This window comes from Triticum dicoccoides, chromosome 1A, assembly GCF_002162155.2.
Source record: "Triticum dicoccoides isolate Atlit2015 ecotype Zavitan chromosome 1A, WEW_v2.0, whole genome shotgun sequence".
Classification (NCBI taxonomy): Eukaryota; Viridiplantae; Streptophyta; class Magnoliopsida; order Poales; family Poaceae; genus Triticum; species Triticum dicoccoides.
The window spans coordinates 363,311,428-363,383,516 of record NC_041380.1 but is presented as its reverse complement, the minus strand read 5'-3'; positions in this window follow the sequence as shown (position 1 = coordinate 363,383,516).

The window sequence follows — 72,089 nt, the reverse complement described above, 5'->3', positions numbered from 1 at the left end:
CTATCATTTTTCTTTTTCTTCCTTTTAGAAGGACTAGGTGCATCTATATTATTTCTCTAAGAATCTTGCTCAATTCTCTTAGGGTGGCCTACAGGATACAAAGGTTCCTGAGTCATTCTACCAGTTCTAGTAGCCACTCTAACAGCATAATCATTATACTTACTATTCAATTCATTGAGCAAATCATTTTGAGCTTTAAGTACTTGTTCTACTTGAGTGGTAACCATAGAAGCATGTTTACTAATAAGTTTAAGTTCACCTCTGACATTAGCCATATAATCGCCCAAGTGTTCAAGCATATTTGAATTGTATTTCAATTGTCTACCAAAATAAGCATTGAAGTCTTCTTGCTTAACCATAAATTTATCAAACTCATCTAACCATGGGCTAGCAAACTTAGTAAGAGGGATTTCAGCTTTATCATATCTATAGAGAGAGTTTACCTTTACTACCTGTGTCGGGTTATCAAGACCATGTGTTTCTTCAATAGGTAATGGATTAAGATCATATGTTTCTTCAATAGGCGGTAAATTAAGACCATGTATTTCTTCAATTGGAGGTAAATTCTTAACATCTTCAGCTTTAATACCTTTTTCTTTCATAGATTTCTTTGCCTCGTGCATATCTTCAGGACTGAGAAATAGAATACCCCTCTTCTTCGGAGTTGGTTTAGGAATAGGCTCAGGAGCTGGCTCAAGAAGTGTCCAATTATTTTCATTTGTCAACATATTATTCAATAGAATTTCAACTTCATCCGGTGTTCTTTCCCTGAAAATAGAACCAACACAACTATCCAGGTAATCTCTGGAAGCATCGGTTAGTCCATTATAAAAGATATCAAGTATTTCGTTTTTCTTAAGAGGATGATCAGGCAAAGAATTAAGTAACTTGAGAAGCCTCCCCCAAGCTTGTGGGAGACTCTCTTCTTCAATTTGCACAAAATTATATATACCCCTCAAAGCTGCTTGTTTCTTATGAGCAGGGAAATATTTAGTAGAGAAGTAATAAATCATATCCTAGGGACTACGCACACAACCAGGATCCAGAGAATTAAACCATATCTTAACATCACCCTTTTATGAGAACGGAAATATTTTAAGGATATAAAAGTAACGAGTTCTCTCATCATTAGTGAACAGGGTGGCTATATCATTTAATTTAGTAAGATGTGCCACAACAGTTTCAGATTCATAGCCATAAAAAGGATCAGATTCAACCAAAGAAATTATATCAGGATCAACAGAGAATTCATAATCCTTATCAGTAACATAGATAAGTGAAGTAGCAAAAGCAGGGCCAGGTTTCATTCTAGCATTAAGAGATTGTTGCTTCCATTTAGCTGATAACCTCTTGAGCTCGTACCTATCTTTGCAAGCTAAAATAGCTAGAGCAGCTTCTTTTTCAAAAACATAACCCTCAGGAATAATAGGTGATTCATATTGACTAGGGGGAGAGTCTTCATCATCACTTTCGTCAATATTATCAGTTTCAATAATTTCATTCTCTCTAACCCTAGCAAGTTGTTCATCAAGAAATTCACCAAGTGGCACAGTAGTATCAAGCATAGAAGTAGTTTCATCATAAGTATCATGCATAGCAGAAGTGGCATCATCAATAACACGCGACATATCAGAATGAATAGCAGGAGTAGGTTTAGGTGTCGCAAGTTTACTCAAAACAGAAGGTGAATCCAGTGCAGAGCTAGATGACAGTTCCTTACCTCCCCTCGTAGTTGAGGGATAAATCTTGGTTTTTGGATCTCTCAAGTTATTCATAATGATAAGCAGATATAAATCCCAAGTGACTCAAAGAAAAGAGCTATGTTCCCTGGCAACGGCGCCAGAAAATAGTCTTGATAACCCACAAGTATAGGGGATCGCAACAGTTTTCGAGGGTAGAGTATTCAACCCAAATTTATTGATTCGACACAAGGGGAGCCAAAGAATATTCTCAAGTATTAGCACCTGGATTGTCAATTCAAGCACACCTAGAAACTTAATATCTGCAGCAAAGTATTTAGTAGCAAAGTAATATGATAGTAGTGGTAACGATAGCAAAAGTAACAGTAGCAAAAGTAATGATTTTGGTATTTTGTAGTGATGATAACAATAGCAACAGAAAAGTAAATAAGCGAGGAACAATATATGGAAAGCTCGTAGGAAATGGATTGGTGATAGAGAATTATGCTGGATGCGGTTCATCATGTAACAGTCATAACCTAGGGTGACACAGAACTAGCTCCAATTCATCAATGTAATGTAGGCATGTATTCCAAATATAGTCATACGTGCTTATGGAAAAGAACTTGCATGACATCTTTTGTCCTACCCTTCAGTGGCAGCGGGGTCCTAGCAGAAACTAAGGGATATTAAGGCCTCCTTTTAATAGAGTACCGGACCAAAGCATTAACACATAGTGAATACATGAACTCCTCAAACTACGGTCATCACCGGGAGTGGTCCCGATTATTGTCACTTCGGGGTTGCCGGATCATAACACATAGTAGGTGACTATAGACTTGCAAGATAGGATCAAGAACTCTCATATATTGATGAAAACATAATAGGTTCAGATCTGAAATCATGGCACTCGGGCCCTAGTGACAAGCATTAAGCATAGCAAAGTCATAGCAACATCAATCTCAGAACATAGTGGATACTAGGGATCAAACCCTAACAAAACTAACTCGATTACATGATAAATCTCATCCAACCCATCACCGTACCGCAAGCCTACGATGGAATTACTCACGCACGGCGGTGAGCATCATGAAATTGGTGATGGAGGATGGTTGATGATGACGATGGCGACAGATTCCCCTCTCCGGAGCCCTGAACGGACTCCAGATCAGCCCTCCCGAGAGGTTTTAGGGCTTGGTGGCGGCTCCGTATCGTAAAACACGATGAATCCTTCTCCTTGATTTTTTTATCCCCGAAAGCAAATATATAGAGTTGGGGTTGAGGTCGGAGGAGCTCCAGGGGGCCCATGAGGTAGGGGCGCGCGCCCCCACCCTCATGGCTAGGGTATGAGCCCCCTGGTCTTCATCTTTTGCAAGGATTTTTTATTATTTCCAAAAAGACGTTCCATGAAGTTTCAGGTCATTCCGAGAACTTCTGTTTCTGCACATAAATAACACCATGGAAATTCTGCTGAAAATAGCGTCAGTCCGGGTTAGTTTCATTCAAATCATGCAAGTTAGAGTCCAAAACAAGGGCAAAAGTGTTTGGAAAAGTAGATACGACAGAGACGTATCAGAGGTCGTCGACTGAACGGTAGCGCAGGAGCTCACTCGTGATGAGCAGCGCGGCCTGCGCATCCGTGGGTGCACGACAAGCGTGAGATGACAAGCTGGCCGGAGTTAGTGACGGGGTGGCTGTGTGGTAGTCACGGTGCATGAAGGGATGCAGCAAAGAGGCTTGCTGCTTGTTTTCCACCGGATCGGTGACGGCGTTGGCGGCGGGTGACGGAGAACGACGGGGAGGACCGCCTACTGGGGCCATTTGAGCGACACGGGTGGCGAGAGCGGCCCGGCGCTCCGCATGAGCCCGGCGAGCGTCGGCCATGAGCTTGGTGGAGTGACGAAGCATGGGTCGACGAAGAAGAAGGCTTCGGCGCACCCCTACCTGGTGCGCCAAATATAGGATTCCGGGTTCCGGCAAAATCCTTGAGGTTCGAACACTGGGGTGCGCACGAAGATCTCCCCCATCTCTGTCTTGCACACTCAACGATCTCACGGCCTAGCTTGACGGACCCAAAGAACATGAGACACAAGATTTATACTAGTTCGTGTTGGGTATCGTAGCGGAAATTTAAAATTTTCTACGCGTCACCAAGATCAATCTATGGAGTCATCTAGCAACAAGGGGAAGAGGAGTGCATCTACATACCCTTGTAGATCGCGAGTGGAAGCGTTCAAGAGAACGGGGTTGATGGAGTCGTACTCGTCGTGATCGAAATCACCGAAGATCCTAGCGCCGAACGGACGGCACCTCCGCGTTCAACACACGTACGGAGCAAGGATGTCTCCCGCGCCTTGATCCAGCAAGGAGGAGGGATAGGTTGAGGTAGAGGGCTCCAACAACAGCACGACGGCGTGGTGGTGGTGGAGCAGCAGTACTCCGGCAGGGCTTCACCAAGCTCTTGCGGAGGAGGAGAGGTGTTGGGGAGGGGAGGGGCTGCGCCTTGGATGTGGTATGCAGCCCTCCCCTTGCCCCTCTATTTATAGGGGAAGGAGGAAGGGGGCCGGCCCCCTCTAGATGAGATCTAGAGGGGGGGGGGCAAGGGGAGGGGGCTTGCCCCCCAAGCAAGGGGGGCGCCCCCCTTAGGGTCCCCCCAACCCTAGGCGCATGGGCCCAAGGGGGGATGTGCCCAGCCCATGTAGGGCTGGTTCCCCTTTCCTCTACAGCCCATTAGGCCCTCTGAGAGAGGTGGCCCCTCCCGGTGGACCCCCGGAACCCCTCCGGTGGCCCCGGTACAATACCGATATGCCCCCGAACCTTTCCGGTGACCGTATGATAACTTCATACATATAAATCTTCACCTCCGGACCATTCCGGAACTCCTCGTGATGTCCGGGATCTCATCCGAGACTCCGAACAACATTCGGTAATCACATACAAGTCTTCCTAATAACCCTAGCTTCATCGAACCTTAAGTGTGTAGACCCTATGGGTTCGGGAACCATGCAGACATGACCGAGACTACTCTCCGGCCAATAACCTACAGCGGGATCTGGATACCCATGTTGGCTCCCACATGTACCACGATGATCTCATCGGATGAACCACGATGTCGAGGATTCAAGCAATCCCGTATACAATTCCCTTTGTCAGTCCGCACGTTACTTGCCCGAGATTCGATCGTCGGTATCCCAATAACTCGTTCAATCTCGTTACCGGCAAGTCACTTTACTCATTCCGTAATGCATGATCCCGTGACCAACTACTTAGTCACACTGAGCTCATTATGATGATGCATTACCGAGTGGGCCCATAGATACCTCTCCGTCATACGGAGTGACAAATCCCAGTCTCGATTCATGCCAACCCAACAGACACTTTTGGAGATACCTGTAGTGCACCTTTATAGCCACCCAGTTACGTTGTGACGTTTGGTACACCCAAAGCACTCCTACGGTATCCGGGAGTTGCACAATCTCATGGTCTAAGGAAATGATACTTGACATTCAGAAAAGCTCTAGCAGATGAACTACACGATCTTGTGCTATGCTTAGGATTGGGTCTTGTCCATCACATCATTCTCCTAATGATGTGATCCCGTTATCAATGACATCCAATGTCCATGGTCAGGAAACCGTAACCATCTATTGATCAACGAGCTAGTCAACTAGAGGCTCACTAGGGACATGTTGTGGTCTATGTATTCACACATGTATTACGATTTCCGGATAACACAATTATAGCATGAACAATAGCCAATTATCATGAACAAGGAAATATAATAATAACCATTTTATTATGGCCTCTAGGGCATATTTCCAACAGTCTCCCACTTGCACTAGAGTCAATAATCTAGTTACATTGTGATGAATCGAACACCCATAGAGTTCTAGTGTTGATCATGTTTTGCTCGAGGGAGAGGTTTAGTCAACGGATCCGCGACATTCAGGTCTGTATGAACTTTACAAATATCTATGTCTCCATTTTGAACATTTTCACGAATGGAGTTGAAGTGACGCTTGATATGCCTGGTCTTCCTGTGAAACCTGGGCTCCTTGTCAAGGGCAATAGCTCCAGTGTTGTCACAGAAGAGAGTCATCGGGCCCGACGCATTGGGAATAACTCCTAGGTCGGTAATGAACTCCTTCACCTAGATTGCTTCTTGTGCTGCCTCCGAGGCTGCCATGTACTCCGCTTCACATGTAGATCCCGCCACGACACTTTGCTTGCAACTGCACCAGCTGACTGCCCCACCATTCAAGATATACATGTATCCGGTTTGTGACTTAGAGTCATCCAGATCTGTGTCTAAGCTACCATCGACGTAACCCTTTACGACGAGCTCTTCGTCACCTCCATAAACGAGAAACATATCCTTAGTCCTTTTCAGGTACTTCAGGATATTCTTGACTGCTGTACAGTGTTCCATGCCGGGATTACTTTGGTACCTTCCTACCAAACTTACCGCAAGGTTTACATCAGGTCTGGTACACAACATGGCATACATAATAGACCCTATGGCTGAGGCATAGGGGATGACACTCATCTTTTCTCTATCTTCTGCCGTGGTCAGGCATTGAGCCGTGCTCAATCTCGTACCTTGCAACACAGGCAAGAACCCCTTCTTGGACTGATCCATATTGAACTTCTTCAATATCTTGTCAAGGTACGTACTCTGTGAAAGACCAATGAGGCGTCTCGATCTATCTCTATAGATCTTGATGCCTAATATATAAGCAGCTTCTCCAAGATCCTTCATTGAAAAACACTTGTTCAAGTAGGCCTTTATGCTTTCCAAGAATTCTATATCATTTCCCATCAATAGTATGTCATCCACATATAATATGAGAGATGCTACAGAGCTCCCACTCACTTTCTTGTAAACACAGGCTTCTCCATAAGTCTGCATAAACCCAAACGCTTTGATCATCTCATCAAATCGAATGTTCCAACTCCGAGATGCTTGCACCAGCCCATAGATTGAGCGTTGGAGCTTGCACACCTTGTCAGCATTCTTAGGATCGACAAAACCTTCCGGCTGCATCATATACAATTCTTCCTTAAGGAAACCATTAAGGAATGCCGTTTTGACATCCATTTGCCATATCTCATAATCATAGAATGCGACAATTGCTAACATGATTCAGACGGACTTCAGCTTCGCTACGGGTGAGAAAGTCTCATCGTAGTCAACCCCTTGAACTTGTCGATAACCCTTAGCGACAAGCCGAGCCTTATAGATGGTCACATTACCATCCACGTCTGTCTTCTTCTTAAAGATCCATTTATTTTCTATGGCTCGCCGATCAACGGGCAAGTCAGTCAAAGTCCATACTTCGTTTTCATACATGGATCCTATCTCGGATTTCATGGCTTCCAGCCATTTGTCAGAATTTGGGCCCGCCATTGCTTCTTCATAGTTCGAAGGTTCACCATTGTCCAACAACATGATTTCCAGGACAGGGTTGCCGTACCACTCTGGTGCGGAACGTGTCCTTGTGGACCTACGAAGTTCAGTAGCAACTTGATCTGAAGTTTCATGATCATCATCATTAACTTCCTCTCTAGTCGGTGCAGGCACCTCAGGAACATTTTCGTGAGCTGCGCCACTCTCCGGTTCAAGAGGCAATACTTCATCAAGTTCTACTTTCCTCCCCACTTACTTCTTTTGAGAGAAACTCTTTCTCTAGAAAGGATCCATTCTTGGCAACAAAGATTTTGCCTTCGGATCTGGGGTAGAAGGTATACCCAATAGTTTCTTTAGGGTATCCTATGAAGACACATTTTTCCGATTTGGGTTCGAGCTTTTCAGGTTGAAGTTTCTTCACATAAGCATCGCATCCCCAAACTTTTAGAAACGACAGCTTAGGTTTCTTCCCAAACCATAATTCATACAGTGTCGTCTCAACGGATTTTGATGGAGCCCTATTTAAAGTGAATGCGGCAGTCTCTAAAGCATAGCCCCAAAATGACAGCGGTAGATCAGTAAGAGACATCATAGATCGCACCATATCCAATAGAGTGCGATTATGACATTCAGACACACCATTACGCTGAGGTGTTCCAGGCGGCGTGAGTTGTGAAACTATTCCACATTTCCTTAAGTGCGTGCCAAATTCGTGACTCAAATATTCTCCCCCATGATCTGATCATAAGAACTTGATTTTCCTATCACGTTGATTCTCAACCTCACTCTGAAATTCCTTGAACTTTTCAAAGGTCTCAGACTTGTGTTTCATTAAGTAGACATACCCATATCTACTCAAGTCATCAGTGAGGGTGAGAACATAACGATAGCCACCGCGAGCCTCAACACTCATTGGACCACACACATCAGTATGTGTGATTTCCAATAAGTTGGTTGCTTGCTCCATTGTTCCGGAGAATGGAGTCTTGGTCATTTTGCCCATGAGGCATGGTTCGCATGTGTCAAATGATTCATAATCAAGAGACTCCAAAAGTCCATCTGCATGGAGTTTCTTCATGCGTTTGACACCAATGTGACCAAGGCGGCAGTGCCACAAGTATGTGGGACTATCATTATCAACCTTACATCTTTTGGTATTCACACTATGAATATGTGTAACATCACGTTCGAGATTAAATAAGAATAAACCATTGACCAGCGGGGCATGACCATAAAACATATCTCTTATATAAATAGAACAACCATTATTCTCGGATTTAAATGAGTAGCCATCTCGTATTAAACGAGATGCTGATACAATGTTCATGCTCAAAGCTGGCACTAAATAACAATTATTGAGGTTTAAAACTAATCCCGTAGGTAAATGTAGAGGTAGCATGCCGACGGCGACCACATCGACCTTGGAACCATTCCCGACGCGCATCGTCACCTCGTCCTTCGCCAGTCTCCGCTTATTCCACAGCTCCTATTTTGAGTTACAAATATGAGCAACCGCACCGGTATCAAATACCCATGAGCTACTACGAGTACTGGTAAGGTACACATCAATAACATGTATATCACATATACCTTTGGTGTTGCCGGCCTTCTTGTCCGCTAAGTACTTGGGGCAGTTCCGCTTCCAGTGACCACTTCCCTTGCAATAAAAACACTCAGTCTCGGGCTTGGGTCCATTCTTTAGCTTCTTCCCGACAGCTTGCTTACTGGGCGCGGCAACTCCCTTGCCATCCTTCTTGAAGTTCTTTTTACCCTTGCCTTTCTTGAACTTAGTGGTTTTATTCACTATCAACACTTGATGTTCCTTTTTGATTTCCACCTCCGCTGATTTCAGCATTGAATATACCTCAGGAATGGTCTTTTCCATCCCCTGCATATTGAAGTTCATCGCAAAGCTCTTGTAGCTAGATGGGAGCGACTGAAGGATTCTGTCAACGACCGCATCATCCGGGAGATTAACTCCCAGTTGAGACAAGCGGTTGTGCAACCCAGACATTTTGAGTATGTGCTCGCTGACGGAACTATTCTCCTCCATCTTACAACTGTAGAATTTGTCAGAGACTTCATATCTCTCAACCCGGGCATGAGCTTGGAAAACCATTTTGAGCTCTTGGAACATCTCATATGCTCCGTGTTGCTCAAAACGCTTCTGGAGCCCCGGTTCTAAGCTGTAAAGCATGCCGCACTGAACCATGGAGTAATCATCAGCACGGGACTGCCAAGCGTTCATAACGTCTTGGTTTGCTGGGGGTGGTGCTTCACCTAGCGGTGCTTCAAGGACATATGCTTGGCAGCTATGAGGATAATCCTCAGGTTACGGACCAAGTCCGTGTAGTTGCTGCCATCGTCTTTTAGCTTGGTTTTCTCTAGGAATGCGTTGAAGTTGAGGACAACATTAGCGTGAGCCATTTGATCTACAAGACATATTGTAAAGATTTTAGACTAAGTTCATGATAATTAAGTTCATCTAATCAAATTATTTAATGAACTCCAACTTAGATAGACATCCCTCTAGTCATCTAAGTGATACATGATCTGATTCAACTAGGCCGTGTCCGATCATCACGTGAGACGGACTAGTCATCATCGATGAACATCTTCATGTTGATCGTATCTTCTATACGACTCATGTTCGACCTTTCGGTCTTCCGTGTCCCAAGGCCATGTCTGTACATGCTAGGCTCGTCAAGTCAACCTAAGTGTTTTGCGTGTGTAAATCTGGCTTACACCCGTTGTATGCAAACATTAGAACCTATCACACCCGATCATCACGTGGTGCTTCGGAACAACGGACCTTAGCAACGGTGCACAGTTAGGGAGAACACTTTCTTGAAATTATTGCGAGGGATCATCTTATTTATGCTACCGTCGTTCTAAGCAAATAAGACGTAAAACATGATAAACATCACATGCAATCAAATAGTGACATGATATGGCCAATATCATTTTGCTCCTTTTGATCTCCATCTTCGGGGCGCCATGATCATCGTCATGACCGGCATGACACCATGATCTCCATCATCATGATCTCCATCATCGTGTCTTCATGAAGTTGTCTCGTCAACTATTACTTCTACTACTATGGCTAACGGTTAGCGATAAAGTAAAGTAATTACATGACGTATAAGTTGACACGCAGGTCATAAATAAATTAAGACAACTCCTATGGCTCCTGCCGGTTGTCATACTCATCGACATGCAAGTCGTGATTCCTATTACAAGAACATGATCAATCTCATACATCACATATATCATTCATCACATCCTTTTGGCCATATCACATCACATGGCATATGCTCCAAAAACAAGTTAGATGTCCTCTAATTGTTGTTGCAAGTTTTTATGTGGCTGCTATAGGTTTCTAGCAAGAACGTTTCTTACCTACGCCAAAACCACAACGTGATATGCCAATTTCTATTTACCCTTCATAAGGACCCTTTTCATCGAATCCAATCCGACTAAAGTGGGAGAGACAGACACCCGCTAGCCACCTTATGCAACTAGTGCATGTCAGTCGGTGGAACCAGTCTCACATAAGCGTACGTGTAAGGTCGGTCCGGGCCGCTTCATCCCACGATGCCGCCGAATCAAGATAAGACTAGTAACGGCAAGTAAATTGACAAAATCGACGCCCACAACAACTTGTGTTCTACTCGTGCATAGAAACTACGCATAGACCTAGCTCATGATGCCACTGTTGGGTATCGTAGCGGAAATTTAAAATTTTCTACGCATCACCAAGATCAATCTATGGAGTCATCTAGCAACGAGGGGAAGAGGAGTGCATCTACATACCCTTGTAGATCGCGAGCGAAATCGTTCAAGAGAACAGGGTTGATGGAGTCGTACTCGTCGTGATCCAAATCACCCAAGATCCTAGCGCCGAACGGACGGCACCTCCGCGTTCAACACACGTACGGAGCGAGGACGTCTCCCGCGCCTTGATCCACCAAGGAGGAGGGAGAGGTTGAGGAAGAGGGCTCAAACAGCAACACGACGGCATGGTGGTGGTGGAGCAGCAATACTCCGGCAGGGCTTCGCCAAGCTCTTGCGGAGGAGGAGAGGTGTTGGGGAGGGGAGGGGCTACGCCTTGGATGTGGTGTGAAGCCCTCCCCTTGCCCCTCTATTTATAGGGGAAGGAGGAAGGGGGCCGGCCCCCTCTAGATGAGATCTAGAGGGGGGGCGGCGGCCAAGGGTAGGGGGCTTGCCCCCCAAGCAAGGGGGGCGCCCCCCAAGCAAGGGGGCGCCCCCCTTAGGGTTCCCCCAACCCTAGGCGCATGGACCCAAGGGGGATGTGCCCAGCCCATGTAGGGCTGGTTCCTGTTTCCTCTACAGCCCATCAGGCCCTTCGAGAGAGGTGGCCCCTCCCAGTGGACCCCCGGAACCCCTCCGGTGGCCCCGGTACAATAACGATATGCCCCCGAACCTTTCCGGTGACCGTATGACAACTTCCTACATATAAATCTTCACATTTGGACCATTCCGGAACTCCTCGTGACGTCCGGGATCTCATCCGGGACTCCGAACAACATTCGGTAATCATGTACAAGTCTTCCTAATAATCCTAGCGTCATCGAACCTTAAGTGTGTAGACCCTACGGGTTCGGGAACCATGCAGACATGACCGAGACTACTCTCCGGCCAGTAACCAACAGCGGGATCTGGATACCCATGTTGGCTCCCACATGTACCACGATGATCTCATCGGATGAACCACGATGTCGAGGATTCAAGCAATCCAGTATACAATTCCCTTTGTCAGTCGGCACATTACTTGCCCGAGATTCGATCGTCGGTATCCCAATACCTCGTTCAATCTCGTTACCGGCAAGTCACTTTACTCGTTCCGTAATGCATGATCCCGTGACCAACTACTTAGTCACACTGAGCTCATTATGATGATGCATTACCGAGTGGGCCCAGAGATACCTCTCCGTCATACGGAGTGACAAATCCCAGTCTCGATTCATGCCAACCCAACAAACACTTTCGGAGATACCTGTAGTGCACCTTTATAGCCACCCAGTTATGTTCTGACATTTGGTACACCCAAAGCACTCCTATGGTATCCGGGAGTTGCACAATCTCATGGTCTAAGTAAATGATACTTGACATTCAGAAAAGCTCTTGCAGACGAACTACACGATCTTGTGCTATGCTTAGGATTGGGTCTTGTCCATCACATCATTCTCCTAATGATGTGGTCCCGTTATCAATGACATCCAATGTCCATGGTCAGGAAACCGTAACCATCTATTGATCAACGGGCTAGTCAACTAGAGGCTCACTAGGTACATGTTGTGGTCTATGTATTCACACATGTATTACGATTTCCGGATAACACAATTATAGCATGAACAATAGACAATTATCATGAACAAGGAAATATAATAATAACCACTTTATTATTGCCTCTAGGCATATTTCCAACATTTTGGGCCACCGTTGTGGTGTAATACCCTACTCTAGTGTGGTGTGGTGGATTGCCTCTTGGGTTGAGGATGAACAGTTACAAGGGAAGAACAACCTCCTGAGGAGAGGTGTTCTTGTGCTTGGTGAGCTTGTGTGGTTGAGGATGATCTGGATCATCCATCCCCCGATATGGTGGTGGCTAGTCCTATTTATAGAGGCCCTGGTCCTCTCCCCAAATATTGAGCGGGAAGGGATCCCACAACGGCCAAATTCGAAGGGAGACAACTAGTACAAGTTATCCTGATAAAAGTAGTCTTCGCCTGCCAAAGGCTCTGGTGGTGACGCCGTCTTGGGCTCTACGGTGACCTCCGTCCTGCCGTCCTGCTGGTCTTGGTCTTGTTGCACCGATATGGAAATCTTTGCCCGATGCCTCGGAACTCCTCGCCTGCGCCTGCCTCCTTAACACCAAAGAGGAAACGAGGACACTGTGCATGCTCGCGCTCGCCTGGCCTTGATCATCATGGCTTGCATCATTGGAACCTCGCGAGGTTCGCCTTTCCTTGATCTCTCCGCCCCTCACGAGCCAGCCTGGTGAGGCCGCCCCTGAGGAGGTCTTGCATCATCCGCCTCGCGAGGCTTGGCCCCTCGCGAGGGTCTTGAATGTTTGTTGGTGAAGATGGACCGTACAAGGCCGCTGGAGGAGGCACACCGCGGGCCGCAGGCAGGCAAGTCTAGGGACTCCCGTTCCCAGAATGTCGACATCTACGGTTCAGTTTTAGTTGGGCCTTTAGATGTTTTAAAGATTCATGGTCAGAATGTATTACAAACTCTTTTGGCCACAAGTAATGCTGCCATGTTTCCAAAGATCGAACAAGTGCATACAATTCTTTATCATAGACAGAATAAGTAAGAGTTGGACCATTAAGCTTCTCACTAAAATAGGCGATGGGTTTACCTTCTTGCATGATTACTCCACCAATGCCAACACCACTTGCATCACATTCAATCTCAAATGTCTTACCAAAATCAGGAAGTGAAAACAAGGGGCTGATGTTAATCTCATCTTCAGTTCTTGTAAGGACTTGTCTTGGGCCTCACCCCATTGGAATGGAGTGTCTTTCTTCGTTAACTCATTCATTGGTGCAGCAATGGTGCTGAAATCCTTCACGAACCGGCGGTAGAAACCCGCAAGTCTGAGGAAGCTACGTACTTGGCTCACATTTTGTGGAGGCATCCACTCATGAATAGCCTTGATCTTCTCTTCATCGACCTCCACACCTTTTGCTGAAACAACAAAGCTAAGAAACACAACCTTGTTTGTGCAAAACGTGCACTTTTCCACGTTAGCATACACCTTTTCTCCCGTAGGATAGCAAGCACACATTTTATATGTACAACATGATCCTCCAAAGTTTTGCTATCAATATGTCATCAAAGTAAACCACTATAAATTTGCCAATGAAGGATCTAAGCACATGATTCATCAATATCATGAAAGTACTAGGTGCATTTGTTAATCCAAAAGGCATAACCAACCATTCATACAAGCCAAATTTTGTCTTAAATGCAGTTTTCCATTTGTGACCCTCTTTCATTCTTATTTGGTGGTAACCACTTCAAAAATCAATTTTGGAAAATATGGTGAAGCCACAAAGTTCATTAAGCATGTCATCGAGCCTAGGAATAGGGTGCCGACATCTCATAGTTATGTTGTTAACGGATCTACAATCACTGCACATGCGCTTGGTACCATCTTTCTTTGGAACTAAAAGTATGTGAACAGCACAAGGAGAAAGACTTTCCCTTACATACCCTTTGTTAAGAAGATCTTCTACTTGCCTCTGAATTTCCTTTGTCTCCTCTGGGTTTGCTCGATACGGTGGCCGGTTTGGTAGTGGGGCGCCTGGAACCAAGTCGATTTTGTGCTCAATGCCCTGCTTCGGTGGCAAACCAGGTGGTACCTCCTTGGGAAACACATCCTCATACTCCTGCAAAAGATCAAGAACAACACTAGGAAGAGTTGAGGGTAAATCCTTAGCAGCCAATAAAGTTTCCTTGTACAGGAGTACAAAGAATGGAGTATTAGGTTCTCTCAATTCCTGCATATCCCTTTCCTAGCTGTCATAACTAATCCCTCTTTTTCCTGGGGCTTGGTCATATTTGGCTGTGGAAACACTCCCTCACTATGTTGGTGGCTCACTCGTTGTGTATGATCACTCTCTCCCTTTTTCTTTCCTTTTCTTTTCATCTCATCAAGACAGACTTCCTCGGGTGTCATGGGCAGCCAAGTGAACTTTTCTCCTCTATGGACAAAACATAAGCGATTCGCACGCCCGCTGATTTGCACATCACGGTCATGCAACCACGGTCGTCCAAGACACAAGTGACAAGCGTGCATCGGCACCACATCACACTCAACATCATCTTGATATGTCCCTATTGAAATTGGTATTCGCACGCTGCTAATCACCTTAATTGTGCCACAATCATTCAGCCATTGCATGCGGTATGGATGTGGGTGACGTTTTGTTTGCAATTGAAGCTTCTCGACCATCTTCGTGCTTGCAATATTGTTGCATCTGCCACTATAAACAATCACTCGACATATATTTGAGTTGATAAGGCAACGAGTGTGGAAAATATTATGCCGCTACCCCTTTTCCTCCTCCACAACTTGGGCATTAAGTGAATGACATACAACCAAAGCTTCACCATGAAGTTCTTCGTGAGATAAAATAGTTCCTCCTACTTCCCAACCTTGATCCTCTTCCACTTAATTATTGCCACCTTCAGGGTCACTTTCAGACTCCCATTCACCTCGTTCATTGATTATCATAGTTCGTTTGCTTGGATATTCCGAAGAAATATGACCTCTTCCTTTGCACTTGTGGCATTGAATGTCGCTGCTGTGTGTACAACTCTTTTCTGGAGGTGGAGCAGAGGATACTCCTGCTATAGCTGATGGCCTCTTAGCTTGATTGCGAATAGCAGGTGAGGAAGCCGTCGAGGCATGTGGGTGCCTAGGTGGTGCACCCTCAAACTAAGAACCATATGGCTATTGTGTTCGCTGCCATGAGCGTGTGGTGGTGCGGCCTTGGAAAGCACGAGTACGACCATTACGCATATTCTTCTTCTCAACTCTTATAGCTTGATGTACCACATTTTGTATTGTATCATAAGGAAACATCTCCACAAAATCTGATATTTCATCATCCAGCCCATGTAAAAATCTTGCCATTTTCGCCTCATCACTTTCACGGGTTCTTGTCCGAATTAGCAGCACCTCCATCTCTTTATAGTACTCCTCAACAGTGCGGGAACCTTGAGTGAGCCCCTGCAACCGCTTGTACAATCGCCTCTCATAGTATGATGGAACAAAACGGCGCCTCATGACTTCCTTCATCAAAGTCCAGCTACGGATATGATTATTGCCGGACAACAACCGATCATCTTGCAGCTGATTCCACCATGTAAGAGCATAACCAGAGAACTCCATAACAGCAACATCAACTCTCTTGGCTTCAGAAAAACCATGGATGCGAAAGATTTGATCGCACTTATTTTCCCACTCAATATATGTAACGCCTCGAGACCGATGCGCCAGGTGTCTTCCAGTTATTCGCTGTTTGTTGCCGTGTCTTTCGCTTGTGTGTTGAATCTTGCCATGTCATCATGTGCATTGCATCATCATGTTTTCAAAACATGCATCTGTCCGGGTTTCCCCAGTTCCGTCCATCGTCCGTTCTGAGCCTAAACACACTCGCACGCGCCCGCGGCATCTCCGAAATATTACTTTATAAGTGGCCGGAAAATGTTCTAGGAATGGGTTGAAAGTTGGCATGCAGTGTTGTTTTGTTGTCAGTAGGTCGCCTGCCAAGTTACATCGCATTCGGAGTTCGTTTGACGCCCCAACGAATATCTATAGCGGCATTATAGCCGGTCAAAACGTCGAACGTTTTTGGTCTCCGAAAACTATTGCCGGGCCATTTTCTCTTCTCTCCTCTCAGTCCAAGCCCTTCTACATAGTCACAACCAACCCCTCCTGAGCCCCCTTGCATCAGTGCATCGAACTCCTCGCGCACGCGTCTGAAAGCTGTCCCGGACCCGACTCGGGCAGTCGCCACCGTTGGATTCGGATCATCCCCAAACATTTATAAAACATCTCCATTTTATTATTTGATCTCCCTAGCCTGTTTATCCGGGACCGTCCGATTAAGATCAGAGGGACCAAATGCCCCTAAACTTAGCCCATTCGCTATATATAGACCAAACTCTAGCCTAACCCTAAAAATCCTTTCCCTTGTCCCATCCGTCCCGTCACCGCCGCCACCCACTCACCATTGTCCTCGGGATCTTCCCCGATCCACCTGCCCAACCAATCTTCTCACCCCTTTCTCGTTTTCAACCACCACCAGTCCCATCGATCCATCCATCCATCGATGCCCACCAACCCCCGCTCCTCCTCAGTTTCCACGCCCGGCCTCCTCTGCTTCACCCGAGACCTCAACAGCCAAGCACCCTTGCGCGCCTCCTTGCTTGAGCATGAGCTCGACCTGTTGCCGCGACCACCACCGGCGGCCAGGACCAGGCCGTCCCCGCGCCGCACCCTGCCTCTCCTTCTCTTTTCCTTATTCCCCTGGTTCTTCTCTCTTCCTCACCCCGCGGTCTCTCTCTCTTTCTTCTTCAAGGAGAATAGGAGCATGCCCCGCCATGGCCATCTCGTCCCGGAGCAAACTTGTCGGCGTCCTCCTCATCCTAGCGCCGTCCGCGGCTAAGTCCTGCCGAATCCGGACGGAATCGAGCTTTCCCGCCGTGGCCGCCTGTCTGTAGGTTGCCAACGCACTCGATGGGATCAAGCCGATGGAGCTCCTGCACCAGCCCTGCGTCCCCTTCCCCCACGTCATTCCCGGATGGCCACCTCGTCCAGGACGTCCTCCGTGCGCCAAGACCCGCCCAGCTGCCGCTGCAAGTCCTACGCCGCTGCCTCTGCTTCATGTCGAGCAGAGGACGACGCATCAGGGAGCACTCGTCTTGTCCATCCACGTTGACCGCCATGTCATCATTGAGGGCTTCCACAGCGCCAAGTTCCAGCCCCTCGCTTCACCTCTGGACCGACCGAGCCGCTGCCCTGTTTTCGGCCCAGCCAGAGCCACCTCAGCTGGCTCCCCTACGATCCCCGCTTGGGCCTCTTCCAGAGCCGACCCAGCTCCAGTTTCTGCTAGATCTGGACCGATGTGAGCATCTGCCTAGCCCCCACTGTGCACTATTGGGCTAGCCAGATTCGGCCCATATAGTGTTTTTTCCTCGGGACGAATTTAGCTATTATCTAGTTTATCTAGTTTTGCAGAAAAACCCTCATACAACATGCATATAATAACTTCACAACCATGCATCATATGTAAATAAGTTATATATGAAAAATGCTTAGAATTTTGTCTAGTTCCATAATATGCAATTTTCACCCATGTTTAAAATGTTGTTTGATTTGATTTTGCTCATATGCCATACTAAAATGAATTATTTCATAACTTAATAACCGTAGCTCCAAATTCAATGAACTATATATGTAAATGGGGTAGAAAAATGCCTAGTTTAACATGGTGCACTCATCTTGCATGTTTAATAACTCTAAAATATGGTTTAGGGCAGAACAGTACCAAATCTAAAATATGCACATGAGGAGTTTCCGGATTTGTTGTTTGTTATATCCTTCCTCATTTAAACTTGCCTAGATAGGTAGTTTTCATATGCTTCACCCCTTGCCATGCTATTTTTTTTAATGTTGTTGAGTACTTAAACGGGAGAGAACTAAATAATTGTTGTGGTGTCGTCAATATGCAACTCGTTGCGTATTGAGCTCCATTTAACTTGTAGTTTTGCTTGTGCACTTTGCCATGCCATGCCTCATTAAATCGGACATGCATCATACTTGATTGTGCATCATGCCATGCTTATGTGATGGTTGTTTACTATGTTGTTTGCTTCTTTCCGAAATTGCTTCTTCGGGTTAGTTCCGATAATGTCGCGTTTGTGAGGATTCGTTCGACTTCATCCGTTTGTCTTCTTCATGGACTCGTTCTTCTTCCTTGCGGGATCTCAGGCAAGATGACCATACCCTCGAAATCACTTCTATCTTTGCTTGCTAGTTGCTCGCTCTATTGCTATGCCACGATACCTACCACTTGCTATATCATGCCTCCCATATTGCCATGCCAAGCCTCTAACCCACCTTTCCTAGCAAACCGTTGTTTGGCTATGTTACCGCTTTGCTCAGCCCCTCTTATAGTGTTGCTAGTTGCAGGTGAAGATGAAGTTTTGTTCCATGTTGGAACATGGATATTGCTGGGATATCATTATTATATCTTATTTACTTTAGTGCGCCTATATACTTGGTAAAGGATGGAAGGCTCGGCCTTATGCCTGGTGTTTTGTTCCACTCTTGCCGCCCTAGTTTCCATCATACCGGTGTTATTTTCCTTGATTTTGCGTTCCTTATGCGGTTGGGTTATAATGGGAACCCCTTGACAGTTCGCTTTGAATAAAAGTCCTCCAGCAAGGCCCAACCTTGGTTTTACCATTTTCCACCTAAGCCTTTTTCCCTTGGGTTCTACAGACTCAAGGGTCTTCTTTATTTTAAACCCCCGGGCCAGTGCTCCTCTGAGTGTTGGTCCAAACTAGAGCACCGTGCGGGGCCGTCCCTTGGCAACTTGGGTTACGTTGGCTCCTGTACGCTTAGCTTATCCGGTGTGCCCTGAGAACAAGATATGTGCAGCTCCTATCGGGATTTGTCGGCACAGCGGGTGGTCTTGCTGGTCTTGTTTTACCATTGTCGAAATGTCTTGTAACCGGGATTCCGAGTCTTATTGGGTCGTCCTGGGAGAAGGAATATCCTTCTCGACCGTGAGAGCTTGTGATGGGCTAAGTTGGGACACCCCTGCAGGGTTTTGAACTTTCGAAAGCCGTGCCCGCGGTTATGGGCAGATGGAAATTTGTTAATATCCAGTTGTAGAGAACTTGACACTTAATTTAATTAAAATGCATCAACCGCGTGTGTAGCCGTGATGGTCTCTTCTCGGCGGAGTCCGGGAAGTGAACATGGTTCTTGTGTTATGCTTGAACGTAAGTAGATTCAGGATCACTTCTTGATCACTTCTAGTTCACGACCATGCTTTGCTCCTTTTCTCGCTCTCATTTGCATAAGTTAGCCACCATATATGCTAGTGCTTGCTGCAGCTCCACCTCACTACCCTTTTTCCTACACATAAGCTTAAATAGTCTTGATCTCGCGGGTGTGAGATTGCTGAGTCCCCGTGACTCACAGATTACTTCCAAACAGTTGCAGGTGCCGATGATACCCATGAAGGTGACGCAACTGAGCTCAAGGAGGAGCTCGATGAAGATCGTGTTTGTTGTGTGGTTTTGTTTCAAGTTGATCAGTAGTGGAGCCCAGTCGGGGCGATCGGGGATCTATGCATTTGGGGTTGTCTTTATTTATGTTGGTTCTGTAGTCGGACCTTGATTGTATTCTGGATGATGTAATGCTATATTTATGTATTGTGTGAAGTGGCGATTGTAAGCCAACTCTTTATCCCTTTCTTATTCAGTACATGGGATGTGTAAAGATTACCCCTCTTGCGACATGCCTACTATGTGGTTATGCCTCTAAGTCGTGCTCCGACACATGGGAGGTATAGCCGCATCGTGGGTGTTACAAGTTGGTAATCAGAGCCTTCCCCGACTTAGGAGCCCCCTGCTTGATCGAATCGCTGACGTTGTTGTGTGTAGAACAAAATGTTTTGAGTCTTAGGATCATATATATATATATATATATATATATATATATATATATATATCGGAGAGTAGGATTATTTTTACTCCTCAGTCCCTTCGTCGCTCTGGTGAGGCCTCCTGACGTAGAGTTTTGACTCTTCTCTTCTCAAATTTCACTAATTTTTTTAGGATCACGCGGGTATCTTGGAATCGTTTTGATGGTTTTGTGACGAGAACATTGTTCTTGGTGCCTCCTGACATTTAGGGGTTGTGGCAGTGTCCCGGGGAGTTGAGCTCCGAGGTGTTGTCGTCACAATTTTATCATTGCAGTTCTGGAATACCTGAGTTTCGCCGACATCGAAAATCTCCTTTATGCAGTTGTTGGTGAGATAACCTCGACGCCACCCAGTACTGCGGCAGGAGTTCGGGAGTATTGCCATAACTCGTATAACGGATGCTTTTTGAAGGTTGAGGTAAATGATTTCCGAAGGTTTCTTGGTTATGTGTTGAAGGATGGATACAGCTGGATGTAGGATTTGTTAGTTTGGGTGAGATATTATGCTTCCCCTGTATCCCCAAGACCTGATTGCATAACTAGAAAGTTTTGGGAGTTTATAAGTGGGAATTCAAGTATCACGTAGGATATCTTTCCAACAGACACATGATACGATATGGGATCTATCATATGTTTGTTTCCGGCTTATTTTGCAAGCCAATCCTTTGTTTTGTTTTGAGTTGTGGTATTCGAGTTGCTTCAATGTCAAATGTTGATTCCATACCTTCCCTAAGAGTTGTTCTCATACTCCTATGTGAATACCAATCCTTCTTGATCATCAAGATTGTCATGTCAATCCATTTTCAACCGGCGTGTTTCTCTTCAAGTGGATCCGATCATTTTTCCCATCCGCAAGATCAACTCTAAGTATTCTCAATGGTGTTTGTTTCATTCGTCCCAAGTTGTCTTTGTTTTTCCCGCCCTCCCATCCATTTTTCTTTAAGGACTCAGATTTCTTATTCAAGTATCCATTTTGTTGATGTGAAGTCTCTTCTTTCTTTCCTTTCAATGTTCTTACCCGGTGGTTCTCATGAAGATGCTCTACAAGTTCATCATTCTTCGTTCTCTTTCTTCTCCGGTGGATTCAATTCAAGTTTTTGGTGTTGATCATATTCCTTTCTTTGTTTCAAATGCTTTCCCATGTCAGTGCACCTCTTAATCATCCACTTATCGCTATTCAATTGATCCGAAGTGATGAAGACATCTCGAAGATTCGTGTTTCCACTCCACTTTCGTTCAAGCTCTTTCGAGGATGTTGTCTCATACAAGCCATTTAATTCTACCGGCGCAATCTCTCTTTCAAATCATTCAACGGTGTTTCTTTTGAGTGGGCCCATAACCCACAGGTCTTTTTCCAGGATCTTACCTGACTCTTCTTTTCTTTTGCCGGAGCTATCTCTCAAATTCTTCAAGATCTGTCAAATTATTTTCATCGTTGGTTCAACCTTTATAATTTTCTTTACGGAGTGCCTCATCAAATTCATGGTGGTCTTTCTCATCGTCATTCTCTGCATTTGAAGACCGAAGAAGAGTTTCTCTTAAATCTTGCCCCGTTCTCTTCAAAGACTCGTGGTTCTAGCTTGATGCCATCATCTCATAATTGTTTTCGATTGTGAGAATTCTTTTCACCCATCCGGAGCAATCCAGGAGTCTTTTCAGTTTGATTCTCCGGAGCCCATCATTTCAGAAGATTTATTCATTCTCAGCTTTTAGCTATCATTCCCCAAATCTTACCGGTGCATCATTCAAGTATTCTCTTATCAGCTCGTGATCTCTTCGTTCTCATGTATTTAAATCCCCTCAAGTATCTTCATTCGTTCTCTAATTCTTCCTAGTGTTTATTTATCTTTTCTTCAATCGTTTTCAATTCTTACGGTGGTTCGTTCAAGATCTATCTTCCTTGGTTATCATATCAATTCATTCGTTCTTTCCAATCCTACTGGTGGTTCGTTGAAGACCTTCCCAAGTTGGCACTATATCTACCTTAATCTTTTCTACGAGAATAAGTAGTTTGCAAAATTCGTTGCTTGCCATCAGTCTAAATTGGTGAAGGATGCACATAACGTAATTCTTATTATTGTTTCATACAAGTGATCTAATTTCTTCTTTCCGAAGTGGTTCATCATATCACATTCTCAGTTCGAGATGCTTTATCTTTTCTTCTGGAGTTTCAAGTTTCCACTTTATCTCATCGCAAAGCTTCATCCAATCATTGCAAGGCTCCACCTTGTGTTTTCAACCTCTCTTTCCTTCTGTTTGATCATCCTTTTGTTACCGGAGTTCTTCATGGAGGCTCTACATGGTGGTTCGTCAAGGATTCTTTTCATTCTTCAATTGTTCTTCAAGTTTTCTCTTGAAGCTAAGATCCGCCAAGCTATACTCTTAAATAAACATGGTGTTCAACACATGTCTTGTTTTGAGGAGTTCAAGCTTTCTTCATTTTGCATTCTGAAGTGCAATTCGTTCTACCTTATCATTTGAGGTGGTGTTATGTCATTCATGACAATTTGAGTTCGTGTTTCATGATTCAACAGTTGTCAAGAATGAGATAGTTAAACCCATCAATCTCTTCGAGCATGGGCTCTTCTCAATCCATCAATCGCTTTGTAGGAGTTATCTTGGGTTATATTTCACCTAAAGCTTTCCCTAAGGATTGTTGCTATTTATGGTGCTTATAAATGACCCAAGTTCTTCTTTCATCCTCCCGGTGAAATAAGTTTGTCATCTCCTTGTTGACCTCAATCCAATCTATTGTTTTTGTTAGTAGCAGAATTTCACCTCATAATTTTTAGACGTTTTCCATAAGCCCACTACAAGTTTATTCATTTCGTTGTCGGTTTTCCAACAACTCCGTTCGACTCTTCTCCTAAAGATGCTTTTTCAAGCTCTTTGAGGCAGAAGATGTGGTTTTCTCCTCCGTTCTTTTGATTCCATTCTTACATTCATCCCAGAGGCATTGTATTGTTGCTATATTCACCCATCATCTCGTTTTGTCAAAGATCATGTTCTTTTCGTGCTTATCCTTTTAACCGGAGTGTCGTTCCCTCTTTTCAAGTTCTTCCCATTCTGTCAAGTTTTGTCTCTTTTCTCAACCAGAGTGCTGTCTAAAATCTTTCTTATCCATTATGCCATTCTTTCAATCGTTCTAGACGCAGTTGTTGTTGATCTCATCAAGTATCCTCTCATCTTGTCAAATTCATGTTGAATTCTTTCCATTTACAATCGGAGTGCTGCCCAAATTATATCATTCTTATTTCTTCTCTATATTGTTTTAACCGGAGTGTTGTGGCTATCATTCCTCTTCTAACCGGACTCTCATCCAAGTGTTTTCATTTTGCCAAGCTCATATTCTATGCCTTCCATTTCCAACCGGAGTGTTGTCGAAATTGATCCTTATCGTTCCTTGTACATCTCGTTTCTACCGAAGTGCTTGCATGTACTTCTTGTCCATTGCAACCCTTTTCTTATGTCATTCAACCTACAAGGTTCTGGTAATGTACCTTGTTCCGCTTTTCTAATGGAGTGTTTTCAACTTTGTTCATCTTCATTGTGTTCTTTCTTTCAATTTGTTTTCAACCTCTCAAGGTTCTTTGGGTTTCACTCATCTATCAAAGAAGCAACTTAGTGTTACCTCTTCCCCTTCTTCTTCCGTTTCTCTCCGGTGCCATCCTAGATCTCGGGACGAGATCCTCTTGTAGTGGTGGAGTGTTGTAACGCCCCCAGACCGATGCGCCAGGTGTCTTCCAGTTATTCGCTGTTTGTTGCCGTGTCTTTCGCTTGCATGTTGCATCTTGCCATGTCATCATGTGCATTGCATAATCATGTTTTCAAAACTTGCATCCGTCCGGGTTTCCCCAGTTCCGTCCGTTGTCCGTTCTGAGCCTAGACACACTCGCACACACCCGCGGCACCTCCAAAATATTACTTTATAAGTGGCCGGAAAATGTTCTCGGAATAGGTTGAAAGTTGGCATGCGGTGTTGTTTTGTTGATAGTAGGTCGCCTGCCAAGTTTCATCCCATTCGGAGTTCGTTTGACGCCCCAACGGTTATCTATAGCGGCATTATAGCCGGTCAAAACGTCGGACATTTTCGGTCTTCGAAAACTGTCGCCGGGCCATTTTCTCTTCTCTCCTCTCAGTCCAAGCCCTTCTACATAGTCACAACCAACCCCTCCTGAGCCCCCCTTGCATAAGTGCATCGAACTCCTCGCGCGCGCGCCCGAAAGCTGTCCCGGACCCGACTCGGGCAGTCGCCACTGTTGGATTCGGATCATCCCCAAACATCTATAAAACATCTCCGTTTTATTATTTGATCTCCCTAGCCTATTTATCCGGGACCGTCCGATTAAGATCGGAGGGACCAAATGCCCCTAAACTTAGCCCATTTGCTATATATAGATCAAACTCTAGCCTAACCCTAAAAATCCTCTCCCTTGTCCCATCCGTCCCGTCACCGCCGCCACCCACTCACCATCGTCCTCGGGATCTTCCCCGATCCACCTTCCCAACCAATCTTCTCATTCCTTTCTCGTTTTCAGCCACCACCAGTCCCATCGATCCATCCATCCATCGATCCCCACCAACCCCCGCTCCTCCTCAGTTTCCACACCCGACCTCCTCTGCTTTACCTGAGACCTCAACAGCCGAGCACCCTTGCGCGCCTCCTTGCTCGAGCATGTGCTCGACCTGTTGTCGTGATCACCACCAGCGGCCAGGACCAGGCCGTCCCCGCGCCGCACCCTGCCTCTCCTTCTCTTTCCCTTCTTCCCCTGGTTCTTCTCTCTTCCTCACCCCGTGGTCTCTCTCTTTCTTCTTCAGGGAGAACAGGAGCATGCCCCACCATGGCCATATCGTCCCGGAGCAAACTCACTGGCGTCCTCCTCATCCTAGTGCCGCTCGCGACCAAGTCCTGCCGAATCCGGACGGAATCGGGCTTTCCCGCCGTGTCCGCCTGTCTGTAGGTCACCGACGCACTCGACGGGATCAAGCTGCTGGAGATCCTACCCCAGCCCTGTGTCCCCTTCCCCACGTTGTTCTCGGACGGCCACCTCGTCTAGGACGTCCTCCATGCGCCAAGACTCGCCCAACCGCCACTGCAAGTCCTACGCCGTCGCCTCTGCTTCATGTCGAGCAGAGGACGACGCATCAGGGAGCGCTCGTCTTATCCAGCCGCGTTGACCGCCACGTCATCATTGCGGGCTTCCATAGCGCCAAGTTCCAGCCCCTCGCTTCGCCTCTGGACCGATCGAGCCGCTGCTAGAGCCACCTCAGCCGACTCCCCTACGATCCTCGCTTGGGCCTCTTCCAGAGCCGGCCCAACTCCAGTTTCTGCCAGATCTGGCCCGATGTGAGCATCCGCCCAGCCCCCACTGTGCACTGTTGGGCTAGCCAGATTCGGCCCATATAGTATTTTTTTCCTCGGGACGAATTTAGCTATTATCCAGTTTTTCCAGTTTTGCAGAAAAACCCTCATACAACATGCATATAATAACTTCATAACCGTGCATCATATGTAAATAAGTTATATATGAAAATGCTTAGAATTTTGTCTAGTTCCATAATATGCAATTTCACCCATTTTTAAAATGTTTAAAATGTTGTTTGATTTGATTTTTCTCATATGCCATACTAAAATGAATTATTTCATAACTTAATAACCGTAGCTCCAAATTCAATGAACTATATATGTAAATGGGGTAGAAAAATGCCTAGTTTAACATGGTGCACTCATCTTGCATGTTTAATAACTCTAAAATATGGTTTAGGGCAGAACAGTACCAAACCTAAAATATGCACATGAGTTTCCGAATTTGTTGTTTGTTATATCCGGCCTCATTTAAACTTGCCTAGATAGGTAGTTTTCATATGCTTCACCCCTTGCCATGCTAACAAACATTTAATGTTGTTGAGTACTTAAACGGGAGAGAACTAAATAATTGTTGTGGTGTCATCAATATGCAACTCGTTGCGTATTGAGCTCCATTTAACTTGTAGTTTTGCTTGTGCACTTTGCCATGCCATGCCTCATTAAACAGGACATGCATCATACTTTATTGTGAATCATGCCATGCTTATGTGATGGTTGTTTACTATGTTGTTTGCTTATTTCTGGTGTTGCTTCTTCGGGTTAGTTCCGATAACGTCGCGTTTGTGAGGATTCGTTCGACTTCGTCCATTTGTCTTCTTCATGGACTCGTTCTTCTTCCTTGCGGGATCTCAGGCAAGATGACCATCACTTCTATCTTCGCTTGCTAGTTGCTCGCTCTATTGCTATGCCGTGATACCTACCACTTGCTATATCATGCCTCCCATATCCATGCCAAGCCTCTAACCCACCTTTCCTAGCAAACCGTTGTTTGGCTATGTTACCGCTTTGCTCAGCCCCTCTTATAGTGTTGGTAGTTGCAGGTGAAGATGAAGTTTTGTTCCATGTTGGAACATGGATATTGTTGGGATATCATTATTATATCTTATTTACTTTAATGCACCTATATACTTGGTAAAGGGTGGAAGGCTCGGCCTTATGCCTGGTGTTTTGTTCCACTCTTGCCGCCCTAGTTTCCGTCATACCGGTGTTATGTTCCTCGATTTTGCGTTCCTTACGCGGTTGGGTTATAATGGGAACCCCTTGACAATTCGCTTTGAATAAAACTCCTCTAGCAAGGCCCAACCTTGGTTTTACCATTTGCCACCTAAGCCTTTTTCCCTTGGGTTCTGCAAACTCAAGGGTCATCTTTATTTTAAACCCCTGGGCCAGTGCTCCTATGAGTGTTGGTCCAAACTAGAGCACCGTGCGGGGCCGTCCCTTGCAACTTGGGTTACGTTGGCTCCTATACGCTTAGCTTATCTGGTGTGCCCTGAGAACGAGATATGTGCAGCTCCTATCGGGATTTGTCGGCACAGTGGGTGGTCTTGCTGGTCTTGTTTTACCATTGTCGAAATGTCTTGTAACCGGGATTCCGAGTCTGATCGGGTCGTCCTGGGAGAAGGAATATCCTTCGTTGACCGTGAGAGCTTGTAATGGGCTAAGTTGGGACACCCCTGCAGGGTTTTGAACTTTTGAAAGTTGTGCCCGTGGTTATGGGCAGATGGGAATTTGTTAATATCCGGTTGTAGAGAACTTGACACTTAAGTTAATTAAAATGCATCAACCGCGTGTGTAGCCGTGATGGTCTCTTCTCGGCGGAGTCCGGGAAGTGAACACAGTTCTTGTGTTATGCTTGAACATAAGTAGATTCAGGATCAGTTCTTGATCACTTCTAGTTCATGACCGTGCTTTGCTCCTTTTCTCGCTCTCATTTGCGTAAGTTAGCCACCATATATGCTAGTGCTTGCTGCAGCTCCACCTCACTACCCTTTTTCCTACCCATAAGCTTAAATAGTCTTGATCTCGCGGGTGTGTGATTGCTGAGTCCCCGTGACTCACAAATTACTTCCAAATAGTTGCAGGTCCCGATGATACCCGTGCAGGTGACGCAACCGAGCTCAAGGAGGATCTCGATGAAGATCGTGTTTTTTGTGTGGTTTTGTTTCCAGTTGATCAGTAGTGGAGCCCAGTCGGGGCGACCGGGGATCTATGCATTTGGGGTTGTCTTTATTTATGTTTGTTCCGTAGTCGGACCTTGATTGTATTCTGGATGATGTAATGTTATATGTATGTATTGTGTGAAGTGGCGATTGTAAGCCAACTCTTTATCCCTTTCTTATTCAGTACATGGGATGTGTAAAGATTACCCCTCTTGCGACATGCCTACTATGTGGTTATGCCTCTAAGTCGTGCTCCGACACATGGGAGATATAGCCGCATCTTGGGTGTTACAATATATGCATCCGGATCCTCTTTACCCGTGAATGATGCCACATGTAGCTTCACTCTTGCTTGGTTGTCAAGATTTGATCACACTTATCTTCCCACTCAATATATGCATCCGGATCCTCTTTTCCCATGAATGATGGCACATGTAGCTTCACTCTTGCTTGGTTGTCACGGTCATCCTGATCACGATGGTCATAATGATGACCATTGCGACCAAAAGCAGCACCGCGGCGAGGTGGGGAGTAGGGTTCATAGTCCCCCATGCCTTCATCTTCGTCACCATGCTCAGAGAGATCTTCAAGGAAGATGGCATCACCATCATGTGTCGCTCGTAGCCGGTGATCCGCAGCAAACCCGCGGGGGTCATGGCCTCGCCCGCGAGCTTGTCCTCCATGCGGCCCATCCTCACGGGGGCAGCAAAGTTGCCACGCCTCCGTTCATCACCAATAGCAGGGGCGCCATGGGCAGCAGCTGCTGCCGCTCTTCCACGACCAACATAGCGATCGTCGTTTCCTTGACGTTGCCGGTTGTCGGCAGCCAGCGAGGCAGCGGGGCTGTGTTGGTGTTGATCCCCATTACCCACAATAGGAAGATGATCACTGAACATCCTTCGCATAGCTGCAACTATACTCTCCTCAATCATATCACCAAGTTTTGCGCGAGTTTTTGGGAGAGCATCTTCCATATGTTGATGTCCATGTACACTCGAGTTGGATCCTATCATGTTAACTCTTGGAAACAAGTGGAAAAGAAAAATATATGTGGAAAACAACCATCTCACCTTCTTGCTTACCCAAATTCTAATTATTCCTTGGCGGCTATGCGGAAGTAGCAAATCAGGAGTGGACGGGCGAATGAAAGGAAGGAAGCTGACGGTTTCTAGGTGGAAGTGGGTGGGGTAAAAAGGGAGGGCTAGTGCTGAGATCCAATCGATGCAAACCAAAAGAACAAGAAAAAATTTGTAGATCCTTGCACCACGTTTGAGCTACAACACTAGCCACTTCAACTTCTGAAATTTCTCACCAAACTGAATATTATTGCACAATTGCTCAACACTTTTGTCGGCGTTCTGGGAACGGGGGTCCCCAGACTTGCCTGCCTGCGGCCTGCGGCGTGGCTCGAGGAGGGGCACAACACGGCCCGTCTTCATCAACACAGACCCAAGACCCTCGCGAGGTGCCAAGCCTCGCGGGGCGGACGACACGGAGCTTCCTCAGGCACGGCCTCATCAGGCTGGCTCGCGAGGAGGCGGAGAGATCAAGGCGGGGTACCTCACGAGGTGCCCGTGACGCAAGCCATGACGACCAAAGGCGCCAGGCAGGCGCCAGCCGCGCAGTGTCCTCCTTTCCTCTTTGGTGCAAAGGGAGCAAGCGCAGGCGAGAGCATCAAGCAAAGGCATCCGTTTCGGTGCAACGAGACCAAGACCAGTCCAATGGCAGGGAGGAAGTCATTGTGGAGCCCAAGCCAGCTTCACCACCAGAGCCTTTGGCAGGCGAGGACCAACTTTAGTTAGGATAAGTGTACCAGATGTTCCCCTTCAAAATGGCCAATTGTTGGCGCCCTTCCCGCTCAATATTTGGGAAGAGGCCCAGGGCCTTTGCCTATAAATAGGACTAGCCACCCACAGGGTAGAGGGGAGATTGGAGATCGGATCGAAATCGGAGGGAGAATCGAGAAGGGGGAGAGAGAGAAGGGCGACTGAACTCCTCCTAGCAGTTCATCCCCCCAGCCAAGAACAGACCCTTGCGAGGCTGTTCTTCCTTGTATTGCTCATCATCATCAGCCCAAGAGGCAATCCACCACACCACACACTGGAGTAGGGTATTACACCACAACGGTGGCCCGAACCAGTATAAACCCTGTGTCTCTTGTGCTGTTCTTTCCATAGCTTAGATCTTAGCGAGGCGGAGGGGTGCAAGTAGGTAGAAGGCGAAATCTCCGCGCGCACCCCAGTGTTCGAACCTCAAGGGTCTGTCGGAACCCGAAATCTGACATTTGGCGCGCCAGGTAGGGGTGCGCCGGAATTCGTCTTCCACCACCCCGTTCTCCTCCGACCATCGCGTCCATGTTTGACGCTCGTCGGGCCCGCGCTGAGCACCGGGCCGCTCTCGCTTCCCGCGTCGCCCAGACGGCTCCTATCGGCGGGCGTCCTCACCGTTCCCCATCACCTTCCATCAACGCCGCCACCGGCCCGGCGGGGGATGAGCAGCAAGCGTCGTCTCAGCATCCGTCCGTGCGGCAAGACGGCCGCACCGCTACTCCCTCGCTCACCCCAGCTGGTTCTTCGTCCCGCGCGCTTCGTGCACCCATGGAGGCTCGAGCTGCGCTCATTGCGGCAAACGAGCTCCTGCGCTACTGTCCCGTCGATGACGTCTATGAAGAATGGCTCGACCGCGTCGCTGAGCTCGTCCGCGCCGCAGGGGGCTCTCCTGCGCCGTCCGTTCCGCTGCACCGCACCCCGCCCCGCGCGGGCGACAAAGCTCCGGGGGCGCCCCAGCCGCCTCCTCCTCAAGAAGGTGCCATGGCTCCAAGCCGCGTGGCCCCTGGGCGGAACCCGCTCCGTCAGGTGCCAGCGCGGCAAGAGCAGAGCTGCCAAGAAGTCCCTCGCCCGCAAGAAGCTGCCCGGGCGCTCCCTGCTCCAGCACGTCGCGACCATGTTCCTGCTCCCGCACGTCAAGACCCCGCGCTTCTCCCAGCTGCAGCGCGTGGGGACATGCAAGACCAAGCTCTCCATCACCCAAGGCCTCCCATGGCCACAGCAGGCTGCCGTGCCTTCACCACTGAGCTACGCAGCTTCGCGTGGCCCGGCAAGTTCAAGCCAAACCTGCCTCATCGTTACGACGGCACCGCCGACCCTGTGGAGTTCCTCCAGCTCTATGAGCTGAGCATCGAAGCTGCCAACGGAGACGAGAAGGTCATGGTGAACTGGTTTCCCATGGCGCTCAAGGACGGGGCCCGCACCTGGCTCCTGAACCTGGCTCCAGGCACGATCTCCTCCTGGGACGAGATGCGCACCCGCTTCATCGCCAACTTCCAAGGTACTCGCGACCGGCCACCCACCGTGAGCGACATGCACCGCATCAAGCAACAACACGGAGAGACCCTGCAGAAGTACATCCAGCGCTTCAACAACGCACGCCTCAAGATTCCCAAGGTGACCGAGGAGGCCATCATCTCAGCCTTCTCCGACGGCGTGCGCGACGTCAAGATGAAGGAGGAGCTGGCGATGCAAGAAGACCTGTGCACTTCCTTGGAGTTGTTCAACTTGGCAACCAAGTGCGCCAGGGCTGAAGAAGGGCGTCTCTCCCTCCTCGAGCTGCCTGCCGCGAACCCAGAAGAGAAGAAGCCCAAGGCCAAGGATGTGAAGTGCAAGGGGGCTGCCGTGCTCGCGGCAGAACCAGACACCAAGCGGGGCAGAGATCAACCCGAATCTTCCAAGGGCAGTCGGTACTGTGTGTACCACGACCTCCACCTCCACACCCACAACACCAACGAATGTCAAGAGCTCCGAGCCGTGCGAGAAGGAAGGATCGGCCGTCGCCCCGACCACGGTGATTAGGGCTACGGTCGAGGAGGAGGAAGGAACGCAGGACGCTGGTAAGACCGCTGCCCGCGCCAAGGGTGGCGCGATCGACCTTGTGAGGATCGATGGCAAGACCTGCCTCGCGAGGGAGACTGGAGGGATCAGCCTCGCGAGGATCGCCCGCCAGGCAACGCAGGCCTCCCTCTGCTGCCGCCGCAGCCAAGGAGAAACGAGGACCGCCATCAGGACGAGGGGGCTGGGGGCTTCCAGGAGCCACGCGCGATCGCCTGCATCCTGGGCGGGGCTCAAGCCCCAGCCTCTCAACGCATCTTCAAGCAGTTTGCCCGCGAAGTGAATGTAGTCCTCCCCAAGCTCGAAGCCATGCGCCCTCTCAGGTGGTCGGCGTGCGCCATCATGTTCAGCTCAGCAGATCAGCTCAAGTGTGCGGCCACAGCCAGAGTCCTCCCGATGCTTTGTTTCCCAATCATCAGCAATGTAGTGGTCACCAGGACCCTCATCGATGGCGGGGCAGGGCTCAACGTCCTGTCCGTGGAAACATTCAACAATCTCCAAGTGCCCTACAACCAGCTTCAGCCAACCAAGCCTTTCTCCGGAGTCACCAACGGCTCCACAGTCCCGATTGGGCAGGTCCGCCTCCCTGTCACCTTCGGGGCACGCGACAACTACCGCACTGAGCTCATCGACTTCGACGTCGCTCACATTCGCCTGCTGTACAATGCCATCCTTGGGTACCCAGCGCTGGCCAAGTTCATGGCCATAACTCACCACGGCTACAACGTCCTCAAGATGCCAGGAAGTGGCGGAGTCATCACGGTGCCCTGTGAAGAGAAGGACGCGGTGTGTTCCCTGGAACGAGCCTTTCAGGCTGCATCGCTGGAAGACCCGGATCGCGGAAGCAGGAGGCTTCCCAAGACCGCCCCCAAGAAGAAGAAGACATCGTCCGGCCCGGCCCCTCAGGAGGCAGGCCCCTCAGGGCCCGTGCCTGCCCAGGGGGAACCTCCTTCCATCGCATAGGAAAGCACGCCCAGCGCCCTCCTCAGGCAGGGCTCGGGGGCTCTCCCCTGGAGGGCCACCGACCTGGCTAAGGTCACGAGGGAGGCGCTTGGGCACCACATGGAGGCGTGTTTCGAAGCACGTTTCCCTCAAGAAGGAGTAAGGCAAGGAGGGCCAGACCCTCAGGAGTTCGTCAGCAAGGACATTCAGGAGCTACAGGAGTCAAGAGTCATGAGAGGCGGCCGGCGCCTGCCAGCTGTGGTCCCCATCCAGGCGAGGATGGTGGGTTGCGCGTCTGCATCGACATACCAGGGCTCAATCGAGTCGCCTCTATGGAGCGCCTCTGGCCCTCGCGAGTGGGGCGCTGCGAAGGTCCACCCCACAGCTACGTTCGCATGCCTTACGGCTTGCTGAACGCGGCTGCCACGTACCAGCGCCTCATGAGGGGCATCATGGAGGCTCGAGAGGCCAGGCGTTCCGCAGCCCTGGCGGAGATGGAGATGGTTCGCGAGGAGCCACCAGCGCCTCCGGAGCCTCCCGAGGCCCCTGGGCCTGGGGGCTCATGAGGATCGGCTTCCGCAGCCCACCGAGTCTGCTACGCCAACACTCTTTCGTCCTCAACATCATCAGGTGACATCTTTCAAGTTTCATTTCTACCTGGGAGCACCCCCCAGGGCTGCATTATTCCCAGGCCACGTGGGTCCGTCCCTGTGGCATGTATCCCTTTTATTTTATGTTGTTAGCTTACCTTGTTGGGGGCGCCCCTCGGGCTGCATCATCCCCAAGTCGCTCGGGCCTGACCCAGTGATGTCCGCCTTCCCAGCATCTATTTGAATGAATCCACTCCTTCGCGGCTAATGTGTTTGACCTAGTTGCCCGCTCAACTGACGCCAACTGACGGAGCTGCTCCCAAACGGCACGACGCTTGCGCATGGGTCCGTCCCTGCAATGCCGACAAACCTGAATGGCTGAGCTCTGGCCGCGGCAGCCCTGCATGGCGCCACCTCGTCAAGCCTTCAGTGCCTCATTGCCCCTCGGAAGCAACCAACGGCTGACTATCAATTGTCATGGCAACCCCTCGTTCTTTCTATGATGGGTCTACAGGATCTCCTAAAGGAGCTGCGTCAGGCGAGGCCCTTGCGGTGTCTCCTTCACTCTCATCCGCGCGAACTTCTTGCGCGTTAAAGGGAGGGTGCCTGAGCATCGCGACTCAGGGCTCCTACTGGCTCTCCAGCCCTCACCCTCTGGCCTTGTCCACGGCATCGCGACCTGGCATACCAGCGACGGCTGAGACTCGCTCGAGGGCCGGGACCCGAGGACGTAGAGCAGAAAGGGGAGCAAAGGCGAGAGGGGAGGGACACGCGAGGACCTCGCCGAGCAACCTCACGCCTGTCGATGCACGGACCCGACGACACACCAGAGAGCGGCCCCTGATTCTCGAGATAAGTCACCACCCGGAAGCACCAGCTACCGTGGCACCATCCCCGCACCTAATGCAATCCCGTGTTAGCAACGCCGCTCTCCTTTCTCACCGAACGACGGCTGCTTGAGCGCCAAAGGGGACCTCCTGAGCATCGCAACTCAGGGGCTCTTACCGGACCCCGGGTCGCTCACCTCCTGGCCTTGACCACGGCATCGCAACCTGGCATACCAGCGACGGCTGAAGCCGCCTTGGGACTGGGACCTGTCGGTGCAGAGCACCAAGCCCTTGTGAGGTTCGAAAGGGAGAACTGAGCTAAGACGGAATGAGCAACTCGCACAATTCTACGACAAGGGTTATATTAACAAAACATGATCACATGCACCTTACAAGCCCCCACGGGACGCGTCTTTGATTCCTCGTAGGGAACAGATCCTAAAAGGACGCTAACTACACGCGCCCCTGCAAAAGACGCCATCATCAACAGTAGGCCGTCAAGCACCGGCGCCAACCCCATCTAGATCAGAGTCAGCGACGGCCTGACGAGCCCGCCCTGCTCCAGGAGCGGCACCGGTTCGGGGGCTCCTAGCTGTCGTCGCTCATCTCCGGAGTCGCGAAGAGCTCGCCGGAGTCGCTGGAACCTCCTCCGCCTCCGCCGCCTGAGGAGCCGCCAAGGGAGCGGTCGACGGGCCCAGTCCTCGCCGTAGCAGGGTCCCGACCACCTCTCCCGGGGCAGCACTCCAGCCGGCGCCCGTTAGCATCGAAGACCTTGAAGAACATCACCGAAGCACCGTCGTACTCCAAGTGGATCGCGAGGGCGCCTCTTGTCCTGCAAACCCGGGCGATTTCGCTCCAGCCTCGAGTCATGAAGACCTCGCCCGGGGCAATGACCGCGACTTCTGCCTCGGTCGCGAGGGTGCTGCAGCCGGCGTGCTGCAGCCAAAGCTTCAGGAGTTCTCCCTGCGGGATGATGGAGGCGAAGAAGGGAGGAAGGCAAATCCAAGACTGAGGAGGCATGGCGGCGTGGAGCACGAACTCTCGGGAGGAGCCCTCAGTGTGGACCCCAGGGGGGACGACCCACACCTTCATGACCCGTCGGTGCCGATGGCGGCGCCGCCTGTGGCGATCGGCATCGACTCCTTCAGAGCCCTCGATGTGGGCGTACAAGGGAAGCGGAAACCCCGGCGGTGGCCGGTCGCACCAGGGCCTCGACACCACCTGATGGGACCCCTCGTCCCGGCCGTGGAGGGCGAGCCGTTTCTTCGACGGGAGCGGGTCTGGTTCCTCTCAGGGAGCCTTTCCCTTCTCTGCCGCCGAGAACCGGCGGATCGGAGCCATCACGGCAAGACGGAGCAAGGACCGGGAAGAAGGAGAAGCAAGAAGGGATGGGCTGGAAGGGCGCGCGCCGTTCCGTACTTATGGCCGGCGAAGGCCAACCGCCGACCTCCATGATCGCAGGTAATCATGACCCACTTTGCATGCAGGGACTTGCCAGTCCGTGCAGTTGCCGAGGCGCCGTGGGAAGTGGAGACGCCCACGTCCAATCAACCGCCACGCGGCGCCCAAGGCCGCAGGATGTTAGGGCCCGCGGCGCTTCGCTCTTGCCCTTTCTCCTCCCTGCACGGCCAAGTCCGGGTGCGCCTTGGGCCCGGGGGCTACTGTCGGCGTTCTGGGAACGGGGGTCCCCAGACTTGCCTGCCTGCGGCCTGCGGTGTGGCTCGAGGAGGGGCCCAGCACGGTCCGTCTTCATCAACACAGACCTAAGACCCTCGTGAGGGGCCAAGCCTCGCGGGGCGGACGACACGGAGCTTCCTCAGGCACGGCCTCATCAGGCTGGCTCGCGAGGAGGCGGAGAGATCAAGGTGGGGTACCTCACGAGGTGCTCGTGACGCAAGCCATGACGACCAAAGGCGCCAGGCGGGCGCCAGCCGCACAGTGTCCTCCTTTCCTCTTTGGTGCAAAGGGAGCAAGCGCAGGCAAGAGCATCAAGCAAAGGCACCCGTTTTGGTGCAACGAGACCAAGACCAGTCCAACGGCAGGGAGGAAGTCATTGTGGAGCCCAAGCCAGTGTCACCACCAGAGCCTTTGGCAGGCGAGGACCAACTTTAGTCAGGATAAGTGTACCAGATGTTCCCCTTCAAAATGGCCAATTGTTGGCGCCCTTCCCGCTCAATATTTGGGAAGAGGCCCAGGGCCTTTGCCTATAAATAGGACTAGCCACCCACAGGGTAGAGGGGAGATCAGAGATCGGATCGAAATCGGAGGGAGAATCAAGAAGGGAGAGAGAGAAGGGCGACTGAACTCCTCCTGGCAGTTCATCCCCCCAGCCAAGAACAGACCCTCGCGAGGCTGTTCTTCCTTGTATTGCTCATCATCATCAGCCCAAGAGGCAATCCACCACACCACACACTGGAGTAGGGTATTACACCACAACGGTGGCCCGAACCAGTATAAACCCTGTGTCTCTTGTGCTGTTCTTTCCATAGCTTAGATCTTAGCGAGGCGGAGGGGTGCAGGTAGGTAGAAGGCAAAATCTCCGCACGCACCCTAGTGTTCGAACCTCAAGGGTCTGCCGGAACCCGAAATCTGACAACTTTCTCTTCGCTTTTTTGCTCTTTTTTTCACCCTTTTTCCGCTTTTTTTCTCTTCTTTTTTTGTAGCACAATTGATCCAACACGAAGACTCAAAGAAAAACAGCAGCAACTTTGGATAGAACTTGGTGCAAACACAAAGAAGAAAGCAAACAACTAGATCTCAACAACAAAGGCTTGTATTTTTTTGTGGCTTTTTTTGGCTTTGGACTCTAGGACGGGGAGAAACCGAACTAAAAAGGATAGATCTAGCAACAAAGATACATATCCTACCGTTTAAACCTTGCTCTGATACCATATGATGCGACACCGTCTTCAGAGAAGAGGGTGTTCAAGGGGAGGTCGGATCTTCATGACATAGGATTGATAAACGGATGGGGATAACTAGCTGCAAGCAGCCGGAAAATGGAAAATAAGAGATTATGACCCGACGAGGAGGAGGCTCACCAAAGCTTGCAATCCGAAAATTCGCCGATCCACAACCTGCAATACTACCCCACACAACCATGCTCAAGTCGTGGAGCACGGGAAACCACGAACTCTAACCCACACAACACGATCTAGTCGTGGAGCACGAATTAGGAGCAATTTCTCAAGGAATCACGAGAATAAGGGTAACAAGAGCTCTCCAATCTCAGGAGGAGTCTATGTCTTTGGTCTTTGATAGAAATGGCAAAAGACCCCAACGAAGGGAAGAGCTAGCCTATTTATAATCGGGACAACCCCCCTGGATAGGTGTGAAAGAGAACTAGCTTCTGGAACCAGCTTAGGTGTGAAAGTGAACCAGCTTTGTTTGACTAAATGGCTTCAAGACTTAATGAGGTAGCTTCTGGAAAACTCTCGCTGGAGGTGGTTGGCAGCTCCCGACCAAACATTGTTCACTGGGTCGAACAATGTTTCCTTCAGTAGAAAACTCGAGTTCTGGAAACCTTTCGCAAGTTGGGATATCCAAACTCATGCAAAACATTGTTTCTTCAAAATCTGAACAATGTTTCTTCAGCAGACAACTCATTCTTCATGAATTCCTAACTTTGTTTCCTCGCCGTAAAACATTGTTTTGCATGGAATGAAATGTGTTTGGCCTTCTTCGACATTGCACCTGAGTTCAACCAACAACAAAGGAGGTGAAGGCACAACCATGTTTTCAAGGTCAAATGATAGACTTAAGTTAGCATTAACCTGATCATGTATTTGCATTACGCGACTTCTCGTGATTGGACCATTGATGGTTGGTGGTGTGGTGCCCATGGTTGGGATGTCCTCATCACTAGTGGTCCTCACGAGGCCGGTCAGGACACTCCTGGCGGGGGCCGTGGTCGTCCTAGCTGTCAGTGTCAAAACCGGCGGATCTCGGGTTGGGGGTCCCGAACCGTGCGTCTAAAGATCGAGGGTAATAGGAGGCAGGGGACATGATGTTTACCCATGTTCGGGCCCTCTTGATGGAGGTAAAACCCTACATCCTGCTTGATTGACTTTGATGAGTATAGGTGTTACAAGAGTTGATCTACCACGAGATCGTTATGGCTAAACCCTAGATGTCTAGCATGTATGATTATGATTGCCTCTACGGACTAAACCCTCCGGTTTATATAGACACCGGAGGGGGCTAGGGTTGTACATAGTCAATTTACAGAGAAAGGAATCTTCATATCAGCATGCCAAGCTTGCCATCCACGCAAAGGAGTCTCATCCGGACACAGGGGAAAGCCTTCTATCTTGTATCTTCGCAACCCATTAGTCCGGCCCATGTTACATAGCCCGGACGCCCGAGGACCCCCTAATCCAGGACTCCCTCAGTAGCCCCTGAACCAGGCTTCAATGATGATGTATCCGGTGCACAGATTGTCTTCGACATTGCAAGGTGGGTTCCTCCTCCGAATACTCCAAAGTAGTTGATCAATAAGAACTATGTCCTGATCTGTTTTAACAGTCATAATATCGCTGCCACAAGGGCATAATGCTTAATCAAAAAACACGATATGTCTTTGCTGACAGTTTTTGCTGGCGAGACGTTACGTCTGGCCTCTTTATTATTTTGAATCACTTATCAATCTCCCGTTTCGCGTTTTGACATGCAGCCTCCGGTGACACGTCTTGTCAAAATAGAGATCGCATCCTCTTATCGTGGGATCTTCATCAATACGGGTTTGGACTTTTCCAACCGTGCCATCTGCACGACCCCTTGGGAATAGGCAAGTTTTCACCCACGCCTCCTTCTTCCTTAGCCCATCCACCCTCAAGTTTTAGAGCCCAAGCTTCGATCCCTTCCTTCCCAGAAGGCATTCAAGCCATGTCCGGATCCGGAGCGCAGGGCAAGTGGATGGCGTCCTCCATCACGGAGGGGGACATCAAGGAGCTCCGGGAAGCGGTGTACTTGGCCAAGGAAATCGCCCACCGGCTTGCGGCCAAAAAACAGATCGTCCCTACTCCGGAGCCCCATGAGAGGGTAGTATTTATCCCTCATTTCCTCCGCAGATTAGGGTTTCCCCTTCATCCTTTCGTCCGCGGCCTTATGTTTTACTACAGGCTAGATTTCCATGATCTAGCTCCGGATTCCTTCCTCAACATTTCGGCGTTCATCGTCGTATGTGAGGCATTCATCCGCATCCCTCCCCACTTCGGCCTATTGCTCAAGGTTTTCCATTTGAAGCCAAAAGTGGTGGACGGTCAACGCGCGGAGTGTGGAGGTGCCATGGTGAGCAAGCTTCCCAATGTTACTTGGCCGAAAGGCACCTCCATGGAGACCGTGAAGGGGTGGTTCTACGTCACAGAACCTCGTGACTCCACATGGGCCGCTGCTCCCGAATTCAAGTACGGGCCTCCACTGCGGCTGACATCTGATGACCCACAAGTGTAGGGGATCTATCGTAGCCTTCTTTATAAGTAAGAGTGTCGAACCCAATGAGGAGCAGAAGGAAATGATAAGCGGTTTTCAGTAAGGTATTCTCTGCAAGCACTGAAATTAATCGGTAACAGGTAGTTATGTGATAAGATAATTTGTAACGAGTAGCAAGTAATAAAAGTAAATAAGGTGTAGAAATATGGCCCAATCCTTTTTGTAGCAAAGGACAAGCCTGGACAAACTCTTATATGAAGTAAAGCGCTCCCGAGTACACATGGGAATTATCGTCAAGCTAGTTTTCATCACATTCATATGATTCGCGTTCGGTACTTTGATAATTTGATATGTGGGTGGACCGATGCTTGGGTACTGCCCTTACTTGGACAAGAATACCACTTATGATTAACCCCTATTGCAAGCATCCACAACTACAACAGAAGTATTAAGGTAAACCTAACCATAGCATGAAACATGTGGATCCAAATCAGCCCCTTACGAAGCAACGCATAAACTAGGGTTTAAGCTTCTGTCACTCTAGCAACACATCATCTACTTATTACCTCCCAATGCCTCCCTCTAGGCCCAAACAATGGTGAAGTGTCATGTAGTCAACGTTCACATGACACCACTAGAGGAAAGACAACATACATCTCATCAAAATATCGAACGAATACCAAATTCACATGACTACTTTGTAGCAAGACTTCTCCCATGTCCTCAGGAACAAACATAACTACTCACAAAGCATATCCATGTTCATAATCAGAGGGGTATTAATATGCATAATGGATCTAAACATATGATCTTCCACCAAGTAAACCAACTAGCATCAACTACAAGGAGTAATCAACACTACTAGCAACCCACAGGTACCAATCTGAGGTTTGGATACAAAGATTGGATACAAGAGATGAACTAGGGTTTGAGATGAGATGGTGCTGGTGAATATGTTGATGGAGATCGACCCCCTCCTGATGAGAGGATCATTGGTGACGATAATGGTGATAAGTTCCCCCTCCCGGAGGGAAGTTTCTCCGGCAGAACAGCTCCGCCGGAGCCCTAGATTGGTTCCGCCTCATGGCGGGGAGTTTCTTCCCGTGAGATTTCTTATGGTTTTTTCTTGGACGAAAGACTCCATATAGCCAAAGATGGGCATCAGAGGGCCACCAGGGGGCCCACGAGGCAGGGAGGTGCGCCCCCCACCCTCGTGGGCGATGGGTGGCCCCCTCTGGTACTTTCTTTGCCCAATATTTTTATATATTCTTAAAATAATTCCCATGGAGTTTCAGGACTTTTGGAGATGTGCAGAATAGGTCTCTAATATTTGCTCCTTTTCCAACCCAGAATTCCAGCTGCCGGCATTCCCCCTCTTCATGTAAACCTTGTAAAATAAGAGAGAAAAGGCATAAGTATTGTGACATAATGTGTAATAACAACCCATAATGCAATAAATATTGATATAGAAGCATGATGCAAAATGGACGTATCAACTCCCCCAAGCTTAGACCTCGCTTGTCCTCAAGCGAAAGCCGAAATCGAAAAATATGTCCACATGTTTAGAGATAGAGGTGTCGATAAAAATAAAATACGGACATGAGGGCATCATGATCATTCTTAGAATAACAACATATATATATATATATTGTCATATGATCTCTTATGCTAAAGTAACAATTCATTCACATACTCAAGTATGAATCAGAAACTTCATTGAAAACTAACAAACTATAATCTCAGTCATTGAAGCAATTGCAATTTATCAAAACATAGGAAAAAAAATCAATATAAGAGCTTCTCATCAAGTCCACATACTCAACCATTATTTAGTCTTTCACAATTGCTAACACTCACACGATATTTATGGTTATGAAGTTTTAATCGGACATAGAGAAAGATAGGGGCTTATAGTTTTGCCTCCCAACTTTTTACCTGAAGGGTAATGTCAACAATAATTGTTCATGAAAACCCACATCCAATTAGCCATATATATCAGGATCTTTCCAACACATTGTGCTTGCCAAAGGATAAAATGTAAAAAGGAATGGTGAAGATCACCGTGACTCTTGCATGAAGTATAAGACAAGAATAAAAGATAGGCCCTTCGCAGAGGGAAGAAGAGGTTGTCATGTGCTTTTATGGTTGGATGCACAAAATCTTAATGCGAAAGAACGTCACTTTATATTGCCCCTTGTGATATGGACCTTTATTATGCAGTCCATCGCTTTTATTTCTTCCACATCACAAGATCGTATAAAGCTTATTTTCTCCGCACTAATAAATCATACATATTTAGAGAGCAATTTTTATTGCTTGCAATGATGACAACTTACTTGAAGGATCTTACTCAATCCATAGGTAGATATGGTGGACTGTCATGGCAACACTAGTTTTAAGGATATTTGGAAGCACAAGTAGTATCTCTACTTGGTGCAAAGAGTTTGGCTAGCATGAGTGGAAAAGGCAAGCTCAGCATGTTGGATGATCCATGACAATATAATTTATCTTAGATGTGAGAAAACATAACCCATTATGTTGTCTTCCTTGTCCAACGTCACTCTTTAGCATATCATACTTTAATGAGTGCTCACAATCATAAAATATGTCCATGATAGTATATTTATATGTGAAAACCTCTCTTTCTTTATTACTTCCTATTGATTGAAACGATGACCAAAACTATGTTTGTCAACTCTCAACAACTTTTACTCATCATACTCTTTATATGTGAAGTCATTACTCTCCATAAGATCCATATGATCTCTTTATTTATTTTTATTTTCTTTTTTATTCCATTCCCTCAAAATCATAGCAAAATAATCAAGCCCTTGACTCAACACTAATCTTTATTATATATAGCTCACGGACTCGATTGCATAGAAAGATCATAAAGCAAAACTCAAAACTAGATCATACTAAAACTTTATTCTACTAGATCAGGATATAACCAAAAGGATCGAACTAAGAAAAATGGTAAAGATAAAAGTGATGGTGATACAATACCGGGGCACTCCCTAAGCTTGGCAGTTGCCAAGGGGAGTGCCCATACCCATGTGTTTATGTTTCCTTCCTCGGAGGTGGTGATGATGGAGTTGTTGATGCTGTAGGCTTGTCGTCCATCTTCCAAGGCATAGCTCACCATCATAGAAGGATGATCGAGTCTCCGGGATCCTCAAATCTGCAGCCAAACTCATCCTCTTGAATCTATATTCATACTCATAGTTTTGGTTTTGCAGGTCATAGATCTGGGCTTCGTGGCGCTCGATTTTCTCGTGAAGCTTGAAGATGGCCTCCCCAATGTTCTTGTCATCTAGCTTGTGGTTGTTGGTGAACTCCATGATCATTATATGATTGGAGTTGAGTCCACGTTCCACCATCTCCTGGCACTTGAAAACTTGTTGCTCCAATGCCTCAAGCCTTGTCTCCATGCTTCCGGTCCTCCTCGGTCCCTCAACATCGCGGATGTGCAGCAACCCCTCATGCATCTCAATGGTTTGAGGGTGTTGCAGCACCTCCGTGAGGTAGGGGTTGATGACCTTCTCGAAGAACTTGTCCTTGGGGGCACTTGAAGATGCCATGGCGATCAAGATCTATCAGAAAAACAGCCCGAAACAAAGACAAAAGATATTTGCATGATACGGTGGTCAAAACCTTCGGGAGATTATATAATGAATTTTTGCCGACCGAAAGAAGTATCGTGCAAGAAAACGGAGTCCGGGGAGCACATGAGGTGCCCATGAGGTAGGGGGGCGCACCCAGGGGTGTAGGGCGTGCCCTCCACCCTCGTGGAAGCCTTGTGTCCTTCCCGGACTACTTCTTATTTTCCTATTTTCTTAAATATCCCAAAATGGAGAAAAATTTGGCATTAGAACTATTTTGGAGTCGGTTTACTTTCCGTACCACGTACCTATTCCTTTTCGAGGTCTGAAACATTCTGGAAAGTGTCCCTTATGTATTCCTCCGGGGTTACGGTTTCAATAACATTAGTTTCAACATTTATGGGATTACCTGAGATATAATGTTTGATTCTTTGACCATTCACCACCCTCGGATTTGTGCCTTCGAAGTTGTTGATTTTTATGGCACCGGAACGATAAACCTCCTCGATGACGTAAAGACCTTCCCATTTAGAGAGGAGTTTGCCTGCAAAAAATCTTAACGAGAGTTGTATAACAATACATAATCACCTACATTAAACTCATGTTTTTGTATCCTTTTATCATGCCATCTTTTAACTTTTTCTTTAAACAGTTTGGCATTCTCATAAGCCCGGGCTCTCCATTCATCAAGTGAGCTAATGTCAAAAAGCCTCTTCTCACAGGCAAGTTTGAAATCATAATTGATCTCTTTAATAGCCCAATATGCCTTATGTTCTAGTTCAAGAGGTAAGTGACATGCTTCACCACAAACCATTTTATACGGAGACATACCCATGGGATTCTTATATGCAGTTCTATAAGCTCATAATGCATCATCAAGTTTCTTAGACCAATTCTTTCTAGATCTATTAACAGTCTTTTGCAAAATTAATTTGAGCTCTCTATTACTCAGTTCTACTTGACCACTAGACTGTGGGTGATAAGGAGATCCAATTCTATGATTAACATCATACTTAGCAAGCATTTTACGAAAAGCACCATGAATAAAATGTGAACCACCATCAGTCATTAAGTATCTAGGGACTCCAAACCTCGGAAAAATAACTTCTTTAAACATCTTAATAGAGGTGTTATGATCAGCACTACTAGTTGGAATAGCTTCTACCCACTTAGTAATGTAATCAACAGCAACTAAGATATGGGTATGCCCATTAGAGGAAGGAAACGGTCCCATATAATCAAAGCCCCAAACATCAAATGGTTCAATAACAAGTGAATAATACTTAGGCATTTCTTGACGTCTACTAATATTACCAATTCTTTGACATTTTTTATCACAAGACAAGACAAACTTACGGGCATCCTTGAAGAGAGTCGGCCAATAAAAACCAGATTGCAAACATTATGTGCAGTTCTTTCTCCAGCATGGTGTCCTCCATAAGCCTCGGAGTGACACTTGCATAGGATCTGTTCCTGTTCATGCTCAGGTACACAATGTCTAATAACACCATCCACTCCTTATTTATAAAGATGTGGGTCATCCCAGAAGTAATGTCTTAAATCATAGAAGAACTTTTTCTTTTGCTGGTATGTGAAACTAGGTGGTATAAATTTAGCAACAATGTAATTAGCATACCATGGAGCAGTACGAGAAGCATTTATGACAGCTAATTGTTCATCAGGAAAGCTATCATCAATAGGTAGTGGGTCATTAAGAACATTCTCTAACCTAGACAAGTTGTCTGCAACGGGGTTCTCAGCTCCCTTTCTATCAATAATATGCAAATCAAATTCTTGTAGCAAGAGAACCCATCTAATAAGTCTAGGTTTAGCATCTTTCTTTTCCATAAGATATTTAATAGCAACATGATTAGTGTGAACAGTTACTTTAGAATCAACAATATAAGGTCTGAACTTATCACAAGCAAACACAACTGCTAAAAATTCTTTTTTAGTAGTAGCATAATTTCTTTGAGCACTGTTTAGAGTTTTACTAGCATATTGAATAACATTTAATTCTTATCAACTCTTTGTCCTAGAACAGGCCCTATAGCATAATCACTAGCATCACACATAATTTCAAAGGGTAAATTCCAATCAGGAGGCTGAACAATAGGTGCAGAAATCAAAACTTTCTTAAGTATTTAAAATGCTTCTACACAATCATCATCAAAGACAAAAGGGACATATTTTTGTAAGAGATTGGTCAAAGGCCGAGAAATTTAGAGAAGTCCTTGATGAACCTCCTATAAAAACCGGCATGACCAAGGAAACTTCTTATACCTTCTATGTCCTTAGGACACAACATCTTTTCAATAGCATCAACTTTAGCTTTATCAACTTCAATACCTCTTTCAGAAATTTTATGCCCCAAGGCAATACCTTCATTAACCATAAAGTGGCACTTCTCCCAATTCAAGACAAGATTAGTTTCTTCTCATCTCTGCAAAACTCATCAAGTTTTCTTAAGCAATCATCAAAAGAAGTCCCATAAACAGAGAAATCATCCATGAATACCTCAACAATCTTTTCACAAAAGTCAGAGAATATAGCAGTCATACATCTTTGAAAAGTAGCAGGTGCATTACATAAACCAAAAGGCATACGTCTATAAGCAAAGGTACCGAAAGGGCAAGTAAAAGTTCTCTTTTCTTGATCCTCTTTTGACACAGGTATTTGAGAGAAACCAGAATAACCATCTAGAAAGAAAAAATGTGTATGTTTGGATAATATTTCTAGCATTTGATCAATAAAAGGTAAAGGGTAATGATCCTTTTTAGTAGCTTTATTTAATTTGCGGAAATCAATTACCATTCTATACCCTGTAACAATTCTTTGTGGGATCAATTCATCTTTATCATTAGGAACAACTGTAATATCTCCCTTCTTAGGGACACAATGGACAGGACTTACCCACTGACTATCAGCAATGGGATAAATTATACCTGCCTCAAGAAGCTTTAGTATTTCTTTTCTTACCACTTCTTTCATCTTAGGATTTAACCATCATTGGTGATCAACAACTAGTTTAGCGTCTTTCTCCAGCTTTATTTTGTGCTGGCATAGAGTGGGACTAATGCCCTTAAGATCATCAAGAGTATATCCAATAGCAGCACAATGCTTCTTCAGAGTTATCAATAATTTCGTTTCTTCATGCTCTGAAAGGTTAGCACTAATAATAACAGGATATATCTCTTTCTCATCAAGATAAGCATATTTAAGAGTATCAGGTAAAGGTTTAAGCTCAAACACGGGATCACCCTTAGGTGGTGGAGGATCCCCTAGGATTTCAACAGACAAGTTGTGTTTCAAAATAGGTCCCTGTTTAAAGAACACTTCATCTATTTCCCTTCTTTAATTCATAAACATATCATTTTCATGGTCTAGCAAATATTGTTCTAAAGGATCACTAGGAGGCATGGCAATAGAAGCAAGACCAATAATTTCATCTTTACTAGGAAATTCTTTATCATGGCTTTGTCTACGAAATTTAGCAAAATTAAACTCACGAGACATATCCCTAAACCAACAGAAACAATATCCTTATTGCAGTCTATCCTAGCATTAACAATATTCAAGAAGGGTCTACCAAATATAATGGGACAAAAGTCATCTTGTGGGGAACCAAGAACAAGAAAATCAGCAGGATATTTAACTTTCCCACACAAGACTTCAACATCTCTAACAATCCCAACTGGTGAAATAGTATCTCTATTGGCGAGCTTAATTGTAAAATCTATCTCTTCTATCTCAGCAGGTGCAATATCATGCATAATTTTTTGTATAAGGAATGAGGTATTGCACTTGCACTAGCACCCATATCACATAAGCCGATCTCCTATTTTAAGAGAAATAACAGGCATGCCTACAACATGTCTATGTTTATTTTTAGTATCGGGTCTAGCAATTCTAGCAGATTCATTGCAGAAGTAAATAACATGCCCATCAATATTGTTGGACAAGAGATCTTTAACCATAGCAACACTAGGTTCAACTTTAATTTGCTTAGGGGGTTTAGGTGTCTTAATATTACTTTTATTGACCACAGTTGAAGCTTTAGCATGATCCTTTATTCTAACAGGGAAATGTTGGTTCTCAATATAAGCAGTAGGAATATAAATAATAATATTTTCTTAAACTTTAATAGGTGCAACTACTTTTACTTCAATGGGAGGATTATATTTAAACCACTTCTCCTTAGGGAGATCAACATGAGTAGCAAAGGATTCACAGAAAGAAGCTACTATCTCAGAGTCAAGTCCATATTTAGTGCTAAATTCACGGAAAGCATCGGTATCCATAAAAGATTTAACACAATTGAACTTAGGTGTTATACCTGACTCCTTACCTTCATCAAGATCCCAATCTTCAGAGTTGCGTTTAAATCTTTCCAATAAATCCCATTTGAATTCAATAGTCTTCATCATAAAAGATCCAGTACAAGAAGTATTGAGCATGGAGCGATTACTGAGAGAAAGCCGAGCATAAAAATTCTGAATAATCATTTATTTTGAGAGCTCATGATTGGGGCATGAATATAACATTGACTTAAGCCTCCCCCAAGCTTGGGCGATGATTTCTCCTTCGTGAGGCCAAAAATTATATATATAATTACGATCACGATGAACAAGATGCATAGGATAAAACTTCTGATGAAATTCCAATTTCAATTGTTGGTAGTTCCATGATCCAATATCATCACATAGCCTAAACCATGTCAATGCATCTACCTTCAAAGATAAAGGGAAGACCTTCTTCTTGATAACATCCTCGGGCATACCCGCAAGCTTAAATAATCCACAAACTTCATCCACATAGATTATGTGCAAATCGGGATGTAATGTTCCGTCACATGTGAAAGGATTAGCTAGCAATTTCTCTATCATACCCGAAGGAATTTCAAAGTAATCATTTTTAGTAGGTTCAGTAGGTTTAGGAGCAACTCTTTGCTCTACTGGTTGGGGTGAAGATACCCCGAACAAGCCCCTCAAAGGATTATGTTCCATAGTAACAAGTGACAGTAAATTTCAGCACACTATATAAAATTTTCCTTACCAAATTCAACCTACCAAAGGCGCTTCACTCCCCGGCAACGGCGCCAGAAAAGAGTCTTGATGACCCACAAGTGTAGGGGATCTATCGTAGCCTTTTCGATAAGTAAGAGTGTCGAACCCAATGAGGAGCAGAAGGAAATGATAAGCGGTTTTCAGTAAGGTATTCTATGCAAGCACTGAAATTATCGGCAACAGATAGTTTTGTGATAAGATAATTTGTAATGAGTAGCAAGTAATAAAAGTAAATAAGGTGGAGCAATATGGACCAATCCTTTTTGTAGCAAAGGACAAGCCTGGACAAACTCTTATATGAAGTAAAGCGCTCGCGAGAAAACATGGGAATTATCGTCAAGCTAGTTTTCATCATGTTCATATGATTCACATTCGGTACTTTGATAATTTGATATGTGGGTGGACCGGTGCTTGGGTACTAACCTTACTTGGACAAGCATCCCACTTATGATTAACCCCTATTTCAAGAATCTGCAACTACAACAGAAGTATTAAGGTAAACCTAACCATAGCATGAAACATATGGATCCAAATCAGCCCCTTATGAAGCAACGCATAAACTAGGGTTTAAGCTTATGTCACTCTAGCAACCCATCATCTACTTATTACTTCCCAATGCCTCCCTCTAGGCCCAAACAATGGTGAAGTGTCATGTAGTCAACGTTCACATGACATCACTAGAGGAAAGACAACATACATCTCATCAAAATATCAAACGAATACCAAATTCACATGACTACTTATAGCAAGACTTCTCCCATGTCCTCGGGAACAAACGTAACTACTCACAAAGCATATGCGTGTTCATAATCAGAGGGGTATTAGTATGCATATGGATCTGAACATATGATCTTCCACCAAGTAAGCCAACTAGCATCAACTACAAGGAGTAATCAACACTACTAGCAACCCGCAGGTACCAATCTGAGGTTTGGATACAAAGATTGGATACAAGATATGAACTAGGGTTTGAGATGAGATGGTGCTAGTGAAGATGTTGATGGAGATCGACCCCCTCCCGATGAGAGGATCGTTGGTGACGACGATGGTGATGATTTCCCCCTCCCGGAGGGAAGTTTCCCCAGCAGAACAGCTCCGCCGGAGCCCTAGATTGGTTCTGCCAAGGTTCCGCCTCGTGGCGGCGGAGTTTCGTCCCGTCAGCTTTCTTATGATTTTTCCTTGACGAAAGACTCCATATAGACAAAGATGGGCATCAGAGGGCCACCAGGGTGCCCACGAGCCAGGAGGACGCGCCCCCCACCCTCATGGACGGTGGGTGGTCCCCCTCTGGTACTTTCTTCGCCCAATATTTTATATATATTAAGAAAATAATTCCCATGGAGTTTTAGGACTTTTGGAGATGCACATAATAGGTCTATAATACTTGCTCCTTTTCTAGCCCAGAATTCCAGCTGCCGGCATTCCCCCTCTTCATGTAAACCTTGTAAAATAAGACAGAAAAGTCATAAGTATTGTGACATAATGTGTAATAACAGCCCATAATGCAATAAATATTGATATAGAAGCCTGATGCAAAATGGACGTATCAACATCTTGGCTCAACAAGGGCCTAGACTGGGCGTTATCCGACGAGGTGACGATGCTGCAGAAGCGCATCAAGAGTATGGTAGACAAGAATACCAGTCTCGCCAGCATAATCCAGGTAATGCTCTTTCGCCGGATTCTCCCCTGCCAAAACCGGACACATCATATGTGGGAGTTCGACCCGGCCGGTTCCCGGACCCTGTGGTGATTCTTCAGCATGGAGCACGGAGACATGTGGAAGCTGCTGTTCAAGACCCAAAAGACGTGGCCAGAAACGACCGAGGATCTTGGCCTCGACTGTACTCACGCATCATCTCCCGTAAGTTTTTATAATAACTTTATTGTTTGCAAATCCAAGGGGCTTACTAGGCTTTCCATTCTTCCTACATGGCTGGACGAAGAAGGCGGAGCGGATTCACTGTCCGACTCCACTACCCAAAGACCCAACCATCCCTATATTAACGAGGATGCTGGTTCCAGCGCCATATCAGGCACCAGAAAAGCGGGCCAAGAAGAAGGGCAAGGAGGCCAAAAGCGTCCTCCGCCGTAAATGTGCTTCGGACATAGTGTCCGAAGACACCGTGACCCACTCCTCCCCTAATGAAGATGAAGGGGAGGAGAAAGAAAGTGAATCTCCCCTTAAGGGGGGAAAGAAGAAAAGGGGGGCTTCTGCGGATTTGGAGGCAGAGTCGTCTAAGAAAGGGAGAATCTCCCTCACGGATGACTCCGAATCGGACGCCGATGAATGGCGCCCCAGGACGAAGCCCCTGGACGGATTGTAAGTACCCCAAAAGGCACTTGTACTTATATATCTATTCGACTTTCCACATTATGATCTTTAATATACTACATTACGCGGTGCAGTCTGGCTCGCGTCCTCCCCCAGCAATCGTCATCTTCGAGGAATTCGCTGGATCCGAACGTGAAGGACAGTAGGTCGCCTCCGCCGGCCTCCTCCCCCAAAGCTACGAATAATGCCGAAGTGTTGTCCCGAAGGACCCTTCCGAGTCGGGGAAGGTGCGGGGAGCTGCCACGGTGGCGCCAGAGGGCGATATCCCTGCTACCGAAAACATGGGGGAATCAACCCCCATGGAGATAGACGACGGGGGCTATGCACAATTCGGTACCCAACCGAATATTATTCTAGAGACCTATATGGCTCCGGAATCAGGTGGGAAACCTCCTTCGAAAGAAGGGGGTGCACAAGTCCCACCGGCAACCCCTGTCAATCTGGAGGCGCCGGATACTCTGGTGGAAGCACTTCAAAGTGCCATCATTGTAGAAGAACATCTTACCCTTATGAGTACGGTGGTTGAAAGGGTTCAGTCCGCCAAAAGCGGATTGAATGAGGCCTATACTAGCCTTCTGAGAGGCTTTGAGGTACGTAATATAATACCTTTTGGCTATATGAGAAAAAGTGTCTGTGTATAGATAGTAGCCCCTGAGACTCTGTCCGGTATTCACAAGGAAAGGCCGAACAGAGGATCTAATGTCTCAATCAGGAGATTAACACACATATCTATTTGAACCAAACAGGCTGCGACACAGGCATCAGCTACCCAGGCCGCCAAAGCGTCTGAGCTGAGGCGGAAGTTAGCGGAAAAGAAAGGTATGTGATACCGAAAATGCTCTTGAAATAATATAAGCAATAATTTTCCATCTGAATGAGTCTTATAATTTTGGTCATAGCTGACATGTCTGAGGTTAATACCCTCAAGAGCGCGCTGGCCGAGGCCAAGAAAGAGGCAGAGGAGGAACGAGCCGCCCGCCTAAGACATGAGTCAAGGGTGGAGGAAGTCCAGCAAGAGCTCAAGGATGCTATAAGCAAATGTGAGTCCTTAGAGCACAAAATTTCGGATAAAAAATCCGAACTTGCTAAGGCCCTCCAAAGTGCTCAGGAGGCCCGGACTGAAGCCCAAAATGCCTGCCGGGAGATCCAGGAGTCGAAGCAAATTGCGGCTGGTAAGGCCTTTAACATGTAGAGCAAATTTGTGAGGAAAAATACCTCTTACTGACCCGGATTTGGAGTTCTCCAGGAGCGTTTGCGGACCTGCCCCGGAGTGTTGCCGACGCTGTGGAGTTCTTCCGAGCCAAAGAGGGAAGCTCAATGGAAAAGCTATTCTGGCCGCAATATCTTGCGCCTGAGCATCTCATGCCCCTCAGTGATCAACTGAAGCAGTTCACTGAACTGCATAGGGTGGACGGATTGGCCATGAGGGATTTTATAATCTGCCTGTGGCCTGCCGAACCCATACCCAGCAGCTACTTCGCGCTCGTGAAGTGGCTGGTCGGTGCCTGCCCCTGCTTGATGTCATGAAGCGGTCAGTCTGCATCGAAGGTGCGCGGATTGCCTTCGCCCGTGTCAAAGTGCAGTGGGCGAAGATGGACGTCGTCAAGCTCACAACCGAGGGACCGCCCGCAGGCTAAGAGCACCATACACCGGAGCGGTATTTTGATGATGTCCTAGAACGATCCCATATTGTAGAGGGCCAGTGTTTGAAGGACATCATTTTTGAATGAATGTATCCTATATTGTCCAATCCTGTACTATGAAACAAGGCTTATGTATGATGTGCTGCTTGCTTTATTTTAAAATATTTTCCTCCTGTGCGACCGTTTATGATATCTGAGAGTTGGCCAGTCGTCGGCTTCAGCCCCCACGTAGGTAGTACGGGGGTGTTCGGGATAGCACCTAAACATACTTGACCCAGTGTCTTGGTCCGTGAAGGAGGTGTTAGTGCAGCGAACTAGGCAATCGGACAATATGGCTTTATCGCTCTCACTTAGTCCGGTCCATCAGATGCGCGCGAGCGAGAGCTCCCCAATGCACTAAGCCGCGCCCAAAACCGCCATCTGTAGCGCATTTCCGACGCGCTACGCCATCTCGGCACTCGCCGGCGGCGAGCCTCCGGCCTGTTGGACCTGGGGTTTGATTCCCCATGAGTCACAAACAATTGGGGCCAGCCCCTGACTAACCCTAGATTAGGATTTTAGTTAGCACTAATTAACACTGTTAATTAGTTTAATTGAAACTATTAATTAGCTGAGTCACTGACCAATGGGTCCCGCAGGTCAGGTTTGACTTGGCCGGCCCAGTTGACCCGCTGACATCAGCCTTGCACAATGCTGACACAGTAAAGCTTTTTTGGAATTTAAATAAATCCAAATGATTTATTTATTTCCAGAAAATGCCCAAAACTACTAAAAATCATAGAAAATCAACCGTAAACTCCAAATGAAATAATTTATATATGAAAAATGACCATAAAAATCCAATCTATCCATCTGTACCATTTTCATGCATGTTGGAACAACTTATAGCTGCTGAATTGGACAAAACAAATGAATGACATTTGAATATTAACATATGGAGTTTGAATTTGAACCTAGGGTTCAAACCAACTGCATTTAACCTGTTGCTAGATGCATTAGCTCAAATCATAGCATATTTCCATGTCATGATCATCCATCATATTGTGGCATTGCATTGATTGTGTTCATTCTCTATTGCCGGTATTTGTCCCCTCTCAGTGGATGTTGTTCCGACGTTGTGATCGTTGACACCAATGAAGAACTATACTATCTTTAGAAGTGCCAGGCAAGCAAAAACCCTTGTTCATTCCGATACAATCCCACTCTCTCGCTTCTGCTCTCTTTTGCTGCATTAGGACAACAACGATTCAATTGTTACATGTTGTGGTAGTTGAACCCCCTTTCCTCTGCATGACCTGTCATTGCCACAGTAAATAGATGAAACCCACTAGCATGAGTAGGAGTTGTTTGAGCCCTGATGTGCCTACTCATTCATGCTTGTTTGTCATGCTTGCTACTGCTTAGAGTTGAGTCAGGTTTGATTCATCAGGGATGAATTGGATGTGTGTGAACATGTCCTACTGTTGAGAGCTAAGTGTGTGGACACGATTTGGTAAACGTATCGATGAGAGGCCATGTAGGAGTACATGGTGGGTTGTTTCATTGAAGCCGTCCTTAGGAACTGAGTTCTGTGTTTGTGATCCATGAACAACTACTACCATGCATTGGGCCCGAAACCAATGGACCCTCTCGACTTATTAACTGCCCTTGCCCTCTGTCCAGGAGTTGCAACTAGTTTCTGGTGTTTGTAGGATATGTGTTGGAGGCCGTGCGTAGCGCTGACCCTAGGAGTGGGCTATGAAGCGGTAGATACACCATGGTCGGGTATGCCGGGAGCATGTTTGGTGTCGCGGAACCCTGTACACATCGTTTGGGCTGTGAGCGAAACCCCGGCCGGATCTCCTCGCAGATGGAACCCAAATAGGTGATAAACCTGGACTAGAGACTTGTGTGGTTAGTCAGGTCATGGCCGACTCCCTCGCTAGGCATCCGCTTGAAGGTTGCCGAGATACACGACGTGTACATGGTGGTAAGTGGCAAGAGCGTGTGTGAAGAAGTACACCCCTGCAGGGTTATAAATGATCTATTCGAATAGCCGCGTCCGCGGTAAAGGACCTCTGGGTTGCGTGTATAGTTCATAGACAAGTGAAAGTGGATACTCTAAAATGCGCAAGATAAGCATGAGTGCTACGGATGGCGTTCTCGTAGGGAGACGGGAGCGGATCCATAGTGGTGTATTGAAATGGTGAATATGTGGACTTGTGTGCGCCACCTCAAAGGAGTTACTTGCAGTAGTAGTTCAGGTTAGCCACTGAGTCAAAGCTGGCTTGTTGCAGTTAAACCCCACCATCCCTTTGTTGATAATGATGCATATGTAGTTAGTTCTGATGCAAGTCTTGCTGGGTACATTTGTACTCACATTTGCTTAATTTATGTTTTGCAGAGAGACTTCAGTCTCGCTAGTAGTTCTGTGTGGACTTCGACGTTTAGCTTGATACCTCAGCTACATTCTTGTGCCCTCGGCAGGATCTGGTAGATAGTCAGGCTTCTCAGCCTTTTTCATTTGTAGATGTCTGTATTCAGACATGTTAAGCTTCCGCATGTGCTTTGGCTTGTATGCTCTGAATGTTGGGTCATGAGACCCATGTTTTTAATATCTCGGTCTCGGACCCTATTGAATAAATACTTTGAGTCATAGAGTTATGTTGTGATGCCATGTTGTATTTGCACATATCGAGCATATTGTGTGTATGATTTGAAATGCTTGGTATGTGTGGGATCCGACAACCTAGTTGTTTATCCTTGGTAGCCTCTCTTATCGGGAAATGACTCCTAGTGCTTCTAGTGAGCCATGGTAGCTTGCTACTGCTCCGGAACACTTAGGCTGGTCGGCATGTGTCCTTCTTTGTTCCTGTGTCTGTCCCTTCGGGGAAATGTCACGTGGTGTCTTCGGAGTCCTGGTAGCCTGCTACAGCCCAGATTCTCCGGAGTCCTGTTAGCCCAGCTGCTGTAGCCCGGATTCACTCGCGGATGACCGACACGTTCGTTGTTGGGTCATGTATGCCTGTCCCTGTAAGTTAGTGTCACTTTGGGTTTACGACTAGTCATGTCGGCCCGGGTTCTTTGTCATATGGATGCTAGAGACACTATCATATACGTGAGCCAAAAGGCGCAAACGGTCCTGGGCCTGGTAAGGTGGCACCCGTGCGAATACCGTACGTGAGGCCGCAAAGTGATATGATGTGTTACATGCTAGATCGGTGTGACTTAGGATCGGGGTCCTGACACATGCGCTGCCACCCCTCCTCTCCTCCCCGGCGCTCGTTTCCTATCTGGATGGATGCGGTGGGCCGCGCTACGCTCACCGGTGGCCTCCCCTTGGCCGGAGCTGGCCGGAGCCGACGAGCCCATCACCGGCCAAGTCCAGCCGTGCCTCTGCCTCGCCCCCTCTCTCTGTTCTGTCAGGCGCGAGCGAGAAGAAGAAGCGGGAGGAGGGAGAAAGGGGTGGGGCCCGCCTGTAAGCGACCCAGCTGGCTGGCCCCGTCCACGCTGACGTGGATAAGTGGAGACGTACTCCTATGAGTACGCTTTCCCTTATCGAAGGCGTAACTCATTTATTCGTCGGGCAGGAATTCGTTGTCCTCTCTGGAAAGCATATTTATGAGAAAGGCGCGTTCTGTTTTTTCCGGCTAAGGGCCTGTTTGTGAGGATGTTCTTACAAATAAGTCCCTAGCAGAAGAACAATCATATCTTTTTAACCGTAGCTCCAAATGAGGTGATTCCAAAGCCCATTTCTTCGTCTCGTCGAGCCCGTTCTGTTGATATCATTGATATGTCTCCAACGTATCTATAATTTTTGATTGCTCCATGCTATATTATCTACTGTTTTGGACATTATTGGGCTTTATTATCCACTTTTATATTATTTTTGGGACTAACCTATTAACCGGAGGCCCAACCCAGAATTGCTGTTTTTTTGCCTATTTTAGGGTTTCGAAGAAAAGGAATATCAAACGAAGTCCAAACGGAATGAAACCTTCGGGAACGTGATTTTTTCACCGAACAAGACCCAGGAGACTTGGACCCTACGTCAAGCAACCAACAGGGAGGCCACGAGGTAGGGGGCGCGCCTACCCCCAGGCGCGCCCTCCACCCTCGTGGGCCCCTTGTTGCTCCACCGACGTACTTCTTCCTCCTATATATACCTACATATCCCCAAACGATCAGATACGGAGCCAAAACCCTAATTCCACCGCCGCAACTTTCTATATCCACGAGATCCCATCTTGGGGCCTGTTCCGGAGCTCTGCCGGAGGGGGCATCCATCACGGAGGGCTTCTACATCAACACCATAGCCTCTCCGATGAAGTGTGAGTAGTTTACGTCAGACATTCGGGTCCATAGTTATTAGCTAGATGGCTTCTTCTCTCTTTTTGGATCTCAATACAAAGTTCCCCCCTCTCTTGTGGAGATCTATTCGATGTAATCTTCTTTTTGCGGTGTGTTTGTTGAGACCGATGACTTGTGGGTTTATGATCAAGATTATCTATGAACAATATTTGAATCTCCTTTGAATTCTTTTATGTATGATTGGTTATCTTTGCAAGTCTCTTCGAATTATCAGTTTGGTTTGGCCTACTAGATTGATCTTTCTTGCAATGGGAGAAGTGCTTAGCTTTGGGTTCAATCTTGTGGTGTCCTTTCCGAGTGACAGTAGGGGCAGCAAGGCACGTATTGTATTGTTGCCATCGTGGATAACAAGATGTTTTTTTATCATATTGCATGAATTTATCCCTCTACATCATGTCATCTTGCTTAAGGCGTTACTCTATTTTCATTAAATTAATACTCTAGATGCATGCTGGATAGCGATCAGTGAGTGGAGTAATAGTAGTAGATGCAGGCAGGAGTCGGCCTACTTGTCTCGGACGTGATGCCTATATACATGATCATACCTAGATATTATCATAACTATGCTCAATTCTGTCAATTGCTCAACAGTAATTTGTTCACCCACCGTAAAATACTTATGCTCTTGAGAGAAGCCACTAGTGAAACCTATGGCCCCCGGGTCTATCTTTATCATATTAATCTTTCAATACTTAGTTATTTGCTTTGCTTTTATTTTACTTTGCATCTTTATCACAAAAATACCAAAAATATTATCTTATCATATCTATCAGATCTCACTCTCGTAAGTGACCGTGAAGGGATTGACAACCCCTTATCGCGTTGGTTGCGAGTAGTTATTTGTTTTGTGCAGGTACGAGGGACTCGCGCGTAGCCTCCTACTGGATTGATACCTTGGTTCTCAAAAACTGAGGGAAATACTTACGCTACTTTGCTGCATCTCCTTTCCTCTTCAAGGGAATCCAATGCAGTGCTCAAGAGGTAGCAAGAAGAATTTCTGGCGCTGTTGCCAGGGAGTCTACGCAAAAGAGAACATACCAAGTACCCATCACATACCCTTATCTCCCACATTACATTATTTGCCATTTGCATCTCGTTTTCCTCTCCCCCACTTCACCCTTGACGTTTTTGTTCGCCCTCTCTCTCTCTCTATCCTCCCTCTCTTTCTCTATTTGCCTCTTTTTACCCGCTTGCTTTTTGTTTGCTTGTGTGTTAGTTTGCTTGTTTGTCACAATGGCTCTACCTAGATTTAGTGATCTTCACCTTAAAAGGTTAGAAGAGATCAAAAGCAATGTCAGGAGTTTTATGGTTTTGCAATTTGAGCATAATAATTTATTCAGAAATGAGCTTAAGGAACAGAAAATTTTTATGAGTTTTATGAATAAAGAGCTCGATGATATGTCTAAAGAATTCGATGGTTTAAGATCCCAAATTGCTCGTCTTGAGAAATTGACTGCTGAAAATTTCGGATAGGCAGGCTACCTTAGTTAATAGGATGGCCGCTAAACCGGATTGCTATGAAAATAAATATGAAGATCTAAAAGTTATTGACGTGTCCCCTATTAAATCTTTGTTTTGCAATATGAATCTTGATAATGATGGGACTGAATATGATTCACCTTTACCTAGAAGGCGTTCCAAAAATTCGGAGTTTTTAGATCTTGATGCTAAATTTGATAAAAGTGGGACTGAAGAAATTAAAACCCTAGATGTTGCTAAACCAACTATTTTGGATTTCAAGGAATTTAATTTTGAAAATTGCTCTTTGATTGATTGTATTTCCTTGTTGCAATCCGTGCTAAATTCTCCTCATGCTTATAGTCAAAATAAAGCGTTTACTAAACATATTGTTGATGCCTTGATGCAATCTTATGAAGAAAAACTTGATTTGGAAGTTTCTATCCCTAGAAAAATTTATGATGAGTGGGAACCAACTATTAAAATTAAGATTAAAGATCACGAATGCTATGCTTTGTGTGATTTGGGTGCTAGTGTTTCCACGATTCCAAAGACTTTGTGTGATTTGTTAGGTTTCCGTGATTTTGATGATTGCTCTCTAAACTTGCACCTTGTGCATTCCACTATTAAGAAACCTATGGTAAGAATTAATGATGTTCTTATTGTTTCAAATAGGAATTATGTGCCCGTAGATTTTACTGTTCTTGACATAGATTGCAATCCTTCATGTCCTATTATTCTTGGTAGACCTTTCCTTAGAACGATTGGTGCAATTATTGATATGAAGGAAGGAAATATTAGATTCCAATTTCCATTAAGTAAAGGCATGGAACACTTTCCTGGAAAGAAAATTAAATTACCTTATGAATCTATTATGAGAGCCACTTATGGATTGCCTACTAAAGATGGCAATACCTAAATCTATCCTTGCCTTTTATGCCTAGCTAGGGGCGTTAAGCGATAGCGCTTGTTGGGAGGCAACCCAATTTTATTTTTATTCCTTGCTTTTTGCTCCTGTTTAGTATTAAATAATTTATCTAGCCTCTGTTTTGGTTGTGTTTTTTGTGTTTAATTAGTGTTTATGCCAAGTAGAACCATTGGGAAGACTTGGGGAAAGTCTTGTTAATCTTGCTGTAAAAAACAGAAACTTTAGCGCTCACGAGAACTGCTGCCATTTTTATTTCGAAAGTGATATTTAGTTAATTATTTTTTCATATGATTAATAGATAAATTCCTAAAGTCCAGAAATTTATTTTAGAATTTTTGGGGTTCCAGATCTTGCGCTAGTTACAGATTACTACAGACTGTTCTGTTTTTGACAGATTCTGTTTTTCGTGTGTTGTTTGCTTATTTTGATGAATCTATGGCTAGTAAAATAGTTTATAAACCATAGAGAAGTTGGAATAAAGTAGGTTTAGCACCAATATAAATAAATAATGAGTTCATTACAGTACCTTGAAGTGGTCTTTTGTTTTCTTTCGCTAACGGAGCTCACGAGATTTTCTACTTTAAGTTTTGTGTTGTGAAGTTTTCAAGTTTTGGGTAAAGATTTGATGGATTATGGAACAAGGAGTGGCAAGAGACTAAGCTTTGGGGTGCCCATGGCACCCCCAAGATAATCTAAGGACACCTAAAAGCCAAATCTTGGGGATGCCCCAGAAGGCATCCCCTCTTTCGTCTACTTCTACCGGTAACTTTACTTGGAGCTATATTTTTATTCACCACATGATATGTGTTTTGCTTGGAGCGTCTTGTATGATTTGAGTCTTTGCCTTTTAGTTTACCACAATCATCCTTCCTGTACACACCTTTTGAGAAAGCCATATATGAGTTGGAATTTGTTATAATACTCTATGTGCTTTGCTTATATCATTTGAGTTATATAGTTTTGCTCTAGTACTTCACTTATATTTTTTAGAGCACGGTGGTGGAATTGTTTTATAGAAACTATTAATCTCTCATGCTTCACTTAGATTATTTTGAGAGTCTTAAATAGCATGGTAATTTGCTTAAATAATCCTAATATGCTTGGTATTCAAAGAATAGTAAAAATTTTCTTATGAGTGTGTTGAATACTATGAGAAGTTTGATGCTTGATAATTGTTTTGAGATATGAAGATGGTGATATTAAAGTGTGCTAGTTGGGTAGTTGTGAATTTGAGAAATACTTGTGTTAAAGTTTGTGATTCCCGTAGCATGCACGTATGGTGAACCGTTATGTGATGAAGTCGGAGCACGATTTATTTTTTGATGGTCTTCCTTATGAGTGGCGGTCGGGGACGAGCGATGGTCTTTTCCTACCAATCTATCCCCCTAGGAGCATGCGCGTAATACTTTGGTTTGATAACTTGTAGATTTTTGCAATAAGTATATGAGTTCTTTATGACTAATGTTGAGTCCATGGATTATATGTCCTTCCACCATTGCTAGCCTCTCTAATACCGTGCCTTTCGCCGGTATCATACACCCACCATATACCTTCCTCAAAACAGCCACCATACCTACCTATTATGGCATTTCCATAGCCATTCCGAGATATATTGCCATGCAACTCTCCACCGTTCCGTTTATTATGACACACTCCATCATTGTCATGTTGCTTAGCATGATCATGTAGTTGACATCGTATTTGTGGCAAAGCCACCATTCATAATTCTTTGATACATGTCACTCTTCATTCATTGCATATCCCGGCACACCACCGGAGGCATCCATATAGAGTCATATTTTGTTCTAAGTATCGAGTTGTAACTGTTGAGTTGTAAGAAAATAAAAGTGTGATGATCATCATTATTAGAGCATTGTCCCAGTGAAGAAAGGATGATGGATACTATGATTCCCCCACAAGTCGGGATGAGACTCCGGACGAAAAAAGAGGCCATAAAAAAAGAGAGTAAAGGCCCAAATAAAGAAAAGAGAAGGGACAATGTTACTATCCTTTTACCACACTTGTGCTTCAAAGTAGCACCATGTTCTTCATATAGAGAGTCTCTTGAGTTATCACTTTCATATATTAGTGGGAATTTTTCATTATAGAACTTGGCTTGTATATTCCAATGATGGGCTTCCTCAAAATGCCCTAGGTTTTCATGAGCAAGCAAGTTGGATGCACACCCACTTTGTTTCTTTTGTTGAGCTTTCATATACTTATAGCTCTAGTGCATCCGTTGCATGGCAATCCCTACTCACTCACATTGATATCTATTAATGGGTATCTCCATAGCTCGTTGATACGCCTAGTTGATGTGAGACTATCTTCTCCTTTTTTGTCTTCTCCACAACCACCATTCTATTCCACCTATAGTGCTATATCCATGGCTCACGCTCATGTATTGCGTGAAGATTGAAAAAGTTTGAGAATGTCAAAAGTATGAAACAATTTCTTGGCTTGTCATCGGGGTTGTGCATGATTTAAATATTTTGTGTGGTGAAGATAGAGCATAGCCAGACTATATGATTTTGCAGGGATAACTTTCTTTGGCCATGTTATTTTGAGAAGACATAATTGCTTAGTTAGTATGCTTGAAGTATTATTATTTTTATGTCAATATTAAACTTTTATCTTGAATCTTTCGGATCTGAATATTCATACCACAATTAAGAAGAGTTACATTAAAATTATGCCAAGTAGCACTCCACATCAAAAATTATCTTTTTTATCATTTACCTACTCAAGGACGAGCAGGAATTAAGCTTGGGGATGCTTGATACGTCTCCAACGTATCTATAATTTTTGATTGCTCCATGCTATATTATCTACTGTTTTGGACATTATTGGGCTTTATTATCCACTTTTATATTATTTTTGGGACTAACCTATTAACCAGAGGCCCATCCCAGAATTGCTGTTTTTTTTGCCTATTTTAGGGTTTCGAAGAAAAGGAATATCAAACGGAGTCCAAATGGAATGAAATCTTCGGGAACGTGATTTTCTCACCGAACAGGACCCAGGAGACTTGGACCCTACGTCAAGCAACCAACAGGGAGGCCACAAGGTAGGGGGCGCGCCTACCACCCCAGGCGCGCCCTCCACCCTCGTGGGCCCCCTGTTGCTCCACCGACGTACTTCTTCCTCCTATATATACCTACGTACCCCCAAACAATCAGATATGGAACCAAAACCCTAATTCCACCGCCGCAACTTTCTGTATCCGCGAGATCCCATCTTGGGGCCTGTTCCAGAGCTCCGTTGGAGGGGGCATCCATCACGGAGGGCTTCTATATCAACACCATAGCCTCTCCGATGAAGTGTGAGTAGTTTACCTCAGACCTTCGGGTCCATAGTTATTAGCTAGATGGCTTCTTCTCTCTTTTTGGATCTCAATACAAAGTTCTCCCCCTCTCTTGTGGAGATCTATTCGATGTAATCTTCTTTTTGCGGTGTGTTTGTTGAGATCGATGAATTGTGGGTTTATGATCAAGATTATCTATGAACAATATTTGAATCTCCTTTGAATTCTTTTATGTATGATTGGTTATCTTTGCAAGTCTCTTCGAATTATCAGTTTGGTTTGGCCTACTAGATTGATCTTTCTTGCAATGGGAGAAGTGCTTAGCTTTGGGTTCAATCTTGCGGTGTCCTTTCCCAATGACAATCTTGCGGAACTCCCTGATATTTTCCGCACCCTTGCTTCTACCATGCTTTTTTTCCGTCATGGACGACCCAAAGAATGTCATGCAGCTGCCTCTCCGACCCGCCTAGGACGAAAAGCCCATTTTCTGTCATAGAAGTAGGATCCCACCACATCTATGATGATACCGGGTTTTGTCACAATTATCATCGTAGAAGTCTCATAAGTATGACAAAAAAAATTCGTTTGGCCCAAAATGTCACGGATGTGTCTTTTTTTTGTAGTGAGCCCACGCTCAAATCAAAGTCTTAGCAAGACAACAGACCAGAGCACTGATCACGAGGACCAACCGATGGAGATATCATCTTTCTTCAACACACACACACACACAAAATATATCCCATAGAGATTAACTAAGTCAGATAATGCTTTATCTTCCAACTCTCCAAGTTGTTGCTTAGCTTAACCAACTAGCTCGAGGGTATCAAACACATATTCCTGGAGAAGAGGTCATTTATATGCAAACCATTTGATCACGAACTCAACATAAAGGCCAGGGGACAAGCTGGTGATACTTCCGTGAAGATATCTATAAAATCATGAACCACCGATATGTTACTAAGCTCGAGATCAATCTTGCTTTCAAGGCAAGATGATGTGATCAAATAAGCAAGGGGTTGATGAAGGAATTATGCCCTAGAGGCAATAATAAAGTTATTATTTATTTCCCTATATCATGATAAATATTTATTAGTCATGCTAGAATTATATTAACCATAAACATGATACATGTGTGAATACATAGGCAAACAGAGTGTCACTAGTATGCCTCTACATGACTAGCTCGTTGTTCAAATATGGTTATGTTTCCTAGCCATATACAAAGAGTTGTCATTTAATTAACGAGATCACGTCATTAAGATAATGATGTGATTGACTTGACCAATTCCGTTAGCTTAGCACTTGATCGTTTAGTATGTTGCTATTGATTTCTTCATGACTTATACATGTTCCTATGACTATGAGATTATGCAACTCCCGTTTACCGGAGGAACACTTTGTGTGCTACCAAATGTCACAACGTAACTGGGTGATTATAAAGGTACTCTACAGGTGTCTCCGAAGGTACTTGTTGGGTTGGCGTATTTCGAGATTAGGATTTGTCACTCCGATTATCGGAGAGGTATCTCTGGGCCCACTCGGTAATGCACATCACTATAAGCATTGCAAGCATTGCAACTAATGAGTTAGTTGCGGGATGATGTATTACGAAACGAGTAAAGAGACTTGCCCGTAACGAGATTGAACTAGGTATTGAGATAACGACGATCGAATCTCGAGCAAGTAACATACCGATGACAAAGGGAACAACGTATGTTGTTATGCGGGTTGACCGATAAAGATCTTCGTAGAATATGTGGGAGCCAATATGAGCATCCAGGTTCCGCTATTGGTTATTGACTGGAGACGTGTCTCGGTCATGTCTACATAGTTCTTGAACCCGTAGGGTCCGCACGCTTAAAGTTCGATGACGGTTATATTATGAGTTTATGTGTTTGATGTACTGAAGGTAGTTCGGAATCCCGGATGTGATCACGGACATGACGAGGAGTCTCGAAATAGTCGAGACGTAAAGATGGATATATTGGACGACTATGTTCGGACACTGGAATGGTTTTGGGGAGTTTCGGGCATATACCGGAGTACCGGGGGGTTACCGGAACCCCCCGGGGAGACTAATGGGCCTATTGGGCCCTAGTGGAGAAGAGGAGGGGCGGCCAAGGGCAGCCACGCACCCCCTCCCCCCAGTCCGAATTGGACAAGGAGGGGGGCCGTTTCTTCCCCCCTCTCTCTCCTTCCCTTTCCTCTCCTACTCCCACATGGAAGGGGGGAGTCCTACTCCCGGTGGGAGTAGGACTCCTCATGGGGCGCGCCTAGGGTGGCCGCCCCCTCCCCCTCCTCCACTCCTTTATATATGGGGAGGGAGGCACCCCTTGGAGACACAACAGTTGATCTCTTGGATCTCTTAGCCGTTTGCGGTGCCCCCTCCACCATAATCCACCTCGATAATATCGTAGCGGTGCTTAGGCGAAGCCCTGCGTCGGTAGAACATCATCATCGTCACCACGCCGTCGTGCTGATGGAACTCTCCCTTAAAGCTCGGCTGGATCAGAGTTCGAGGGACTTCATCAAGTTGAACTTGTGCAGAACTCGGAGGTGACGTGCGTTCTGTACTTGATCGGTCGGATCATGAAGACGTACAACTACATCAACCGCGTTGTGCTAACGCTTCCGCTTTCGGTCTACGAGGGTACATGGACACAGTCTCCCCTCTTGTTGCTATGCATCACCATGATCATGTGTGTGGGTAGGAAAATTTTGAAATTACTACGTTCCCCAACAGTTGACACAATCCTAACTCATTGATCGAAGAGTGCATCGGAAATAAGGACTAGGTAGCATGATCAATCTTAAAACAGTGATTCAGTAACCAACACGCTAAGAATGAAATTATCTTCCATTAACTCCCAAGCAATAGGGTTGCTAGGAGCATTGATTTCACACATCATGATTCGCTTGTCGATATTCCGGTTGCAGCAACATGGAAACCGAGGAATGAACAATGATGGCGAGGAGTATCAGTATGGCAAGTATCCATAGGAGGTTGTGTAATTCCTATGATATTCCCGACATAAATAGGGTAGCAGTCGAAGGTAGAAAAGAACAAAAGCTGGTTAGCATTTTGATCTGCGGAATACAGCTATTTTGACCCAATCCTAGAAATGGATGAGCTACAGGAGTTTGTTTCTCATAAGCATCCTGGAATAGGATGACTTGACAGACCACAAGAATAATAGGCATCAAAAAAACGAATGCACAACTACCCTTGACTATCAACTGATAGATGATGGTCGGAATACAACTGAAGAGGGACAACTCAAAGGAACATATAAATTTCCGAGTTGTGGATGCATAGATTAGTATGTTGAACAAAGCTCAACATATTTTTTCCGGATAACCCATGCAGAAAGGTAGATCTGGCAGAGTCATATAATATAGAATGGAGAACTCATCAAGAGCACTCTTGTTGTGATCTTTTGGTTCAAAAGAACTTCCGCCATAATGGTTCATGGTATTGGAAGAACGATATACCACATATCTCCAAGACTATCACAAAGTTTACTAATATCCTAAAGGAACTAGCAAACACTATCAACATGAATGAGTAGAGGGAATCTTGGGTTCAAAACCTAGAAATATAATGCCTACTAACTAAATGGCATCACGGGATGCTTTTGAGAATGACGGCCGGAATAATCACATTGGGAATACAAATCAGAGTTAGATTACTGGGTGGTTCTCTAAGATACCCTAGTGTCATAATAATAGCATTAACATATATGTCGAGGCAATGAAGTACCTAACTGCACTGATTAGTGTGGTTAATCTGACCCAAAAGGACATCGGGAACATGGAGGAAAGATTTGCAAGTGCATCAGACTATTTAGAAACCTAGGATGACTTGGGCAGCATAATGACTGTAAATGCTCAAAAAGGATTTGAGACATCCTGCAAAAAAATGGTGGCATAACCACTCAACATCACAATATCAAGGTTCCAAGACCAACTGTTAACACACAGAAGTACTAGAAAAACTGAGCTGAGACTCGAATCCAACAGGCCTATAAGTCTCTATCATAGTAACTCGGCATCCTGATAGATAGATGACAAGGCCTAGTTTCTTAACCCCAGAAATGATGAGGGTGACCCGGATCAGAAGGGCATAAGGTAAAGAAGTAAAAAAGAGCCTTACGTTCCCTTCCACAATCAATTCCCTTATATAACTAAGCATTTCTAGACTCGACTTTGACTAGTTTGGCTTGGTAATCCTACAGGCAGTCAGGCTCTAATACCAAAGCTGTCAGGACCCCGATCCTAAGTCATACCGATCTAGCATGTAACACATCATACCACTTTGCGGCCTCACGCATGGTATTCCCATGGGTGTCACCTTACCTGGCCTGGGACCGTTTGCACCTTTTCGCTCATGTATATGATAGTGTCGCTAGCATCCATATGACAGAGAACCCAAGCTGACATGGCTAGTCGTAAACCCAAGATGGCACTAACTTACAAGGACAAGCATACATGACCCAGTAACGAACGTGTCAATCATCAACGTATGAACCCAAGTCGTAGCAAGCTACAAGGACTTAAAGGAACAACACGTGACATTTCCCCGAAGGGACAGACACAGGAACGAAGAAGGACACATGCCGGCCAGCCTAAGTGTTCCGAAGTAGTAGCAAGCTACCATGGCTCAGTCGAAGCACTAGGAGACATTTCCCCATAAGAGAGGCTACCAAGAATAAACAACTAGATTGTCAGATCCCACACATACCAAGCATTTCAAAATCATACACACACTATGCTCGACATGTGAAAATACAACATGGCATCACAACAAAACTCTATGACTCAAAGTATTTATTCAGAAGACTCCGAAGAGTCATACATAGTAAGAATTACAACCATGGGTCACATGATCCAACATACAGAGCATACAAGCAATGGAAGCATAACATGTCTGGGCACCGACAACTACAAATGAAAAGGGCTGAGAAACCTGACTATCTACAAGACCCTCCCAAGGGTACAAGATCATAGCTAAGGTAACAAGCTAAACGTCGGAGTACATGCAGAACTACTAGTGAGACTGAAGTCCCCCAACAAAAATATAAATTAAGCAAATGTGAGTACAGATGTACCTAGCAAGACTTACATCAGAACTAGCTACATATGCATCAGTATCAACAAAGGGGGTGGTGGAGTTTAACTGCAGCAAGCCAGCTTTGACTCGGTGGCTATTCTGTACTATGACTGCTGGTAACTCTTTTGAGGTGGCGCACATGAGTCCACATATTCACCATATCAATACACCACTATGGATCGGCTCCCGTCTCCCTACGAGAAGGCCATCCATAGCACTCCCGCTTATCTTGCGCATTTTAGAGTATCCACTTTCACTTGTCTATGAACTATATAAGCAACCAAGTAGTCCTTTGTCACGGCCTGATTTTTGGCCCTTTCTTTTTCTTTTGATTTTTTGAGGTTTTTGCCTGAGTTTTCTTTTTCCGTGGCTTTGTGGTCAGGAAACTGAAGAAGATGACCTCTTCTTTCTTTCCAGAGTGGCTTGTCATTCTCAAAACCATCCCTAGACCTTGCTATTTCCATCTTGGACCAAACCCCAATAATCTTTTCCTTGTGAATATTCCTTTTATATTAAAGGAATAACCCAATTTGCCCTAGGTTGTGAAGCAACCTATATTTATATCACTCCAAAAATTCCCAAATAATTCTCATAAATTGTTTCGGTCATATCTTCCTCAAATATGGCAAAATATTTCATTTGCCATGTTCCTCATCATGCTCAAATAATTCATTTCCTATTCTCTCCCGAATGGCAGATTGTGAAGCAAGTGCCATTTATCTTTACCATATTGACCTCAAACTTTGTGGACATCTTTTCATGTCCATATAATTACCTCATGAAAAAATTCAACTTAATTTGCCTAGTAAATATTCCTGAGCAATTTATCAAAGTTCCTGTCTCAGGGAATTGATTGTGAAGGAAATACAAGCTAAGCATATCCAAATGAGTTGAACTTTTGCAAGGTCATTCAGATGATCAAATCATGACCTCCATCAAATATGAGCTCATTTAACTCATCTATGTGAGCCCAGCTCCAAATCCGAGTTTCTGGTCAGATTTTCAGTTTGTGAAGCAACCATATTTTATCTTGCTTCATTGAAGCTAAAAATTTACTAGGACATTCTCCTATCTATATAAACTCCCTCCACCAAAATTTGGCTTAATACATTACACCATTTTCCCTGTGTAATTTTTTCAAGTTTTTGTCCAGAGCAAAGCTATATGAAGAAAGTGCTATTTTGTTCATCCAAATGGCATGAAACTTTTTGAGCATCTTCATATCTTCAATTCATTGGGCCATGCCAAATTTCAGCTCAACTTGCCTCTCCATATGAGTGCATCATCCAAATCTCTAATTCTGGCCATTATTGTGGTTTCTACAGCAACCCTCAGCTAAACCTATCCTCTTAGTCTGATTTTTGGTAACCAGAATCATCTTAGTAATTGATCACGATGTGCCAAAGATCTGAGTCCCACTCCACACATGTGAGCCACAACAAGTTACAAACACCTTGTTGTTGCAATGTTTTGGAGCTAGGTGCAAATCTCTTCTTTGCCCCTAGATAAATTTCTTTCTTCACCCATACTAAGGGTACCAGGGACTTTTTGCTAGATACCAATTTGGGCGCCAGTGAGCATTGAATGCCTAGGGTCACGCGGTGACCACTGCCCTGGCATGCCATGGCCGTGAGTTGGGTAGTGTTTTGCTCGGGCCCCTCTTTCGTCTCGTCGGCTTCATGCGTGTGAGCATGTCCAGTGGCTTCACCTCATCATGGCCACCTCTCTGGACCCCTCTCCCCCTCCGTCCGTTTCCTCACCGACGCTCGCCGCCGAATGCCCACGGGAGCACAATGCTCCGTTTGGCTCCGAGCTCGCCTCGGCCTCTTCCTCTGCTCCCTTCGACTCCATGACCTCTGCGGCTTGTCTGCTCTCTCGCTCGTCGCCTTCCCCATGCCTCCCTATGATCGCTGCCGTCACCAAGGCCTCGACCGAACATGCCCGGCGGCACCCGAAACCGTGCCACTCACCCTGGCTATATAAGCCCACCCCGAGGTGCCCCGACCTCACCAAGCTCTTCCTCACTCTCCCAGGAACCCGCCCCACTTCTTCCCCATGCTGGAGAGCCCCTACTCATCCCTTATGGCCGCCGTGCACGCCGCTGGACTCGGCCTAAATTTGCTCGAGTCCGAGCCTCCCTCTTCCTCCTTCCACCTTCAGTAGACAGCCCGGAGCATGCCGAACCTCCCCACATCTTCTCCTCCTCCTTGGGTGGCTTGGAGTGCCAAGTCCATCATCGCCCGTAGCCGCTGTCCGCCGTCCTCGAAACTGCCCTCACCTTGGTGCTCCTCAGTGGCCATCCTCTATGCCATCAGATGCGCCACTTCTTCCCGAGCACGCCGGTGTGCCGAGCTCCAAGGGAGATGGCCGGAGTTGCCAGGACTCGCCATCACGACGGCCGGCCTGGCCACTGTCTCTCTCGAGCACGAGAGGAAGAAGAAGGAACAAGGGAGGAGAGAGAGTCAACAGCGGGCCCCACCTATAAGTGACCCAGGTGTCGACCCCGTCGCTGATGATGTGGATAAGTGGACGTGCAGTTTCGGTCGGTACATCTTCATAAGCTGAAAGCGTATTCTCTAGGTGCTTCAGCTCAAAGTACGTTTTCGTTATTCTGAAAGCGTATTCTCTCTCTATTTCAGCCCGCAATACATTTTCCCTGAAGCTAAGGCGTATTCTTCAAACTATGCTTTCTGTTTTCTGTTTTGGCCCCGTCTATAAATATTTTAATTACAGATAGGTCCTGGGCAACACCCACATCTTCGATACTCCGATTAAGGTGAATCCAACACCCACATCTTCATCTCGTCGAGCCCATTCTGTTTACATAATTTTCACTGTGGTTTGACATATTGAAAATGACCATGTTGCCCTTGCACGTAAACAGCCCCTCTGGGAGAGGACTGCTTTCGGCAAATCTTTCCGCGATCCTCCTACACTTATCCCCGGTGCTTTCTTCATCCCAGGCAAGCCACAATACCCACTTGCATGATAGTCATGCAGTAGCCATGGTTTCTAACTTCAATACTTAATAAATGTTTGCTTGTTTAAAATATGGTTACCATTGTTTCGGTGATGCTTAGAGTTTCATGTTCACTATCGTGCTATGTTGGCTTGCACTTGGTTATCATGTATTCCTGCTAGTATTCCTTTCATATGCTTATGCCAGCTAGTAGTACATATTGATGGTCTTCGATAAATGACTGTCATCTATTCCGAGTGTCGTTGTTATGCACGTTCCATTGCATCCAGTTGGTTAAATGCTTGCATGGTAGCATTGTTGATATGTTCTTGCATGATATTTGTTGTTGATGCTAGTGGTCATGCTATGTTTCTGAGAAGTGTATACTTGTGATGTTCATGCTAGTCAGAATGCCATGCTCAGTCAGATATATGATTTGCTGTTGTATTGTTAAGAAGTAATGATGCACAACCATGCTTATGTTGATGTCATTCTCATGTATTGTAGTTGCATCATGTTATTTTCATATGACTCAGCGTATTGCATTCAAGTTCAACCGGACTTAATTGAACTTGAACAACTATTGGCTGAGTCATGGTGCCACCATATCAAGCTGACCAGTGCAACCACATTTGCCGGTATGGGACGGACCTAACTGGGTTTATTGTTATGCTTCTCGCCGGTGCCTCCAACTAGGGAAGGTTATGGCACGCACTAACTTGATCAGGTAGGCGGACATAAGCCTTGTGGACCCGAGTTTGGTTATGTGCACATGTCCCCGTTTGGGACTGTTTATTTGCCACGACGGTGGTAGTTTCGCCTTTGGTAGGCTGGGTCACCCAGGACTTAGCCTAAATGGGAGTTGGTCGGAGTGGCCGGGAGAATGTCATGGAAATAGGTTGGTTTTGTCGGAATGTCGTTGGTCCACCCGAATGGGAATGCGAGGCCATGGGTTCTGTTGTGTGGGTACAGTGTGCTACCTCTGCAGAGTGTATTAAATCTATCGATAGCCGTGCCCCTGGATAAGGGCCCAGTTCGTAGTTGGTCACACTATGGGTCAACAATATTAATAATAACTTGATTAATAACAACCCCGGTTCGATGATGAGAAAGAGATTGGTTGTGATCAAGAGAGGATCACAGAGGTATCATGGATACCAGAGTTGGTTGATCTTTATGTGATCGTGAGATGATCACCGTGGTATCGAGGATACCGAGTTGTTGGATATTCGTGATGTTGTGCGAGAATCATGGGTAAAGATCAAGCTCCTTATGGTCATTTAATGATTACTACGGTATTGTTTATACCAAGCTTGATTTGATCCTGTGATGATCGTGTGATGTCCGAGACTGGTATGTGGATGGTTATAAGGTAACCCAAGTAGAATAAGTGGTGCATGATAGTGTCATCATGTTGCATGCTAGTATCGTCAGATTCATATGTTCATGCCATGCTCATATTGCTCTAGCTGTATCATGTTCATGTTGTTCATGCCATGTTACTTTGATGATCTCATGATAATTCCTGCTTAACCTGTAATTGCCATGATGTTGTATGTACTGATTGCTTCTGGTTATTGTGAGCTTGCAAGTACATTCAATGTACTGACCTGGTGTGTCATGCCAGTTTGCAGGTCATGTCGGATTTGATTGCTTGTTTGCCGTGGAGTCTGTGTTTGCGAGCTAGGATAAGCGTTCCAGCCAGAGTCCCTGTGGAGTGGAGTTCACCACCATCATCGTTGTTCCGTTGCTAAAAGTTATTCCACTACTTTGAGTTGTTCTGCTGCTTGCAT